The sequence below is a fragment of the Myotis myotis genome, unplaced genomic scaffold (genome assembly GCF_014108235.1).
Source record: "Myotis myotis isolate mMyoMyo1 unplaced genomic scaffold, mMyoMyo1.p scaffold_m19_p_42, whole genome shotgun sequence".
Classification (NCBI taxonomy): Eukaryota; Metazoa; Chordata; class Mammalia; order Chiroptera; family Vespertilionidae; genus Myotis; species Myotis myotis.
The window spans coordinates 600,561-669,616 of NW_023416349.1; the positions used below are offsets into that span (position 1 = coordinate 600,561).

The 69,056-nt window shown below is 53.0% G+C and overlaps 4 protein-coding genes and 1 long non-coding RNA gene across 8 annotated transcripts in view; 3 read left to right on the top strand and 2 right to left on the bottom strand.

Annotated features, from left to right (window-relative positions):
* The window catches only part of LOC118655129 (bile salt sulfotransferase-like), a 7,356-nt gene extending 1,495 nt beyond the window's left edge, over window positions 1–5,861 (top strand). Inside the window, exons 2-6 of the mRNA XM_036306603.1 lie at window positions 1,035–1,243; window positions 1,718–1,844; window positions 2,913–3,007; window positions 4,167–4,347; window positions 5,534–5,861. Coding sequence (XP_036162496.1) covers window positions 1,035–1,243; window positions 1,718–1,844; window positions 2,913–3,007; window positions 4,167–4,347; window positions 5,534–5,646 — 725 coding nt within the window. The 3' untranslated portion in view covers window positions 5,647–5,861. The remainder of the gene's footprint in view (window positions 1–1,034; window positions 1,244–1,717; window positions 1,845–2,912; window positions 3,008–4,166; window positions 4,348–5,533) is intronic.
* Window positions 5,862–11,400: 5,539 nt separating this feature from the next.
* LOC118655092 (U4/U6.U5 tri-snRNP-associated protein 1-like) lies at window positions 11,401–26,942 on the bottom strand. Its single transcript, XM_036306530.1, is given in 7 exon segments — window positions 11,401–11,459; window positions 14,151–15,023; window positions 15,246–15,597; window positions 15,599–15,865; window positions 26,165–26,331; window positions 26,453–26,683; window positions 26,918–26,942. Coding segments are annotated over 7 exon segments (1,974 nt in total).
* A 1,551-nt stretch (window positions 26,943–28,493) lies between these two features.
* On the bottom strand, window positions 28,494–35,841 carry LOC118655132. Its single transcript, XR_004967202.1, has 7 exons — window positions 35,831–35,841; window positions 34,662–34,670; window positions 34,273–34,299; window positions 33,310–33,336; window positions 31,514–31,638; window positions 30,303–30,340; window positions 28,494–28,781 (listed from the first exon to the last, which is right to left on the bottom strand). It is a non-coding gene; the product is annotated as an uncharacterized LOC118655132 (long non-coding RNA).
* Window positions 35,842–59,002: 23,161 nt separating this feature from the next.
* On the top strand, window positions 59,003–62,324 carry LOC118655123 (saoe class I histocompatibility antigen, A alpha chain-like). 4 transcript variants are annotated; one of them, XM_036306592.1, is made up of 8 exons: window positions 59,003–59,160; window positions 59,277–59,561; window positions 59,898–60,173; window positions 60,714–60,989; window positions 61,113–61,214; window positions 61,646–61,678; window positions 61,814–61,861; window positions 62,010–62,324. In XM_036306592.1, exons 1-8 carry the CDS (start codon window positions 59,088–59,090, stop codon window positions 62,012–62,014), a joined length of 1,098 nt encoding a protein of 365 aa, XP_036162485.1. In that variant the 5' UTR covers window positions 59,003–59,087; the 3' UTR covers window positions 62,015–62,324. The 4 variants fall into 4 exon arrangements, with proteins under 4 accessions (XP_036162485.1, XP_036162486.1, XP_036162487.1 ...); XM_036306593.1 differs by lacking the exon at window positions 61,814–61,861; XM_036306594.1 differs by lacking the exon at window positions 61,113–61,214.
* Window positions 62,325–68,512: 6,188 nt separating this feature from the next.
* Window positions 68,513–69,056, top strand: part of LOC118655124 (mesoderm induction early response protein 3-like) — a 1,285-nt gene continuing 741 nt past the window's right edge. The window contains exon 1 of the mRNA XM_036306596.1: window positions 68,513–69,056. This exon is cut by the window's right edge and continues 741 nt beyond it. Coding sequence (XP_036162489.1) covers window positions 68,525–69,056 — 532 coding nt within the window. The 5' untranslated portion in view covers window positions 68,513–68,524.

A 69,056-nucleotide genomic window follows, 5' to 3' on the forward strand; every position in this document is an offset into this window, starting at 1 on the left:
GGCCTGGCCTGCGAGATTGGGCCAAAACTGGCTCTCCAACATCCCCTGAGAGGTGCCGGATCGCAAGAGGGCACAGGCCAGGCTGAGGGACCCCATCAGTGCACAATCGGGACTGGGGAGAGACACAGTGGTTGGCCAGCTGGGAAGGGACCACAGGAGGGCTCCAGGGCATGTCCGGCCTGACTTGCTCAGTCCTGATCAGCCAGACCCCAGCAGCAAGCTAACCTACCAGTTGGAGTGTCTGCCCCCTAGTGGTCAGTGCATGTCATAGCAACTGGTTGACCGGTCAACTGTCTGCCCCCTGGTGGTCAGTGCACATCATAGCGAGCAGTTGAGTGGCCTTAGCATATCATTAGCATATTACGCTTTGATTGGTTGATTGGACGACCAGACACTTAGCATATTAGGCTTTTATTATATAGGATGCTGCTTATGTACAAACTACATATTAGTCGGAGTACAGAAACAATTCAAAAGAATGATGGGGTGGGTCACAATTCCCCATTGTTACAGAGGGGCATTTGTGCAGTGGTTCGACAGTATATTTAGTGTGTGAGCTTCACAGATATTTGAGCAAGACAATGCTTTCTCCTGTTGACTTGGTCAGGACCCATACGTATAAAGCAAGTATAAGAGTGCAGATGTAGCCCGGCCAGTGTGGCTAAGTGGTTGAGTGTCAACCTATGTGAACCAGGAGGTCCCAGTTTGATTCCCAGTCAAGGCACAGGCCGAGGTTGTGGGCTTGATCCCCAGTAGGGAGCATGCAAGAGGCAGCCGATCAATAACTCTCTCCCATCATTGATGTTTCTCTCTCTCCCTTTTCCTTCCTCTCTGAAACCAATAAAAAATATATTAAAAAATAAAAAGAACAAAGGATCAATGAAACGTGACTAAAAGGAAAATAAGATGAGAAACAAACGATCAGTTGGATGTATGGACGTGGGCGTCCTTACTGAAATAACACTATCTTTCAGATGGCACAGTGGGGTCAAAAGTCCTTTGAAGGAGGTAACGCTCTGTTCTTCCTTATCCAGGAACCAATTGGATAAAGGAGATCATCAATCTGATCCACACCAGGGGAGACCCCAGCTGGGTGCAGTCTGTGGTCAGCTGGGAACGTTCCCCTTGGGTAGAGACCCCTGAGGGGCTTGAACTGATCAAGAAGCAGAAAGACCCACGCTCCTACGCCTCCCACCTCCCCATGCACCTCTTCCCCAAGTCGCTCTTCACGTCCAAGGCCAAGGTGAGCTCCTAATGTAATGTCACTTTCATTCTAAGGCCCGGTGCACAAATTCATGCACTGGTGGGGTCCCTCAGCCTGGCCGGTGGGGATCAGGCCAGAAACGGCTCTCCGACATCCCCCGAGGGGTCCCGGATTGCAAGAGGGCGCAGGCCAGGCCGAGGGACCCCACCGATGCATGAACGGGACCGAGGGAGGGCTCCAGGGTGTGTCTGGCTAGTCTCGCCCAGTCCCGATCGGCCGGACCCCAGCAGCAAGCTAACCTACCGGTCAGAGCGTCTGCTCCTTCCTTGGAGCCTAAGTAAATGCCTGCCGTATGGCGGGTTCTCCATGAATTCTGTTAAATCAGTGAAGTAGAGAAGATGAACTTCTAGCCAAACACGTCAATGGGAGTGGGGTTTTTCTCCATTGGCCCAAATCCTGAGCAGGGGAAATGGGTATACTTATTCTTGTTATTTTTTTTTTCTTTCATTTAAGATTATTTACATCATGAGAAATCCCAGAGATGTGATTATTTCCGGTTATCATTTCCACAAGACATTGAAAATTACCAAAAATCCAAACTCATTTGAAGAATATTTTGAATGGTTCCTTCGAGGAAATGGTGAGTCGGACTCAAAATAAGGTGGGGTTCCTGCCCTTCGCCTTCAGGTCTCACTGTCTCATGGTTGATACAACCGCCGACAATATGACATCAGTGTCATGAAATCTATAACCCGGATTCTTGGCATCTTGGCATACAGTGTATGGCATCTCGTTATTCACAGAAAAAAAAACAAAAAACAAAGACATCAACTTCAAACTAGGTGGAATTTAAGTATAGCTCTTTCATTCCCTAAAGAAATTTCTCTTCAAAATTCAAAATCATTTTATCGCAGGTAGATCTGGAACTCATCTTATAGTATCCTATAGAGCACTCAGGCTATAGAGCTCAGCCATCCATGCTATAAATGTAAAATTCTAGTTTTTAAAATATATTTTTATTGATTTCATAGAGGAAGGGAGAGGGAGAGAGAGAGAGATAGAAACATCAATGATGAGAGAGACTCGTTGATTGGCTGCCTTCTGCATGCCCCCTAATGGGGACTGAGCCTGCAACCCAGGCATATCCCCTGACCGGAATCGAACCATGACTTCCTGATTCACAGGTTGAGGCTCAACCACTGAGCTACTCTGGCTGAGCTAGAATTCTATTTCTTTTTTTTTTTTATAATATATTTTATTGATTTTTTACAGAGAAGAAGGGAGAGAGATAGAGAGTTAGAAACATCGATGAGAGAGAATCATCGATCAGCTGCCTCCTGCACATCTCCTACTGGGGATATGCCCGCAACCCAGGTACATGCCCTTGACCGGAATCGAACCTGGGACCTCTCAGTCCACAGGCCGACGCTCTATCCACTGAGCCAAACCGGTTTTGGCTAGAATTCTATTTCTTATGCAAACAAGAGGAAGAGAATGTCCAGCACTTGAGTCACTTGCTCATAAAATAAAATAAAAATAAGAAAGAGTAAAAAGGGAAAGCAAAGACACGCTGAAGGGCAACATCGTTCAATAAAAATAGGAGAGAGAAAAAGAAAATTCCTAAGGCATGGGTAACACCACCAGCGTTGCCCAGGCAACGAAGCACAGAATCACCAACGAGTCACCTCTCTCCTCGCTTCTCTGGCAGTGCCATATGGCTCATGGTTTGACCACATTGGCGGCTGGCTGCAGATGAGAGGAAAAGACAATTTCCTATTGATCTCATATGAGGAGCTGCATCAGGTAACTCTTGTCCCTCAAAATGTCACTCTCCCCAACCCCATTTCTCAGCTGTCTTCCTTCCCTCCATTCTTCAATGTTTCCCTTCGACACTTTCAATCAGAGCTGATCCCAGAAACGTGACTAATGAGGGTCATTGCCTTTTTCTTTCTTTCTTTTTTTTTTATTAACCTTCAGTTGGCACATGTTCTTCCTCAGCTTTTCTGATTTATGTATTTTTACAACATTTAATGCATGCACCGCGGGAGTGCTCAACAACATCTATACTGTACAGGGGGTTGTCGACGATTCTACGGCAAAAATCTGGGAGCCGCCGGCAGCTGTGGCTCAGTGGTTGAGCATCGACCTATGAACCAGGAGGTCGCGGTTCGATTCCGGGTCAGGGCAATGCCCAGTGTTGTGGGATCGTGCAGGAGGCAGCCGATCCATGATTCTCTCTCATCATTGATGTTTCTATCTCTCTATACCTTTGCCTTCTGCTCTGAAATCAATAAAAATCTTTTTTTTTTTTTTTTTTTTAAATCTGGGAACCAAGGAGCAATGTCAGCTGACGATAAAGTGACAGGTGAGGCTTGACTGTGTTACAACGGGTGCAGGAAGGAGTTCCATGTTCCAGATCGACTGACAGGAAGGGATTCCCGTACAAATTCATTACATCAATATTCATCGGAAGTGTCGGTCAGCATGAGAAGCAGGGGGCTCACCGGGATTTCACGCTGTATTTCTCTCTAAGGAGCATCTGCTCATAACCCTCTCATCACTCACGCACGCACGCATGCACTCAGACCGCGCATTTCCTAGCCCAGTGGTCGGCAAACTCATTAGTCAACAGAGCCAAATATCAACAGTACAACGATTGAAATTTCTTTCGAAAGCCACATTTTTTAAACTTAAACTATATGGGTAGGTACACTGCTATTAACTTCATTAGGGTGCTCCTAAGGCTTACGAAGAGCCACACTCAAGGGGCCAAAGAGCCGCATGTGGCTCGAGAGCCGCAGTTTGCCCACCATGGGTAGACGAACACGACGGGCTCACTCTCTTCCTGATTTCCTTCGTTTTCTGTCTCCATCTCACCTGCATTCTCCCCTGTCTCTCCCTGTTCCCTTTTCCCCTGTCGTACTTTAATTTCATGTTTTCTCTGTTGTGGTTCTCCTTCTAGGACCTCAGAGCCAGTGTAGAGAAGGTCAGCCAATTCTTGGGCACGAAGCTAAGCTCAGAAGAACTGGACTCGGTCCTCAAGAATGTAACCTTCCAGGCCATGAAGGACAATAAAATGAGCAATTTCTCTCTCCTCTCTGATATCTATATGGATCACAGAAAAGCATGTTTTCTGAGAAAAGGTGAGAGGGGTTCTAACTTTAAGACGTGGATGAAACGGACAGTGAACGCTTCCCAGCTTCTACTGATGCCCTAAGACATGGGATGAGGAAAATATTTGAATGTACACAGATCACATAAGCGGGACCTGACTTTATATAAGCTGAAGGGGGGATTTGGGGCATTTATTAGGTTGCAGTGAAAACTCAGCAACAAGAAGGCCTGCTGATGAGCCACACACTTCTGGTGTATTATCTGGTCTCCTCATGTAGATGGCACTCCTATCTACATATATAACAGCCTAAGTGACCATCTGATCATTTGACTGTCCGACCGGTAGCTATGACGCACACTGACCACCAGGGGGCAGACACTCAATGCAGGAGCTGCCGAGCTGTGGTGACTTGGCACCTGCAGTTCTCAGGTTACGCACCCGAAACCAGAGAGGAGGGAGCCCGATTCCGGGTGCATCACCCGAGAACCACCCTCTCACCATCCGGGACCCCTTGGGGGATGTCGGAGAGCTGGTTTGGCCCAATCCCCACAGGCCAGGCTGAGGGACCCCACCGGTGCATGAATCCATGCACCAGGCCTCTAGTTTTCTATAAAGAGTTTCCACGCACAGTGCTAGTATGAACCCTCCATAGGTAGAGTGACAATCTCCTCACATATATGGACAATGGGAATATCTATTCCACCAGAAGAAGCCTGACAATAGGACCTTTATGGAGAGAAAAGACCTCTGACTTAGCTCCAAAACAAATGTTCAGCTGAGACCCCTACGATAAAGACCAAACATGCTCACGACACACGAGGAACGAGGGTGTGCACTGCACAGACTGGATTTTACGGTCGAGTGGCTGGGGCGAACTTGAAGAGATGATGACACTGGACACCCAAGGGAAGAGCATCCTACGTCAAGGAAACTGCAAGTTGGAAATTCTGGGAAGTGTTGTTGGGTGCTACGCCAGTCACAGGTGGAGAATTAAAGGAAAGAAGATTGATTCAGGAGTCTCAATCTATAGCAAGAACATCAGCCCGGCCGGTGCGGCTCAGTGGTTGAGCGTCAATCTATGATCTTCTAGGAGGTCATGGTTCGGTTCTCGGTCAGGGCACGTGTCCAGGTTGCGGGCTCGGTTCTCAGTGGGGGGCATGCAGGAGAGACCTTACTTCTGAATCTGATCGGACTCATGTTTTCGTGTTTGACAGGAATTGCTGGCGACTGGAAAAACCAGCTCACAGTGGCCCAGAGCGAAGCCTTTGATAAGGTCTACCAGGAGAAGATGGCTGGGCTCCCCCCAGGCCTCTTCCCGTGGGAATAATGGCCTCACGTGTCTGAATCGGGTGCAAACGCTGAATTTCCTGAGGTTCTTTGTGAACGGACTGCTCATACAATCCATTATACACTTATTAACACCAACCATGTTCCTTATTAACCTTAAGCCAGTGGTTCTCAACCTTCTGGCCCTTTCAATACAGTTCCTCATGTTGTGACCCAACCATAAAATTATTTTCGTTGCGACTTCATAATTGTCATGTAGCTACTGTGATGAATCGTCATGTAAATATCTGATACGCAGGATGGTCTTAGGCGACCCCTGTGAAAAGGTCGCTCGACTGCCAAAGGGGTTGCAACCCACAGGTTGAGCCATGTCAGCTTCAGAAAGTGACACACTCAGCCCTAGCCGGTTTGGCTCGGTGGATAAAGCATCGGCCTGCGGACTGAAGGGTCCAGGTTCGATTCCAGTCCAGGGCACGTACCTGGGTTGCAGGCTTAATCCCTGGACAACCAGTTGACCTGTCTCTGTCACATCAGTGTTTCTCTCTGTCTCTTGCCCTCCCTTCCACTCTCTCTAAAACGATCCCGTTCTTTGTATTTATCGGAGCTGGCGGTACTGGGGCGGCGCTGTATGTCACCCGCCTGCTGTTGTTCAATCCAGGCGTCTGCAGGGACAAAAAGAATAACCCAGAACCCAGGAACAAACCGGGTCCCAGTGAGCAATACAAGTTCTACATGGGGAATGTCGAAGACAGAGGTCCAGGCTTTTCAAGGAAACGTTTCACCATGAAGCTGCTTATCAGGAAGGCCTTCCAGAAGCCATCCGCACAGTTTTCCACCTCCCTAGGGAAGAGGTCCCCTCCCCATGCAGGAAAGCTGGTTGGTGTGTTGTGTTGGGGTTTACACTGATCAATAAATATTTGAAACTTGAAAAACAAAATCAATGGAAAAATATATTCTCTCCCGGATGGCGTGGCTCAGTGGTTGAGCGTCGACCTGTGAACCAGGAGGTCACGGTTCCATTCCTGGTCAGGGCGCATGCCCGGGTTGCGGGTTCAATCCCCAGTAAGGGGTGTCCAGGGGGCCAGCCGATCCATGATTCTCTCTCATCATTGATGTTTCTATCTCCCTCTCCCTTTCTCTTTGAAATCATTAAAAATGTAAAATTAAATAAAATATCCTCAGGTAAAGATTAAGAAAAAATAGAAATAAATAAATAAATAAGGCGGTGGGGAGTGCTGCTTATGGGAGGAAAGGCTCATGGGATGCCTCTCCCCGCCTCCACCACCTCCGTGTCCTCAGCCCCATGAAGAATGAGGGAGAAACGCCCTGGCTGGTGTGGCTCAGGGGACAGAGCGTCAGCCTGTGGCCTGAAAAGTCTCAGGTTCGAGTCCAGTCAAGGGCACAAACCCGGGTTGCGGGCTCGATCCCCAGTGTGGGGCGTGCGGGAGGCGGCCAATCAATGATTCTCTCTCATCATTGACGTTTCTCTCTCCCCCTCTCCCTTCCTCTCTGAAATCAATAAAAAATATATTTAAAAAAACAAACAAAGAGAATGAGAGAAACAACGTCCCAGTCCAGGGAGGGTCTGGGACCGGGGGGCTAAGCCCAGTGTGTCCTCAGCCCTCGCCTACTGGGGCCCTGAGTCTGTGCTGTGCGGATCGCGGTCCCAGCGTGTGGCGTCTTTCCAGATGTGCTGTTCGCGTGTACGGGGGGCAGGTGTGTGTGTGTGTGTGTGTGTGTGTGTGTGTGTGCCGGTACATGGGTAACATGGGGCTGGGGGTGGAGGGGAGCCCTGGCCGACAGCCCCTGCCCAGTGCCCACGGGGCGAACACCCCCACCATGAAGGAGGCCCGTCTACCAAGCACACCGGGAGCGTGGACTTTGGAAGGGGTGTGTGTGCGCAATCACAGCATTACGACACGCAGCCTTCCCTCCACGCAGACCCGGCACGGACAAGCCAACAACCGCAGGGTCATGGCCAGCAGTAAAAACTAAAATTTGCCCTGACCGGTGTGGCTCAGTGGGTAGAGCGTCAGCCTGTGGACTGAAGGGTCCCGGGTTCGATTCCGGCCAAGGGCACGTACCTAGGTTGCAGACACATATCCAGTAGGGCAGTGGTTCTCAACCTTCTGGCCCTTTAAACACAGTTCCTCATGTTGTGACCCAACCATAAAATTATTTTCGTTGCGACTTCATCCCTGTCATGTTGCTGCTGTTATGAATCGTCATGTAAATATCTGATATGCAGGATGGCCTTAGGCGACCCCTGTGAAAGGGTCGTTCGACCGCCAAAGGGGTCGCGACCCACAGGTTGAGAACCGCTGCAGTAGGGGTGGTGCAGGAGGCAGCTGATCGAGGTTTCTCTCTCATCGATGTTTCTAACTCTCTATCCCTCTCCCTTTCTCTCTGTAAAAAATCAATAAAATATATTAAAAAATAAATTAAAATAAAATGGGACAGCCCTGGTCGTGTGGCTTAGCGGGCGGGGGCATTGTCCAGTGCAACAAAAGGTTGAGGGTTCGATTCCCGTTCAGGGCACAAACCCGGTCGGGGTGTGTACGGGAGGCAGTCGAATGATGTTTCTCTCTCCCATTGATGTCTCTCTCTCTCTGTCTCTCTCTCTCTCTCTCAGCCCCGTCGCTCTCTGGGGCTCACACCCAGCCTCCCTCACTGTCACCTGTCCCACCTGCACCTGAGCTGAGTCTGAGGACCACCCGTCCAGAAGCAACACAGCTTCAGAGCTTGGAGGAGTCACGGCAGGAGGGCGGCACCAAACTTGCGCCGTCCGACCACTAGAGGGCGCGCGAGCACCACCGTCCGGCAGCTCTCAGAAACGCAGGTCCTCTATTGAGGTCCTACTGTGTGCTGGGAGCAGGGAGTGTTACCGCCTCAGGTCCTCACAGGCACCTTCCACGCGGCAGACCGGGGGAGGGCGGCTCAGAGAGCGGCGCTGTGACTCAGTGTCCCCGTTTACAACACCGGGCAGCGCATCCCCGAGCTGCCAGGTCTCAGTGAGAAAACAATGGGTCACATGTTGGCAGAATTTCTGCTGCGAGATCAGCGTGTGTGCTCAGCAAATGGCATTTGGTTATTTTTAAAAAATATATATTTTATTGATTTTTTACAGAGCGGGAGGGAGAGGGATAGAGAGTTAGAAACAGCAATGAGAGAGAAACATCGATCAGCTGCCTCCTGCACACCCCCTACTGGGGATATGCCCGCCACCAAGGTACATGCCCTTGACCAGAATCGAACCTGGGACCCATCAGTCCGCAGGCCGACGCTCTATCCACTGAGCCAAACCGGCCAGGGCTGGTTGTTTATTTTATTTTATTTTATTGATTTCAGAGAGGAAGGGAGAGGGAGCGAGAGATGGAAACATCAATGATGAGAGAGAATCATGGATCGGCTGCCTCCCGCACGCCCCTCACTGGGGATGGAGCCTGCAACCCAGGCATGTGCCCTGACCGGGAATGGAACCCTGACCTCCTGGTCCATAGGTCCACGCTCAACCACCGAGCCACACAGGCTGGGCTGTTTCATCCCTTTATAAGGGCACCAATCCCATCATGGTGGTGGTGGGGGGCCGGGCTCCCCCCATGACCTCATTCAAACCCAATCGCCTCCCAAAGGCCCCACCTCCACATGCCATCACATTGGGGATTGGGGCATCGACAAATGAACTTGGGGGGACACAAACTTTCAGCCCAAGAACCCAATGCCAGCAGCTCCCGGCAGCTGGAAGAGGCTAGAGACAGTGGAGTGTTCCCCACTGTTCGTTTCTGGGAAGTCGTGACCCCACGGTTAGTTTGGGGGGAGGAGTTCCCGACTGAATGAAGCCTAAAGAAGGGGACAAGCAAAGACCCCCCTCTTTAGCATGTAGGAGTGAAAAGCATTAACCAACCAATGAGGTTACAGCCTCACTGATCAGCCCAAGACGCTTAAAGAGGCTGGTAAACGTTAGCTGTTCCCCATACACTTACGCCATTGAGCAGCGGTTCTCAACCTGTGGGTCGCGACCCCTTTGGCGGTCGAACGGCCCTTTCACAGGGGTCGCCTAAGACCATCCTGCATATCAGATAATTACATGACGATTCATCACAGTAGCGACATGACAGCTATGAAGTAGCAACGAAAATAATTTTATGGTTGGGGGTCCCCACATGAGGAACTGTATTTAAAGGGCTGGAAAGTTGAGAACCACTGCCATTGAGAAAGCCTGAAAGAGAACTGAAAAAACAACAACAACAAACCATCATCACTACCCGACCAGATCAGGCAGCTCCACACACCGAACCCGGGACGGGGGAGAGGCACATGTCCCAATCCCCAAACATGAATACAGACGCCGGGCCCTGGCCGGTTTGGCTCGGTGGGCAGAGCGTCTGTCTTCGAACTGAAGGGTCCCAGGTTCGATTCTGGCCAAGGGCACAAGCACAGGTTGTTGGCTTGATCCCCAGTAGGGGGCCTGCGGGAGGCAGCCAATCAATGATTCTCAATCATCATTGATGTTTCTCTCTCTCTCTTCCTCTCTGAAATCAATAAAAATATAGTTTTAAAAAAATAATAAAAATAAATAAATACAGACGCCGATGCCAGATGCCGGCATCGGGGTACGGGGCCCTGTCTGCCCTAAGGCTCTTTAAACTTCCTGTCAGTGGTCCGGGTCAGGTCCTATCTCCATCCTCATTTCAGATGGGGAAACTGAGGCACGGGGCGTGCGTACCTTGCCCGGGCTCCCAGAACTAGCACAGGAGGAGCCCCAAGGATCATGTCACAAAAGGGGAAACTGAGGCCTAGAGACGGTGAACGGGTACCTACCGGTTCACCCTTTCCCGGAGGCCTGGAGGAGCGGGCGCAGCTAGGACTCAGCAAGCCCTTCCAAGGTGCTCTCCCCCACCCCGCGGGGGTGGCTGTGACGTCACAAGCAAACCAGAAGGGCCTGTTACCACGGAGACTGGGAATCCATTTGGAAACGGGGGCGAGGGAACTGGGGGGTCGCACTCACCTCCGGGGCACTTAGGAGTCCGCACTTCTGGCCTCGGGAACCGGGAACCAGGCCCCGAGCGCCTCCGGGCGCAGACCCGGCCTCCCCGCTGCGCCACCTGCGAAAACTGCCCGGGTGGCTGAGGCTGGCGGGTCCCCGACTCCACGGACCCAGAATGCGCGCGGGGCCGACGCTCTGCGCACCTGCGCCCCTGACCTGTTCTTTACGGAGGCGGAGTGGCCTCTCCGCCAATCGGAGTCCTTCTTCCTGCCTGGCCCCGCCTCATTCGTCAGGCTTCCGGCGTCTCGCCGTCTCCAAGGCAACCCTCGCACTGAGGGCCCGCTCAAGCGTGGCCCAACGACTTCTGGGTGTTGTAGTCTCAAAAGGGCAGAGAAACGGGAGACGCACTTTTTATAAAAAAAGAGATTGTGACCTAAACGCCTACATCCAGTGATGACTCCGTGCATAGGAAGCGCTTGCAAATGCTGTCGCCAACTGTTATTTGCTGGGAAAGCCGAAAAGGAGGAGGAGGAGGAGGAGGAGGAGGGAGGTTGCCACAGAGGCTTCTGGGAATTGTAGTTCAGCGCGTTGAGGTAGGGCTGGTAGCTGGAGACCTCCCCACCCCAGATCCAGAAGTGACCACCGAGCGACAGGGCCTCTGTTGGGAGTGAGACATGGTCCCGACCCTGACGTCCCCGCTTTATTTATATTTTCCATGTTCTGCTCCGGCGGCGAAATCGTTTGCGGGCCTTGCGGTCGGTTGGGGAGCGGGAGGGAGGCCTCAAGGTCGAAGTTTCTGAACGGTCACTATGGTAACACCTTTCGCTTGCTCCCCGCCCCTTGCGTGGTGACGTCACACGCTGGCCCTGGGAGTGGGGGGCAGGTGTGGGAGGAGCCAGTGGTGGGTGGAGAGGGGCTCCAGTAAGCTGTCCTTGTGGGGATAGAACTGTAGGGCGGAGTGGATCACTTCATAAATCATATAAATGGACCTATGTGATGCTTCCAACAATAACGAGGTAAAAAAATAAAAAAACACATAAATGTCTAACCCTATGTTGTACACCTAAAATTAATCCCATATAATAAAAGCCTAATATGCTAAGTGTCCAGTCAACTGGTTGGCCGTTCAACCAATCAAAGTATAATATGCTAATGATATGCTAAGGCTGCTCAACTGCTCACTATGACGTGCACTGACCACCAGGGGGCAGGCGCTCCGACTGGTAGGTTAGTTTGCTACTGGGGTTCGGTCAATTGAGACTGAGCGAGACAGGCCGGACATGCCCTGGAGCCCTCTCACGGTCCCTCCCCAGCTGGTCAACCTTCGAGCCCCTCCCCGGCCCCTACCGTGCCCTGGTGGGGTCCCTTGGCCTGGCCTGAGCCCTTTTGCAATCCGGGACCCCTCGGGGGATGTTGGAGAGCCAGTTTTGGTCCCATCCTATAGGCCAGGCCAAGGGACCCCACTGGTGCATGAATTCGTGCACTGGGCCTCTAGCATAAAATAATATTGAATGTCAACTTTAATTGAAAAATAAGAAAGATAGGAAAATAATAACCATAATAAATGGTATACATAGGCACTCCTAGCATTATGCTTGGGTGGCTGCTTTCTATATCTGCTCAGAGACTTCCCTGGAATTCATTCGCTCATTTCTGTTGCTCATTATTAGTTTTGTCCCTAATTGGGTTGCAAGTCTGGACTGTACGGTTTCATGCCTGTGTCATTCATAACCATCACAAATGGAATGACGTGAAAATGGATCTGGAGCTGCCTTGCGGGCTTTATGCCTCAAACCTCTGGATGTTAAAACAGGGCATCGTAACATCTGGACCGGGCCTAAAGGAAATTAAATCCTAAAAAAGTCGCAAATATGACGAGAAAGCAGATATTAGGACTACTGGATGGCCGACTACTGGACTGAAAATTAAGAATATTGCCCTGACCAGTTTGGCTCAGTGGATAGAGCATCAGCCTTCGGACTGAAGGGTCCCAGGTTCAATTCCACTCAAGGGCATGTACCTTGGTTGCGGGCACATCCCCAGTAGAGGGCGTGCAGGATGCAGCCAATGATGATCTCTCATCGATGTTTCTAACTCTATCCCTCTCCCTTTCTCTCTGTAAAAAATCAATAAAAAAAATAAATATTTTTTTAAAAGAATATTATCGAGGCCCAGCCGATGTGGCTCAGTGGTTGAGCGTTGACCTATGGAACCAGGAGGTCACAGCTCGAGGTCAGAGCACATGCTCGGGCTTCAGACTCCACCCTCCCTGGTGTGGGGCGAGCAGGAGGCAGCCGATTAATGATTCTCTCTGATCATTGATGTTTCTATCTCTCCTTCCTCTCTGAAATGAATAAAAATGTATACTTTTTAAAAAGAATATTATTTAGAATGAACATCGCCATGTTATGTTATCTGCACCGATGGCGATACCTGTCTTCTGTGGGTGAATTGCCCCCGCCGCTTTCTCATAAATACCCATTTCCTTAGTCTCCTAATCCCAGAGCCCTGTTTGGGCTTCTGCCTGAATCAGTGCTTCCCAAATATTTGACCTCAAACAAACGGTTGTAGCCTCCCACTTTGAAAGGCTTTTTTGTTTGTTTGTTTTTAAGTTAACACTTGTCTGCAGGAAAGTAGGTCACTGGTAGCTTTAGGAGCACCCAGCCGCCCCTGCCTGCTCTAGGCTCCTGCAGTTATTCAGCCAACAGGTCATTATTAAATGCCCCCAAAGTGCCCATTGCCAGGGAGACAGCGGTGACAAACAAGCCTAGGACATTATGGGGTTGTGTTTTTTTTGTTTTGTTTTTATTGATTTCACAGAGGGAGAGAGAGAGAGAAACATCAATGATGAGAGAATCATGGATCAGCTGCCTCCTGCACACCCCACACTGGGGATCAAGCCCGCAACCCAGGCATGTGCCCCCTTTTTTAAAAAAATATATTTTTGATGTTTATTTTATATATTTCAATGCCATTTAACAAAGAAAAATCAACCAAAAAAATGAGTGGTCTAATGAGAGCCTGCTTTCTGGTTCACAGATGGCCATCTCTCTGTGTCTTCAGAGGTAGAAAGGGTACAGGAGCTCTCCAGCCCCCCCCCCCCCCTTTTTTCTGGTTGATCAGCATAGCCAGGTTCTCTCCTTATTGTCCTGTTACAACTGTATTTATAGCATTGGATCCTATAAGCATGCCTCTATAGTTACATCATGGTATGTTTTGGGTCCTCCTTTGACCTTCTACAGTTCCTTGTTTTATGTCTATAGTGTATCTGAACTTTGATAAAAATCTTATCTCTATCTAGCTCTGTCGATTTTTTTTTTTTTTTAAGGAGGGAACTTTAAGGTTTTTTTTTAAAGTATATATTTTATTGACTTTTTACAGAGAGGAAGGGAGAGAGAGAGAGAGTTAGAAACATCGATGAGAGAGAAACATCCATCAGCTGCTTCCTGCACATCTCCCACTGGGGATGTGCCCGCAACCCAGGCACATGCCCCTGACCGGAATCAAACCCGGGACCCTTCAGTCCGCAGGCCGACGCTCTATCCACCGAGCCAAACCGGTTAGGGGCACATACTCGATCTTAACATCAGGCTTATAGCCATCCTTCTCCCTGAAGTCCTGGGTGAAGCCCCGGTACTCCTCCCGCCGGCTATGCTTGTCATCGATGGCCATCTTGTCCTCAATGCAGTACACTGCTGACGGCAGGGACTTGTTGGGTGCCTTAACCTGGGCCACCTTCTGCACCGTCGTCTCCAGCAGTCCTTCGTTCCGACACAGGAGCAGCGCGGCTGCCAGCCCTCTATTCACGATGGGCTCCTCGTCCAGGATGGTGGTGGAGGAGGCAGAGAAGTCCTGATGCTGCTTCTCCTCCTCCAGGCTGACTGTGCTCCAGCCAATGTTCGCCTCCCGGTCAGACGCAGAGCTGCCGTTGGCCACGCGTTCCTTGTGCCTTTCCAAGTCCATGAGCTCCTCCTGCTCCTCCCGGTGGCCGGCCAGCCCGTAGGTGGGCATCTCCCCCAAGGTACGGCAGAACTCTGACGTGGCGTTGAACACGAGGGTCCCCTTCCGACCCTCCTCCTCCTCCTCCAAGCCCCGCTGGCGGGACTCCAGCTTCTTCACAAACTCCACCACCTTCTCGCCGCTGTCCCGCAGCTGGTGTAGCTGCTGCGGCTGCCGTAACCGGCGGCCCTTCTCCAGCTGCTTCTGCAGCTCCAGCTCCGCCTCATCCTCCTCCAGCCGCTCTGGGGACCCAGGTGGCAGCCCGTCCTCCTCCTCATCACTGAGGTCCATGTTTTCCACCCGAGTGTCATCTGACGGTGGGGGCTGAGACGCCGGCTCCTCCTCCTCCTCCTCCTCCTCCTCCTCCTCCTCCTCCTCCTCCTCCTCCTCCTCCTCCTCCTCCTCCTCCTTTCGGATCTTCTTCACCTTCCACTTGGTCTTTTTATTTTATTTTTTAAAATATATTTTATTGATTTTTTACAGAGAAGAAGGGAGAGAGATAGAGAGTTAGAAACATCGATCCGCTGCTTCCTGCACATCTTCTATTGGGGATGTGCCCGCAACCCAGGTACATGCCCTTGACCGGAATCGAACCCGGGACCCTTCAGTCCGCAGTCCGACGCTCTATCCACTGAGCTACACCGGTTTTGGCAGCTTGGTCTTTTTAAAGGCCACCCTCTCCTCTGGCGTCAGGTACTCGGAGGCGAGCCGCGGCCCGGCCATGCTCCGGGACTGAGCTTGCGGCCCCGGCTTGGTGCGCATCTCTTCCAGCTCCCGTTCCCCAAGGCCATGGGCAAGGCCGCCCTGCCCCAAACGGAAGGAGCGCGGCCGCTCGCCCTCCAGCTCCTCGTCGTACCTGGCCAGCACAGAGCGGGGTTTTTGCTGCGCCGGGTCACCCACACTCTCATCCTCTGCACAGACAGGGCGGGCAGTCGGGCTTTTTCCCCCCCGCAGCTCCACGTTTTCCTCCGCCCGCGCCGTCTCCAGCAGGCTCACGTTCACCAACCAGCACGTCTTCCTCCTCCCGCAGCACGCCTCTGTCCTTCAGGGGGAGGGTCACGGTCTGCCCTTCTCGGAAGGAGTCCCTGGCATGCTCCACGGTGAGGCCCTGCAGGTGCCGGGCAGTGGACAGGTCCCGCCGCCCCCGCCCGAACGCCTCCTCCACCAGCGCGCTGACACCAGCCTCGCGGTCCACCTCCTCCTGCAGCTCGGCCCTCTTCTCTGCCAAGTCCTGCGCCTCCTGCAGCTGCCGGCTCCTCTTCTGTGCCAAGTCCTCCTCCTGCAGCAGCTCGGCCCTCTTCTGTGCCAAGTCCTCCTCCTGCAGCAGCTCGGTCCTCTTCTGTGCCAAGCCCTCCTCCTCCTGCAGCTGCCGGCTCCTCTTCTGTGCCAAGTCCTCCTCCTGCAGCAGCTCGGCCCTCTTCTGTGCCAAGTCCTCCTCCTGCAGCAGCTCGGTCCTCTTCTGTGCCAAGCCCTCCTCCTCCTGCAGCTGCCGGCTCCTCTTCTGTGCCAAGTCCTCCTCCTCCTGCAGCTCGGCCCTCTTCTGTGCCAAGTCCACCTCCTGCAGCAGCTCGGTCCTCTTCTGTGCCAAGTCCTCCTCCTCCTGCAGCTCGGCCCTCTTCTGTGCCAAGTCCTCTTCCTGCAGCAGCTCGGTCCTCTTCTGTGCCAAGTCCTCCTCCTCCTGCAACTCGGTCCTCTTCTGTGCCAAGTCCTCCTCCTCCTGCAGCTCGGTCCTCTTCTGTGCCAAGTCCTCCTCCTGCAGCTCGGTCCTCTTCTGTGCCAAGTCCTCCTCCTGCAGCAGCTCGGTCCTCTTCTGTGCCAAGTCCTCCTCCTGCAGCTCGGTCCTCTTCTGTGCCAAGTCCTGCGCCTCCAGCAGCTCCGTCCTCTTCTGTGCCAAGTCCTCCTCCTCCAGCAGCTCGGTCCTCTTCTGTGCCAAGTCCTCCTCCTGCTGCAGCTCGGTCCTCTTCTGTGCCAAGTCCTGCGCCTCCTGCAGCAGCTCGGTCCTCTTCTGTGCCAAGTCCTCCTCCTGCAGCAGCTCGGCCCTCTTCTGTGCCAAGTCCTCCTCCTCCTGCAGCTCGGTCCTCTTCTGTGCCAAGTCCTCCTCCTGCAGCTCGGTCCTCTTCTGTGCCAAGTCCTCCTCCTCCTGCAGCTCGGCCCTCTTCTGTGCCAAGTCCTCCTCCTCCTGCAGCTCGGCCCTCTTCTGTGCCAAGTCCTCCTCCTCCTGCAGCTCGGTCCTCTTCTGTGCCAAGTCCTCCTCCTCCTGCAGCTCGGTCCTCTTCTGTGCCAAGTCCTCCTCCTGCAGCTCGGTCCTCTTCTGTGCCAAGTCCTCCTCCTCCTGCAGCTCGGTCCTCTTCTCTGCCAAGTCCTCCTCCTCCTGCAGCTCGGTCCTCTTCTGTGCCAAGTCCTCCTCCTGCAGCTCGGTCCTCTTCTGTGCCAAGTCCTCCTCCTCCTGCAGCTCGGTCCTCTTCTGTGCCAAGTCCTCCTCCTGCAGCTCGGTCCTCTTCTGTGCCAAGTCCTCCTCCTCCTGCAGCTCGGTCCTCTTCTGTGCCAAGTCCTCCTCCTCCTGCAGCTCGGCCCTCTTCTGTGCCAAGTCCTCCTCCTCCTGCAGCTCGGTCCTCTTCTGTGCCAAGTCCTCCTCCTGCAGCTCGGCCCTCTTCTGTGCCAAGTCCTCCTCCTGCAGCAGCTCGGTCCTCTTCTGTGCCAAGTCCTCCTCCTGCAACTCGGTCCTCTTCTGTGCCAAGTCCTCCTCCTCCTGCAGCTCGGTCCTCTTCTGTGCCAAGTCCTCCTCCTCCTGCAGCTCGGTCCTCTTCTGTGCCAAGTCCTCCTCCTCCTGCAGCTCGGCCCTCTTCTGTGCCAAGTCCTCCTCCTGCAGCAGCTCGGTCCTCTTCTGTGCCAAGTCCTCCTCCTCCTGCAGCAGCTCGGTCCTCTTCTGTGCCAAGTCCTCCTCCTCCTGTAGCTCGGTCCTCTTCTGTGACAAGTCCTCCTCCTGCAGCAGCTCGGTCCTCTTCTGTGCCAAGTCCTCCTCCTCCAGCAGCTCGGTCCTCTTCTGTGCCAAGTACTCCTCCTGCAGCTCGGTCCTCTTCTGTGCCAAGTCCTCCTCCTGCAGCTTGGTCCTCTTCTGTGCCAAGTCCTCCTCCTGCAGCTCGGTCCTCTTCTGTGCCAAGTCCTCCTCCTCCAGCAGCTCGGTCCTCTTCTGTGCCAAGTCCTCCTCCTCCTGCAACTCAGTCCTCTTCTGTGCCAAGTCCTCCTCCTCCTGCAGCTCGGCCCTCTTCTGTGCCAAGTCCTCCTCCTCCTGCAGCTCGGTCCTCTTCTGTGCCAAGTCCTCCTCCTGCAGCTCGGTCCTCTTCTGTGCCAAGTCCTCCTCCTCCTGCAGCTGGGTCCTCTTCTCTGCCAAGTCCTGCGCCTCCTGCAGCTCGGTCCTCTTCTGTGCCAAGTCCTCCTCCTCCTGCAGCTCTGTCCTCTTCTGTGCCAAGTCCTCCTCCTCCTGCAGCTCGGTCCTCTTCTGTGCCAAGTCCTCCTCCTCCAGCAGCTCGGTCCTCTTCTGTGCCAAGTCCTCCTCCTCCTGCAGCTCGGCCCTCTTCTGTGCCAAGTCCTCCTCCTCCTGCAGCTCGGTCCTCTTCTGTGCCAAGTCCTCCTCCTGCAGCTCGGCCCTCTTCTGTGCCAAGTCCTCCTCCTCCTGCAGCTCGGTCCTCTTCTGTGCCAAGTCCTCCTCCTCCTGCAGCTCGGTCCTCTTCTGTGCCAAGTCCTCCTCCTGCAGCAGCTCGGTCCTCTTCTGTGCCAAGTCCTCCTCCTCCTGCAGCTCGGTCCTCTTCTTTGCCAAGTCCTCCTCCTCCTGCAGCTCGGCCCTCTTCTGTGCCAAGTCCTCCTCCTCCAGCAGCTCGGTCCTCTTCTGTGCCAAGTCCTCCTCCTGCAGCTCGGCCCTCTTCTGTGCCAAGTCCTCCTCCTGCAGCTCGGTCCTCTTCTGTGCCAAGTCCTGCGCCTCCTGCAGCAGCTCGGTCCTCTTCTGTGCCAAGTTCTCCTCCTGCAGCAGCTCGGTCCTCTTCTGTGCCAAGTCCTCCTCCTCCTGCAGCAGCTCAGTCCTCTTCTGTGCCAAGTCCTCCTCCTGCAGCAGCTCGGTCCTCTTCTGTGCCAAGTCCTCCTCCTCCTGCAGCAGCTCGGTCCTCTTCTGTGCCAAGTCCTCCTCCTCCTGCAGCTCGGTCCTCTTCTGTGCCAAGTCCTCCTCCTCCTGCAGCTCGGTCCTCTTCTGTGCCAAGTCCTCCTCCTCCTGCAGCTCGGTCCTCTTCTGTGCCAAGTCCTCCTCCTCCTGCAGCTCGGTCCTCTTCTGTGCCTAGTCCTCCTCCTCCTGCAGCTCGGTCCTCTTCTGTGCCAAGCCCTCCTCCTCCTGCAACTCGGCCCTCTTCTGTGCCAAGTCCTCCTCCTCCTGCAGCTCGGTCCTCTTCTGTGCCAAGTCCTCCTCCTGCAGCAGCCGGCTCCTCTTCTGTGCCAAGTCCACCTCCTCCTGCAACTCGGCCCTCTCCTGTGCCAAGTCCTCCTCCTCCTGCAACTCGGCCCTCTTCTGTGCCAAGTCCACCTCCTGCAGCTCGGTCCTCTTCTGTGCCAAGTCCTCCTCCTCCTGCAGCTTGGCCCTCTTCTGTGCCAAGTCCTCCTCCTCCTGCAGCTTGGCCCTCTTCTGTGCCAAGTCCTCCTCCTCCAGCAGCTCGGTCCTCTTCTGTGCCAAGTCCACCTCCTCCTGCAACTCGGCCCTCTTCTGTGCCAAGTCCTCCTCCTCCTGCAACTCGGCCCTCTTCTGTGCCAAGTCCTCCTCCTGCAGCAGCTCGGTCCTCTTCTGTGCCAAGTCCTGCGCCTCCTGCAGCAGCTCGGTCCTCTTCTGTGCCAAGTCCTCATCCTCCTGCAGCTTGGCCCTCTTCTGTGCCAAGTCCTCCTCCTCCTGCAGCTTGGCCCTCTTCTGTGCCAAGTCCTCCTCCTGCAGCAGCTCGGTCCTCTTCTGTGCCAAGTCCACCTCCTCCTGCAACTCGGCCCTCTTCTGTGCCAAGTCCTCCTCCTCCTGCAGCTCGGTCCTCTTCTGTGCCAAGTCCTCCTCCTCCAGCAGCTCGGTCCTCTTCTGTGCCAAGTCCTCCTCCTGCAGCAGCTCGGTCCTCTTCTGTGCCAAGTCCACCTCCTGCAGCAGCTCGGTCCTCTTCTGTGCCAAGTCCTCCTCCTCCTGCAGCTCGGTCCTCTTCTGTGCCAAGTCCTCCTCCTGCAGCTCGGTCCTCTTCTGTGCCAAGTCCTCCTCCTCCTGCAGCTCGGTCCTCTTCTGTGCCAAGTCCTCCTCCTGCAGCAGCTCGGTCCTCTTCTGTGCCAAGTCCTCCTCCTGCAGCTCGGTCCTCTTCTGTGCCAAGTCCTCCTCCTCCTGCAGCTCGGTCCTCTTCTGTGCCAAGTCCTCCTCCTCCTGCAGCTTGGCCCTCTTCTGTGCCAAGTCCTCCTGCAGCAGCTCGGTCCTCTTCTGTGCCAAGTCCTCCTCCTCCTGCAGCTCGGTCCTCTTCTGTGCCAAGTCCTCCTCCTGCAGCAGCTCGGTCCTCTTCTGTGCCAAGTCTACCTCCTCCAGCAGCTCGGTCCTCTTCTGTGCCAAGTCCTCCTCCTCCTGCAGCAGCTCGGTTCTCTTCTGTGCCAAGTCCTCCTCCTCCTGCAGCAGCTCGGTCCTCTTCTGTGCCAAGTCCTCCTCCTCCTGCAGCAGCTCGGTCCTCTTCTGTGCCAAGTCCTCCTCCTGCAGCTCGGCGTTCTTCTGTGCCAAGTCCTCCTCCTCCTGCAGCTCGGTCCTCTTCTGTGCCAAGTCCTCCTCCTCCTGCAGCTCGGTCCTCTTCTGTGCCAAGTCCACCTCCTCCAGCAGCTCGGTCCTCTTCTGTGCCAAGTCCTCCTCCTGCAGCAGCTCGGTCCTCTTCTGTGCCAAGTCCTCCTCCTGCAGCAGCTCGGCCCTCTTCTGTGCCAAGTCTCCTCCTCCTGCAACTCGGTCCTCTTCTGTGCCAAGTCCACCTCCTCCAGCAGCTCGGTCCTCTTCTGTGCCAAGTCCTCCTCCTCCTGCAGCTCGGTCCTCTTCTGTGCCAAGTCCTCCTCCTCCTGCAGCAGCTCGGTCCTCTTCTGTGCCAAGTCCACCTCCTCCAGCAGCTCGGTCCTCTTCTGTGCCAAGTCCACCTCCTCCAGCAGCTCGGTCCTCTTCTGTGCCAAGTCCTCCTCCTGCAGCAGCTCGGTCCTCTTCTGTGCCAAGTCCTCCTCCTGCAGCAGCTCGGCCCTCTTCTGTGCCAAGTCCTCCTCCTCCTGCAGCTCGGTCCTCATCTGTGCCAAGTCCTCCTCCTCCTGCAGCTCGGTCCTCTTCTGTGCCAAGTCCTCCTCCTGCAGCAGCTCGGTCCTCTTCTGTGCCAAGTCCTCCTCCTCCAGCAGCTTGGTCCTCTTCTGTGCCAAGTCCTCCTCCTCCTGCAGCTCGGTCCTCTTCTGTGCCAAGTCCTGCTCCTCCTGCAGCTCGGTCCTCTTCTGTGCCAAGTCCTCCTCCTCCTGCAGCTCGGTCCTCTTCTGTGCCAAGTCATCCTCCTCCTGCAGCTCGGTCCTCTTCTGTGCCAAGTCCTCCTCCTCCTGCAACTCGGTCCTCTTCTGTGCCAAGTCCTCCTCCTCCTGCAGCTCGGCCCTCTTCTGTGCCAAGTCCTCCTCCTCCTGCAGCTCGGTCCTCTTCTGTGCCAAGTCCTCCTCCTCCTGCAGCTCGGTCCTCTTCTGTGCCAAGTCCTCCTCCTGCAGCAGCTCGGTCCTCTTCTGTGCCAAGTCCTCCTCCTCCAGCAGCTCGGTCCTCTTCTGTGCCAAGTCCTCCTCCGCCTGCAGCTCGGCCCTCTTCTGTGCCAAGTCCTCCTCCTCCTGCAGCTCGGTCCTCTTCTGTGCCAAGTCCTCCTCCTGCAGCTCGGCCCTCTTCTGTGCCAAGTCCTCCTCCTCCAGCAGCTCGGTCCTCTTCTGTGCCAACTCCTCCTCCTCCTGCAGCTCGGTCCTCTTCTGTGCCAAGTCCTCCTCCTGCAGCAGCTCGGTCCTCTTCTGTGCCAAGTCCTCCTCCTCCTGCAGCTCGGCCCTCTTCTGTGCCAAGTCCTCCTCCTCCAGCAGCTCGGTCCTCTTCTGTGCCAAGTCCTCCTCCTGCAGCTCGGTCCTCTTCTGTGCCAAGTCCTGCGCCTCCTGCAGCAGCTCGGTCCTCTTCTGTGCCAAGTCCTCCTCCTGCAGCAGCTCGGTCCTCTTCTGTGCCAAGTCCTCCTCCTCCTGCAGCAGCTCAGTCCTCTTCTGTGCCAAGTCCTCCTCCTGCAGCAGCTCGGTCCTCTTCTGTGCCAAGTCCTCCTCCTCCTGCAGCAGCTCGGTCCCTCTTCTGTGCCAAGTCCTCCTCCTCCTGCAGCTCGGTCCTCTTCTGTGCCAAGTCCTCCTCCTCCTGCAGCTCGGTCCTCTTCTGTGCCAAGTCCTCCCTCCTCCTGCAGCAGCTCGGTCCTCTTCTGTGGCCAAGTCCTCCTCCTCCTGCAGCTCGGTCCTCTTCTGTGCCAAGTCCTCCTCCTCCTGCAGCTCGGTCCTCTTTTGTGCCAAGTCCTCCTCCTCCTGCAACTCGGCCCTCTTCTGTGCCAAGTCCTCCTCCTCCTGCAGCTCGGTCCTCTTCTGTGCCAAGTCCTCCTCCTGCAGCAGCCGGCTCCTCTTCTGTGCCAAGTCCACCTCCTCCTGCAACTCGGCCCTCTTCTGTGCCAAGTCCTCCTCCTCCTGCAGCTCGGTCCTCTTCTGTGCCAAGTCCACCTCCTGCAGCTCGGCCCTCTTCTGTGCCAAGTCCTCCTCCTCCTGCAGCTTGGCCCTCTTCTGTGCCAAGTCCTCCTCCTCCTGCAGCTTGGTCCTCTTCTGTGCCTAGTCCTCCTCCTGCAGCAGCTCGGTCCTCTTCTGTGCCAAGTCCACCTCCTCCTGCAACTCGGCCCTCTTCTGTGCCACGTCCTCCTCCTCCTGCAACTCGGCCCTCTTCTGTGCCAAGTCCTCCTCCTCCTGCAACTCGGTCCTCTTCTGTGCCAAGTCCTGCGCCTCCTGCAGCAGCTCGGTCCTCTTCTGTGCCAAGTCCTGCTCCTCCAGCAGCTCGGTCCTCTTCTGTGCCAAGTCCTCCTCCTCCTGCAGCTCGGTCCTCTTCTGTGCCAAGTCCTCCTCCTCCAGCAGCTCGGTCCTCTTCTGTGCCAAGTCCTCCTCCTGCAGCAGCTCGGTCCTCTTCTGTGCCACGTCCACCTCCTGCAGCAGCTCGGTCCTCTTCTGTGCCAAGTCCTCCTCCTCCTGCAACTCGGTCCTCTTCTGTGCCAAGTCCTCCTCCTCCTGCAACTCGGTCCTCTTCTGTGCCAAGTCCTCCTCCTCATGCAACTTGGTCCTCTTCTGTGCCAAGTCCTCCTCCTCCTGCAGCTCGGTCCTCTTCTGTGCCAAGTCCTCCTCCTGCAGCAACTCGGTCCTCTTCTGTGCCAAGTCCTCCTCCTCCTGCAGCTCGGTCCTCTTCTGTGCCAAGTCCTCCTCCTGCAGCTCGGTCCTCTTCTGTGCCAAGTCCTCCTCCTCCTGCATCTCGGTCCTCTTCTGTGCCAAGTCCTCCTCCTGCAGCTCGGTCCTCATCTGTGCCAAGTCCTCCTCCTGCAGCAGCTCGGTCCTCTTCTGTGCCAAGTCCTCCTCCTCATGCAACTTGGTCCTCTTCTGTGCCAAGTCCTCCTCCTCCTGCAGCTCGGTCCTCTTCTGTGCCAAGTCCTCCTCCTGCAGCAGCTCGGTCCTCTTCTGTGCCAAGCCCTCCTCCTCCTGCAGCTCGGTCCTCTTCTGTGCCAAGTCCTCCTCCTGCAGCTCGGTCCTCTTCTGTGCCAAGTCCTCCTCCGCCTGCAGCTCGGCCCTCTTCTGTGCCAAGTCCTCCTCCTCCTGCAGCTCGGTCCTCTTCTGTGCCAAGTCTCCTCCTGCAGCTCGGCCCTCTTCTGTGCCAAGTCCTCCTCCCTCCTGCAGCTCGGTCCTCTTCTGTGCCAAGTCCTCCTCCTCCTGCAGCTCGGTCCTCTTCTGTGCCAAGTCCTCCTCCTGCAGCAGCTCGGTCCTCTTCTGTGCCAAGTCCTCCTCCTCCTGCAGCAGCTCGGTCCTCTTCTGTGCCAAGTCCTCCTCCTCCTGCAGCTCGGTCCTCTTCTGTGCCAAGTCCTCCTCCTCCTGCAGCTCGGTCCTCTTCTGTGCCAAGTCCTCCTCCTGCAACTCGGTCCTCTTCTGTGTCCTCCTCCTGCAGCTCGGCCCTCTTCTGTGCCAAGTCCTCCTCCTCCTGCAACTCGGTCCTCTTCTGTGCCAAGTCCACCTCCTCCAGCAGCTCGGTCCTCTTCTGTGCCAAGTCCTCCTCCTCCAGCAGCTCGGTCCTCTTCTGTGCCATGTCCTCCTCCTCCTGCAGCAGCTCGGTCCTCTTCTGTGCCAAGTCCACCTCCTCCAGCAGCTCGGTCCTCTTCTGTGCCAAGTCCTCCTCCTGCTGCATCTCGGTCCTCTTCTGTGCCAAGTCCTCCTCCTGCAGCAGCTCGGCCCTCTTCTGTGCCAAGCCCTCCTCCTCCTGCAGCTCGGTCCTCTTCTGTGCCAAGTCCTCCTCCTCCTGCAGCTCGGTCCTCTTCTGTGCCAAGTCCTCCTCCTGCAGCAGCTCGGTCCTCTTCTGTGCCAAGTCCTCCTCCTCCAGCAGCTCGGTCCTCTTCTGTGCCAAGTCCTCCTCCTCCTGCAGCTCGGTCCTCTTCTGTGCCAAGTCCTGCTCCTCCTGCAGCTCGGTCCTCTTCTGTGCCAAGTCCTCCTCCTCCTGCAGCTCGGTCCTCTTTTGTGCCAAGCCCTCCTCCTCCTGCAGCTCGGTCCTCTTCTGTGCCAAGTCCTGCTCCTCCTGCAGCTCGGTCCTCTTCTGTGCCAAGTCCTCCTCCTCCTGCAGCTCGGTCCTCTTCTGTGCCAAGTCCTGCTCCTCCAGCAGCTTGGTCCTCTTCTGTGCCAAGTCCTCCTCCTGCAGCTCGGTCCTGTTCTGTGCCAAGCCCTCCTCCTGCAGCAGCTCGGTCCTCTTCTGTGACAAGCCCTCCTCCTCCTGCAGCTCGGTCCTCTTCTGTGCCAAGTCCTCCTCCTCCTGCAGCTCGGTCCTCTTCTGTGCCAAGTCCTCCTCCTCCTGCAGCTCGGTCCTCTTCTGTGACAAGTCCTCCTCCTGCAGCAGCTCGGCCCTCTTCTGTGCCAAGCCCTCCTCCTCCTGCAGCTCGGTCCTCTTCTGTGCCAAGTCCTCCTCCTCCTGCAACTCGGTCCTCTTCTGTGCCAAGTCCTCCTCCTCCTGCAGCTCGGCCCTCTTCTGTGCCAAGTCCTCCTCCTCCTGCAGCTCGGTCCTCTTCTGTGCCAAGTCCTCCTCCTGCAGCTCGGTCCTCTTCTGTGCCTAGTCCTCCTCCTCCTGCAGCTGGGTCCTCTTCTCTGCCAAGTCCTGCGCCTCCTGCAGCTCGGTCCTCTTCTGTGCCAAGTCCTCCTCCTCATGCAGCTCGGTCCTCTTCTGTGCCAAGTCCTCCTCCTCCTGCAGCTCGGTCCTCTTCTGTGCCAAGTCCTCCTCCTCCAGCAGCTCGGTCCTCTTCTGTGCCAAGTCCTCCTCCTCCTGCAGCTCGGCCCTCTTCTGTGCCAAGTCCTCCTCCTCCTGCAGCTCGGTCCTCTTCTGTGCCAAGTCCTCCTCCTGCAGCTCGGCCCTCTTCTGTGCCAAGTCCTCCTCCTCCTGCAGCTCGGTCCTCTTCTGTGCCAAGTCCTCCTCCTCCTGCAGCTCGGTCCTCTTCTGTGCCAAGTCCTCCTCCTGCAGCAGCTCGGTCCTCTTCTGTGCCAAGTCCTCCTCCTGCAGCTCGGCCCTCTTCTGTGCCAAGTCCTCCTCCTCCTGCAACTCGGTCCTCTTCTGTGCCAAGTCCACCTCCTCCAGCAGCTCGGTCCTCTTCTGTGCCAAGTCCTCCTCCTCCAGCAGCTCGGTCCTCTTCTGTGCCAAGTCCTCCTCCTCCTGCAGCAGCTCGGTCCTCTTCTGTGCCAAGTCCACCTCCTCCAGCAGCTCGGTCCTCTTCTGTGCCAAGTCCTCCTCCTGCAGCTCGGTCCTCTTCTGTGCCAAGTCCTCCTCCTCCTGCAGCAGCTCGGCCCTCTTCTGTGCCAAGTCCTCCTCCTGCAGCAGCTCGGCCCTCTTCTGTGCCAAGCCCTCCTCCTCCTGCAGCTCGGTCCTCTTCTGTGCCAAGTCCTCCTCCTCCTGCAGCTCGGTCCTCATCTGTGCCAAGTCCTCCTCCTCCTGCAGCTCGGTCCTCTTCTGTGCCAAGTCCTGCTCCTCCTGCAGCTCGGTCCTCTTCTGTGCCAAGTCCTCCTCCTCCTGCAGCTCGGTCCTCTTCTGTGCCAAGCCCTCCTCCTCCTGCAACTCGGTCCTCTTCTGTGCCACGTCCTCCTCCTCCTGCAGCTCGGTCCTCTTCTGTGCCAAGTCCTCCTCCTCCTGCAGCTCGGTCCTGTTCTGTGCCAAGCCCTCCTCCTGCAGCAGCTAGGTCCTCTTCTGTGCCAAGTCCTCCTCCTCCTGCAGCTCGGTCCTCTTCTGTGACAAGTCCTGCGCCTCCTGCAGCTGCCGGCTCCTCTCGACCCAGGCTGCGGCGGCGTCCGGCCAGGGGTCCTCCGCCCCCAGAGGCTCCTCTTTGGTGCCCGCCTCCTTCCCCAGGGCACTGACTTCCAAAGGTTCCAGCCCCAAATGCGCCCGGAGTTTATTGGTCTCCTCGAGGCTGACTGAGGAGGCATCTCCTGAGCTGGTTTTGGAACTGGCAGCGGCCTGGGGCCATCGTCCCGCTTCTCCCGCTGCACGCCCGCTCCGAGGGCTCGGCTCGGCCGCGCTCCCGCCCGTGCGCACCGCTGCGGGCCTCGGTCTCGCTCCCGCGCTCGGCCCCGCGTTCCCGGCTCCTCCGCTCCCGGCCTTCGCCGCCGCTGCCGCCGCTCCGGTGCTGGTGGTTTTTGTGCTCTCGGTGTCGCCGCGGCTGCTCGGTGGCACCCCCGGTGCCGGCCGCCGCCGCGGTCAAGGCCGCCTCTTCCTCCCGCGGTGCTTCTTTGAGGACCCCATGGCGGCCCGTCAGCTCCCAGCCGGCTGGCCGCCACCGAGCCCCGAATAGGCAAAATGGGAAACTTCCCGGTCGCCCTGCGGCCGCTGTCGCGTTGCTGCTGCTCCCTTCTAGCTCTTTCTTCTAGCTCTGTTCCAGGCATGTGCCCTTGACCAGAATCGAACCCAGGGCCCTTCAGTCCACAGGCCAGTGCTCTACCCACTGAGCACACCAGCCGGGGCGAGGACGTTACGTTTTGATTAAGGAGACGCAGGAAGGGCACCTCTTTTTCACCCTCAGCGTCATTGACGTTGGGATCTGATCGCTAGTTGCTCTGGGCGCTGTCCCGGGCACTGGAGGGTGTTGGGCAGCATCCCTTGCCGCCTCCCACTGGGTGTCAGGAGCAACACCCCACCCTGCCCCCATGTCGTGACACCCAAGGATGTCCCCAGACTCTGACAAAGGTCCCCTAGGGAGCAAAGTCAGTCCCCTGAGGACCCCCCCCACACACACATACACGGACACACACACACACACACCACACAGCCACACACAAACACACACACAGCCACATACACACATACACACACAGAGACACACACAAAGCCACACACACACAGACATACACACACAGACACACAGTCTCACACACACACACAGCCACATGTACACACAGCCACACATACACACACAGAGACACATATACACACACAGCCACACACACACAGCCACACACAGCCACACACACAGCCACACATGCACACACAGCCACACACACAGACATACACACACACACAGCCACATGCACACACAGCCACACACAGAGACACATACACACACAGACACATACATACACAGACACACACACAGCCATGTGCACAGCCACACACACACACAGACACATACACACAGCCACACATACACAGCCACACACACACACAGCCTTTGGAATGAGTAAAACCTGGATAAAAAATCAGCTCTGACCTATGACTCAGGAGGTCACGGTTCAATACCCAGTCAGGGCACACACCCGGGTTGCAGGCTCCATCCCCAGTGTGGGGCGTGCAGGAGGCGGCCGATCCATGATTCGGTCTCATCATGCACGTTTCTCTCTCTCTCCCCGTCTCTCTTCCCCTCTGAAATCAATAAAAACATATATTCTTTAAAAAAATCATCTCTGTCACTCTTGTGACCTTGAACAAATGACCAATCCCTGCTGGATGGTAAATGGGAACACGGTGGCCCCTTCCCCATCTCCATCTGCCCCCCCCCGGCCCCCCCGCCCGTGGGAGATACAGTGACGGCCATGGCTCAGCGGGCTGTGAGGCCTTGGGAACCTGGCCAGCTCCCCGGTCAAGAAAACAGCTAGCAGCTTTGATCTCACACAGCTTACACGGAAACACACCTCCTTCCCCCTGCACGCCCTGCTTTCCTCTGACTCCTGTTCTCTATAAAACCTTGTGCTGGGGAAGTCTGGAGGGGGCGGGAAAACCGTCACAGCACCAGCCAGCTGCCCTGGTGTGGCCCGTCTGCAGGCTGGATGGGACTTCGCGGTTCCACGGCACTGGTGGCAGCCAGTGTGGCGGGAAACCCTGTGTTCCACGGCCAGTCCACTGGGTCGTTTCTCTGGGAATTCAAGAACAATACGCTCAGGTTTTCTGGGACCTCAGCACTTTGCACAACACCCTCTGAGCCGGTTTCTTCACCTCCTTCTAGGGTTGTTGCCAGAATTGTGTGATATACATGGTTCCTGGCACCCCCGCCACCCCACACGTATTAATTCTCCATGTTGGGCGAATGGAATAACTGAGCGTCCGGCCATTTCAACAAGTGTACGTTTTATTGTGGAAACAGCGGGGAAGGGTTGAAGAGGGTCTGGAAGGAGGGTTATGGGGGAAACCCCTGCCAGTGCTCACTCAGCTACCCTCTCAGCCCATCTCCGTGTGGCCCTCGGAGACACCTTCCCACTGTGCCTCTGGGCAGACAGGTGTTATTCCTCAAAGGACCCAATTCGTTACCCTCCACATTTGCAGTCCAGGGCACAGAGAGGTTTTGTGGGAGGTGAGACTACCTGGGAGATGGAGGACCTATAAAGGTTGAGCTGAGATGGAGCAGGGTTGCTAGAAAGCACAGCAGGGGTCGTTTCTAAAAAAGGAAGAAAAAGAAAAGAAATGTATTTGTGCATCAATTTGCATATTAGACCACTCTCCTCACTCACTATGCTCCACTCACTCTGTCCCTCCAACCTACAGGCTTTTCCGCCACCTGAGACACACTTCCATAGATCTCAGTCAATAAGGACTCCTCCCCATTACTCAGTACAAATATCTCCTCTTCAGAGCAGGGTTCTTCTAATCAAGCAGTAGAAGGAAGGCGCCCTCTCCAGTTTCTCTGTGTCACAGCACCCTTTCGGGCCTTCCCATGAAACTCATGTGGTTTAGTTTGCCCCCTGCCCTCCCACTAGAGAAAGAACTTCATAGACTCAAGGACCTCCTCTGTTACAGCCCCACTGTACCCCCAACATGGCACACTGGAGCACACAGGGTTGGTGCAGGGAGTGAATATATAAAGTTTTCTCTGGGCACTGGAGTCTCAGGGACAGATTAAGTAAACTCTTACTCCCAGAGGGGCTCACAATCTGGTGCAGGGGCCCACTAACAACAACAACAATAACAAAGCTTAAGGGTGACTCTAGCTTCCACCCCTTTTATAGTTTTTTTAAATTGTGGTAAAATCCACATAACATAAAATTTATCGTTTTAACTAATCCAGGATTTGTCAGAGAGTAGTTGCCCAATAAAAATTTATTGAGTGAGTTCCTCAATAACTGAAACATCAAATTATAAAACGACCCAGCAATTCCACTCCTACGTATGTGCCCAAAAGAATTGGAAACAGGTGTTCAAACAAAGACATGTTCACAAATGGCCACAGCAGCACTATTCACAATAGTCAAATGGTGGAAAACAACTCAAATGTCCGTCAACTGATGAATGGATAAATAAAATGTGGTATATCCATTCAATGGAATACTATTCAGCCATGTAAAAGAATGGAGTACTGATACATGCTACAACCTGGATGAACCTTGAAGATAGTGTCTTAAGTGAGACATGAAAGGCCACATAGTATGGGTGTGTGTGTGTGTGTGTGTGTGTGTGTGAGAGAGAGAGAGAGAGAGAGAGAGAGAGAGAGAGAAGAAGAGAGGAGAGAGAGAGAGAGAGGATAGTGGTAATTGGCTGAGAGGTGTAGAGACTAGATTAGTGGGTAGAGATACTTTGTATGGGGACAGAGTTCCCTTGGGGATGATAAGAATTTTCCGGAGCTAGATAGTGCTGATGGTTGCACAACACTGTGAATGCACTAAATATCACGAATGGTAAACTTTATGTCCTGCATATTTTACCACAACTGAAAAAGTAAGCAATATAAAATTCATAACTTAATTCCTCCCGCTCTCCAAATCCCTATCGTTTGTGATGCTCTTTATGGGCCATGTCAGGCAGTGGCTTGAGATGAACACTGGAACTTTTTATATAATTCTGTGATTCTGTGATTGGAGTGTTCAAACCCACCTGGAGTTCCCTACTCAAACACTGGGCATTTGGGACCAAGCCCTCCCACCCTGGGAGTGGGCAGCCCCCCCGCTTCCCTGCCATAACATACCTGATGTCTATTTCGGTGCTACAGTAGTGGCAGTAGCACTGGGAGGTTGACGAAGGGGTGAACCAGAAACAGAGAAAGAAATGGTAAGGGTGAGGCGAGTCATCTTGCCACCTTCCCTTTCTCCCCACCCCTTCCTTCCTTCCTTCCTTCCTTCCTTCCTTCCTTCCTTCCTTCCTTCCTTCCTTCCTTCTTTCCTTCCTTCCTTCCTTCCCTGCCCACCTCTCTCTCCTCCTTTCCTCTTGCAACATCCCCTGGTCTTGCTGATCTACTTAGCCACACCTCTCACTGCTCCCACAGTCCCACCCCGACTTCCAGCATCTTCAGCAAAATGGTAAATGCTTGGTTCTTTCTTTAAAATATATTTTTATTGATTTCAGAGAAGAAGGGAGAGGGAAAGAGAGATAGAACATCATTGATGAGAGAGAATCATGGATCAGCTGCCTCCTGCACGCCTCACACTGGGGATCAAACCCGAAACCTGGGCATGTGCCCTGATCAGGAATTGAGCCATGATCTCCTGGTTCATAGGCCAACGCTCAACCACTGAGCCACACTGGCTGGGAAAATGCTTGGTTCTTAAAGGCTTTCCCTACAGGAAAAGGTAGTGAGAAAGAAGGAAAGAGTGGGATAGAGGAGAGAGAGAGAGAGAGAGAGAGAGAGAGAGAGAGAGATGACGTGGTGGTATTTTATAGGACTCTCTGGGGCTATGTTAGTGCTATCCAAGTCTGAGGCTGGAGAGAGGGAATGGCCCTAGCCAGTTTGGCTCAGTGGATACAGCGTTGGCCTGTAGACCAAAGGGTCTCGGGTTCTATTGCGGTCAAGGGCATGTACCTTGGTTGCAGGCTCCTCCCCGGCCCGGGGCCTGGTCAGGGCTCGTGCAAAAAGCAACCAATCAATGTGTTTCTCTCACATCGATGTTTTTCTCTGTCTTTTCCCCTCTCTTCCATGCACTCAAAAAGATCAATGGAAAAATATCCTTGGGCAAAGATGAACAACAACAGCAAAAAACTGAGAGAGGGATGGAGAGAGAGAGGGATAGAGGGAGGAAGGAAGGCTTTGACTTACAGAAGAGGAGTCTCCTCTCCTATATTTTGTTTGCTTGGCACCTCTTTGGCTCCCCTCCCCCTTACTTGTGCTCCCCATCCCTCTCTCTCCTCCCACTCCCTCCTCCCCAACCCCCCTACCTCCCTAGCGACCAGGCTCCTTCTTACCCAGTCTCCTTTGTTGTAGGACACAAAGAAGAAGGTGATCATCATGTAGGCGCACTTCAATATGTTCCATTTGCTCCTTTTTCTGAATGGTCTCTTGGTGGGCATGGTGGTTGGGGGAAGCTTAGCTGGGAGGAGAGGATGACTATGACTTACCCGGAAGGCGTGCCCTCCCCGTCTAGAAATTCCTGCTCTTTCTGAATCTACCTTCGAATGCGTTTATGGTTGATTTACAGCCTAATCCCATTGTACTTGGAGAGATACCCTAAACGGCTTCAATCTGAAACTGATTGAGGCTCTAGCTTTATGAACCGACATATACCCAACCTTGGTAAGAAAAAATCCCAACCTATGTGTGTGTCCTGATGGGAATCAAACCCGAAACCTTTTGGTGTACGGACTCCAACCGCCTGAACCGCCTGGCCAGAGCTCCTAGAGGTGATTTATAAAATGTACATTCCTCCTTGTGGTTCCGAGACTTTCAGAATCTGTTGTTTGATGGTGATTTTTATCCACATGCAAAATTCTTAGCCACTAACTCTTCAGAGATGACTTCAGCTTTATTTTCTCTTGATTCTCCTGAAATTCTAACGTTACATTCATCACTACCGTTCACTATCATATGTCTTTTGCGCTCTTTTCTGTGTTTTCTATACTTTATCTATTGTGCTTTATTTGAACGATCTCACCTGTTTTCTAGCTCAATAATAATCTATTTTTAAAGAATTAATCAGCCCTAACCGGTTTGGCTCAGTGGATAGAGCGTCGGCCTGCGGACTGAAGGGTCCCAGGTTTGATTCTGGTCAAGGGCATGTACCAGGGTTGCGGGCACATCCCCAGTGGGAGATGTGTAGGAGGCAGCTGGTCGATGTTTCTCTCTCATCGATGTTTCTAGCTCTCTATCTCTCTCCTTTCCTCTCTGTAAAAAAATCAATAAAATATATTAAAAAATCAATGAAATATATTAAAAAAAGAGAATTAATTGGCTTTACTCGATGATTCATGAATCTGGCAGCATCCCCAATAATTATCCTTTTTGATGTTAAGGCCAACTACTGAAATCTTCATTTCAGTTATATGCTTTCAACTCTAGAATTCTATTTGATTATCTTTTTAAACAAATGATAACTCTTTGGTGACATTATTTATCTATTTTTGTGAACTTAATAATCTTAGCTATTGCCGGGATGGTGTTGCTCAGTGGTTGAGCATTGACCTATGAACCAGGAGGTCATGGTTCAATTCCTGGTCAGGGCACATGCCAAGGTTGCAGGCTCAATCCCCAGTAGGGGGCATGCAGGAGGCAGTTGATCCATGATTCTCTCTCATCGCTGATGTTTCTATCTCTCTCTCTATACCTCTTCTTTCCTCTCTGATAGCAATAAAAATATATTTTAAAATAATAATAATAATAATAATAATCCTAGCTATTTTTAAGTGTTTCTCTCTAATATCTGGGTCACCTAGAAGCTTGCTTATATTCTCTGATGTCCTTGCTCTTGGTTTTCAGCCATACAGTCCTGTCACTCAGGATTTGCCTGGTAACTTCCAAGGAGGGGACAAGGTTCAATGACCAACAGAAGAAGGGACTGGGAAACACAAAAATGTGTTCCATTCACACCTTAGGATGTGAGGTCACCTTGATACTAGTGAGCAGTCAGAAGGGGGCAGGCTTTGACTGCTCTTGAAAAGCACTTCCCAGGAACTGAAGCCCCAACCTTAGTTACCTGAGATCTTCTCAAGGCTTATGGCAACCCAGCCTGAAGGATCTCACTGTTCTCCAGATTCCATACACTTACCTTCTTCCTTACAGTCACTTGTTTCTTCTAAAAATGGAGCAAGAGGAGAAGGAGGAGGAGGAGGAAGAAGAGGGAGGAGGAGGAAGAGGGAGGAGGAGGAGGAGGAAGAAGAGGGAGAGGAGGAGAAGGAGAAGAAGAAGAAGAAGAAGAAGAAGAAGAAGAAGAAGAAGAAAATAGGAGGTGGTGGTGGAAGTGGGAGAAGAAAGAGGAGGAGGAGGAGGTGGAGGAGGAAGAAGAAAGAGGAGGAGGAAGAAGGAGGAGGCGGATAAGGAGAAAGAGGGAGGGAGGAAAGAAGGGATAGGGAAAAGGGTGAGGAGGAGAGAAAGCAAGAAAAGAAACCATCAGTGAATTATGAAATGGATGGAGACCAAACTGTAAACAGTGCTTCTGGGTGCCTCATACAAGAAGGGAATGCATGAGCCTCCTTGCTGTCCCCTGATCCCAGCACTCTCCTGCCTCATGGCCTTTGCACACGCTCTTCCCTCTGCCTGGAACACCCTTAGCCCAATCATACACATGACTGGCTCCTTTACCTCCTTCAAGTCTTTGCTGAAATGTCACTTTCCCTGATCACCCTTTAAAAACGTATCAACCTCTCCCACAATGCATTTCCCTCTGCCCTCCCCTATTAACTTCATAGAACTTTTCAGCGTCCAACAGACTTAACCTATTTCCTTATTTTTTTTTTCTTCGTTCTCCTCTCAGTAGTTCCATCTGGGCATATATTTTTGTCTTTTCTATTCCCTGCTATATCTCAATACCTAGAATGGGACTTAGGGTAGCTAATATCTATTAGTATTTGTTGTTAGATGAAGGAAAAGTGTTAAACATGCATGATGCTAATGATAATGATGATGACAGAGCATAAAGGCTTTTCCAACATTTTTTTTAAAAAAGCTAGTATCTCTCTACTGTGTATGGGACCAAAACCAGTAGTGAGGCCAAAGAGCAGTCACCACTTACCATTTAACACTTGGAGGCTCAGCAAACCTATGGAAGACAACATACAAATGACATACAACATACACATTGAATTGCATCAGGCAGCATGATAAGTGCCCCCAGACCAACAGATTCAACAAGCTCATCCCTAGCTACCTCTCACCTTTTCTCATTGCCCCTCCCTGAGGACATTCATCCATATTGTATTATAACCATCCATCTGCCTCCCCTATCACGTGTCCATCTTCCACATTAGACTATGAGTTCATGTAGACGTATGAGAACATCAGACTTACCTTTTTGGTTCCCACCACCCTCCATGGTCTCGGCACACACTAAGTATTAAGGATATTCTTGCCAGACAAGCTTTCCACCAACATCCCAGGTCATGGATGGAGTGAGATACTCACCTAGAATCTCTGATGTCGTCCATCCAGAAGGAAGTATGGTCGAGGAGGCAAGACCACAGTCAGGTCCGCAAAGTCCAGATTGTTGAGTTTAAGGAGTGATGGAGATGAAACCATAAGTAGGGAGGAAAAATCACAAGATCAGAAGGCAGGAGATCAGGACCAATGAGAGAAGAGCCAAGATGGGTGGTGGTGGGCAGTTAGGACTTATGGCAGGGAACTGGGCCAGAGGAGCTGACCAGAATCTCATTGTGTGGGTCTGAGGGGGATCTAATGGCTTAAAGGACTTGCGCAGAATCAGGGTTAGGTTGGAAAGGTAGCTACCACCCCTCCATGTACTCCGTGTCACCATGTTGTAGGCACCTACATACTTCAGATGGATAATGCCTACCATTAGAAAGTTTTTTTTACAATATATTTTTAAAATTTATTTCAGAAAGGAAAGGAGTGAGATAGAGAGAAACATCAATGATGAGAGAGAATCATGGATTGGCTGCCTCCTGCATGCCCCACCCACACTGGGGATTGAGCCCGCAACCCGGGCATGTGCCCTGACAGGAATCCAATCATGATCTTCTGGTTCATAGGTTGGTGCTCAACCACTGAGCCACACCGCTGGGCCATTAGAAAGTTGTTATGGGATATATAACATAATACATAAAGGTGCCTGACACCTGATAAACTCTTAGTGACTATTCGTTATGGTCATCAGGATCATCAAAATAGCATCACCCATATCCCTGACTTGGGGAGGGGATTGGTTCTCCCAAGACAACCCACCTCTTTGAAGGGGACGGTAATGCATTATTTTCCAGTCCCTGGGCTAAAATAAGTTCTCTGAGAGAAGATCCATGGCTAGAAATGGGCCCTTGAGCAGACCTAAGAAAGTGAACATGGGCCTGGCCAGCATGGTTCAGTGGTTGAGCATCCAACTACGAACCAGGAGGTCCGGTTCGATTCCCAGTGAAGGCACATCCCTGGGTTGCCAGCTCAATCCCCAGTGTGGGGCATGTGGGAGGCAGCCAATCAATGACTCATTAATGTTTCTATCTCTCCCTCTCCCTTCCTCTCTGAAATCAATAAAAAATATATTTTAAAAATTAAAATTAAAACAAAAGAAAGTGAACACAGCAAAAGCAGGGAGGGGCAGGGACATAGAATAAGAGTCTTACGTTTCAATACTGTTGAGATGTGAGCACCAAGGAGGAGAAAATCCAGTAGGAGTTGTTGGCACCGACAGAAACAAGGGCAAGAGAACGAGAAAGGTGTTAATGGCTGCTTCCTAGCTCATCCCACCCCGTTGGTCCTCAAAAGAGACCCCTGGATAGGGGGGAGGTGAGAGCATTGCCCGGATTTCATGGGATGGGCTGGGGGTCCAGGGTGAGTGACTTTAGATGCTTTTACTATACTTGTCCCCTTGGGAGACACATTCACCCAGGTGGCCTGAATCCCCAGGGACACAGAGTTCTTGGGGATTCATCCCCCAGAGATTAGGACAATTATCAGAAGATTCCCCTAGACCCATTTTTATCTCATTTCTCTCCTGCGGGGTCAGGAGGGAAGAAGAGCTTGAGGGAAGAGTTGCACCTCTTGGGTCTCCTCATGCAGCAGCCCTCTCAACAAATACGTGCAACTCAACACGTCTCTGTATTCTAGGGCAGTGGCCTTTGGCTTCTGAGAATCCAGTGAAGTCTGGGAACCATATATGTGCTCACCTACCCCATCATGCCTACTGCCAGAGAGCCTCCCGCATCCCCCACATACTCTCACGACTTTCAGTGCAATCTTGGGGGGCGGGCATGTGGACGCCCACAGCTCATCCTGCGCCTCCTTCGGAAATTGGGACAGAAGGAGACCTCCCTTCGCAGAGGGTCTCTCTTGCAATGTGGCTCTTCCATGGAGAGGAACCCAGAGTCCCTTCTCTCTCTTGCTTTCTTTTCTTCCCAGCATCCATGGTACCCAAGAAATAACTTACCTTTCACTGAAGGGTGCAGCAGAACCAGAAGTCAGAGAGTCCATATGGAAAAGAGTGAGTGAGAAAGTAAGATCAACATGAACACCCCCCCCCCCCCCACACACACACACTGTCCATTCCATTATTCCTTCACTAAATAGTCTTAAAATTATTAAGTGTTTACTGTGGACCAATTATAGACTCACAAAATACTGCAAAAATAGCACAGAGGGGTCCTGTGTATCCATTGTCCAGCTTCCCGCCAACCCCCATGGTGACGTCTTACATAACCATAGTACTTTATCAAAGTCAGTAAATTAACCTAGCTGGTTTGGATCAGTGGGTAGAGAGTCGGTCTGTGAACTGAAAGGTCCCAGGTTCAATTCTGGTCAAGGGCACATGCCTGGGTGGTGGGCTCGATCCCCAATGGGAGACTTGCAGGAGGCAGCTGATTCATGATTCTCTCTCATCATGGATGTTTCTATCTCTCTCTCCCTCTTCCTTCCTCTCTGAAATCAATAAAAATATATTTAAAACACACACACACACACACACACACACACACACACACACACACACATATACATATATATATATATATATATATATATATATATATATATATATATATATATATATATATATATTTTTTTTTAAAAGCCTAATACCATTCACTGGGCTATCGACCTTACTTATTCAAATTTCACATTTTTTCCCATGTACTCTTTTTTTTGTACTGTATTAAATATTTATCTCATGCCCTAACTGGTTTGGCTCAGTAGATAGAGCATCAGCCTGCAGACTGAAAGGTCCCAGGTTCAATTCCGGTCAAGGGCATGTACCTTGGTTGTGGGCACATCCCCAGTAGGGGGTGTGCAGGAGGCAGCTGATTGATGTTTCTCTCTCATCGGTGTTTCTAACTCTCTATCCCTCTCCCTTCCTCTTTGTAAAAAATCAATAAAATATAAAAAAATTAAAAAAATATATTTATCTCACAGTCATAGGGAGGCTATCTTAAAATAATAAGGACATCCTTATCTTGCTTTATAAATGAAAGAAGGGAGATTTACACAGTCACTGGAGGTGTTTCATTGAGAAGATCCAATTAATGACCTGAAACAGGTGGGTACCATTGGATCACCACCTCTCCATTTCGAAGGGAGAGTGGAAGCAGGATTTGAGATAGAAGATTGGATATTAACCTTATTTGCCCATTCCACCCCCATGCTGGAGCTGACTCACACACAAAAAAATGGTTAAGTGTTGACAAATTTTTCAATCCAGCTGTGAAACCATTACTAGCTTGAAATCAGCCAGAGTTAAAGTATTGACACCACAGAAATTGGCAATCACTCCACATCAGGGCTCCCTTCTCAACCCATCCCCCATAGTTCCATTCTTGGATGGAGTCTGTTTGCACTCATTTTGCCCTTGACCCAAGGCCATGTCTAAATGCAAGGGTCCTGGTGGAGCAGCTCAGTTGGTTAGAGCGTCGTCCGGATACACGCAGGTTGTGTGTTCAGTCCTGAGTTAGGGCACATACAAAAATAGATCTCTGAGCCCGGCTGGCATGGCTCAGTGGTTGAACATCGACCTATGAACCCAGGAGGTCAAGATTCAGTTCCAGATTGGGGCACATGCCCGGGTTGCGGGCTCAATCTCCAGCATGGGGCATGCAGGAGGTGGCCGATTGGTAGTTCTCTCTCATCATTGATATTTCTGTCTCTCTCTCCCTCTACCTTCCTCTCTGAAATCAATAAACATATATTTGAAAAAACAAAAGACCAATGAATGCATAAATAAGTGGAACAAATTCTCTCTCCCTCCCTCCCTCCCTTCTTCCCTCCCTCCCTTCCTTTTTTTAAAAAAATCAATCAATCAATAAAAATGATTTAAAAAAATTGCCAGGGCCCTTCCCCCAATATTTTTAAAGGAGTTTCCAGGCCCAGAGGGCGTTCCAAGAAGGTAATTTCAAGGACATAAACGTGGGACTGTCTCAATACTTACTCTCTTCTTCTGTCCTATCTGGAGGTGAGAATGCAGGCAGCCAGGTTCCAGTGGGGGTGCAGAGTAAAGAGGGAAATCGGCATTAAGACTGGGATTTTGGACCCCACCCAGGAAGCATCCCCAGCCAGTCAGAGGAGAGCAGAGGCAGAAATGCTACCGACGACGATGCAGGTAAGCCTCAAACTCCATCAAGAAGTCAGCCTTTCCCTTTAACAAACATCAGCAGGACATCTATGTGCACGGGATGGAGGATGCGTGAAGAGTTGGGCGGGCAAGACCCCTACATTCGGAGAATGTCAGCGAGCCAAGTCTAGTAGGAGAAGCAGCCAACAGAAGAGCCCTAAATTGAGGACAGGTGGGGCGTATGTTCCTGGGTGCACCTGTGGATACTTTTGGGTACCTACAAGGGGGGGTGATGGTTGCTGACCTGTTGGGGGTGCCAGAGAAGGCATCTTGGAGACTTTGTTTCTGGGTCTGAAACCTGAAAGACGGGGAGAGGTTAGCCAGGTGGAGACATTCAGAAGGAGAGAGAGAAAAGCAGCTTAGGCAGAGAGAACAGCGTAGGCATGGTGTTGGGGGGAAGGGTTTTGTGAAGAGCTTTGGTGGGTTGAGAGAGACCCTCCGTGAGGCACCACGGTAGAAGATGACTGTGATGCAAGCGTCACCAGAGCGAGAGGATGTGGAGCCATGCAGGTAATGTGAAAGGCCATAGACTTGTTCTAAAAAAAAAAAAATGGGGTCCTGGCTGGGTAGCTCAGTTGGTTAGAGTGTTGTCTCAATATGCCACGGTTGCAGGTTCAATCCCTGGTCAGGGCACTGACAAGAATCAACCGATGAACGCATAAATAAGCAGAACAAGAAATTAATGTTTCTCTCTCTCTCTCTCTCTCTCTCTCTCTCTCTCTCTCTCTCTCTCTCTCCCCTCTCAAATAAATAGAAAAATGGTGTGGTTCAGTTGGTTGGAGCATTGTTCCATGCATCAGAAGGTCACTGGTCAGGGCACATGACCAGGTTGTGGGCTCCATCACCAGTAGGGGATGTGTAGGAGGCAGCAGATCAATGATGTTTCTCTCTCACATGACTCTCTCTCTCTCTCTCTCTTTCTCCCTTCATCTCTCTCTAGAATCACAGAAAAACATATCTTCAGGTGAGGATTAATAAAAAGAGAGAAGAATGGAACATCATGAAAGATTTGGATCCGTGCCCCAATTCCAGCTCTGTCGTTTACTGGCTCAGTGACCTTCAGCAACTTACCCCACCTCTTTGTGCCTCAGTTTCCGCTCCATAAAAGAGGAAATATAACAGGATGACCAACCATCTGGTTTGCCCAGGGACAGAAGGAGATAGTTTTCATGGAGGAGAGAGTTTTCATGCTAAAACCAGGAAGGCAATTCTACTTCGGTTGTCTGGGGTGAATGGTGTCACTCTGAATTAAAATATCATGGACTCCTCTTGGGAGGGGAGATGTAAGGATTATAGAAAACAATACAAGCAGAGCCCTGAACACACACTGGCTTTTTAAAGGTGCTTCCTGACATCCAAGCTGGTGTTGCTCAGTGGTTGAGTGTGTCTCTCTCTCTCTCTCTCTCTCTCTCTCTCTCTCTCCCCCTCCATCCCTTCTCCCCCTCCCTTTCTCCTCACTCCCTTCCACTCTCTCTAAAAATCAATGGAAAAAATATCCTCGGGTAAGGATTGACAAATCAAAACAAACCAAACCCTCAAAGTAGCAAAACGTGATTGGATACTACCTGAATGGTCCTTCCAAAATAAATAAATAAAAGCTACATTAAATAAATAAACAATATTCATTTTAAACAAACAAGGAAAAACTGACTCCATACATCTGCCTTTTCTTAAAGAGAAAGTAAACACCAGAAAAAATTGAGTCCTCACACTTACCATCCGTCGACAGTCTGCTCATCATAGCTGAGGAAGAAGGAACACCAAATGACGTGTAAATGCAACAGGAAGAAATATTCCTCATTAGTAGATTTCCCCCAGATCAACAGATTCAACAGACTCTCTTCCCTGGAAAATATAACTATGATGCTTCAGGCGTGTTGTAGGGCTTCCTCAATATTCCCACGGTCCCTTTTCCTAGCCCCATCATGCCTAGCAGGCAGCACTTGCTTCTAATCCAATTTAATGTTCCTGTTCTCTACCACTGAGTTCCTAAATAGTGAGTATAGCTGATCCATCTTTGGGTTTCCATCCCCCAAACCTGGGTCCCCATCCCCCAAGCATGAGTCTAGGTACATGTATTTGATGCTCAGAAATTCTTGCTCAGCCCAGCCGGCATGGCTCAGTGGTTGAGCATCAACCTATGAACCAGGAGGTCACCGTTCGATGCTGGTCAGGGCACATGCCCGGTTGCAGGGCTCGATCCCCAGAGTGGGGCATGCAGGAGGCAGCCGATCCATGATTCTCTCTCATCATTGATGTCTCTCTCTCTTCCTCTCCCTTCCTCTCTGAAATCAATAAAAATATATTTTTTTAAAAAAGACATTTTTGTTCAAAATCATCCATCAAATTCACCGTCCAAGGGCACCGTGAACATGGCGAGATATTTACCCAGGATTCCTGACAGCAGCCCATCCAGGACAGGAGTCAGCACGGAGGTCAAGGTTGCAGATGTCGTACAGGATGGTGGGATGGGGATCACCCAGGTGAAGCCATAAGTAGAAAAACCAGAAACAAGATCAGATGCTGGGTGCTGTAAACAGGTTAGGAAATAGAGTCCACAGTGGGTCCTGGTGGGTGGTTGGAGACCAGGGTCCAGACCCTGTGGGTTTTTGACAGTCTCTTTGTATTTTGTTTTGGGGAGAGTGTACATGAGCTGGGACATGGTCACGGAACATTCTTCAGTCACATCAGGAAGGAAGGAAGGAAGGCAGAATCCTTCACCAGCTCAGGAAAGAGGTGCCAATTCTACTTCTGTTGACCTCACACCAGCCCTCTCAGGTCAGAGAATTGTCCCCACGTTGCCAGTGAAGACAGCGAAAGCCCGTGAAGTCATGTAATTTGCAAAGACACACAGCTGGTGAGTGGAAGTGCAAGCATTCAAACTCAGATCTCTCCAACTCTATAAAGAATGTACGGCCCGACTGGCGTGGCTCAGTGGTTGAGCATCGCCCTATGAACCAGGAGGTCATGGTTCAACTCCTGGTCAGAGCACAAAACAAAAACAAACAACAAACAAAAAGAATGTCCATCTAAGACGGGGGCAGAGGTGGGCTCTGAAGACAGAGGGGCCTGAGCCTGTGCGCTTGCTGCCAGATGCCATCTCACTTCCTGACGGGGGGCTCCTCGCTCCCCAATGTGCAAACCCAGCCATAGCACGGTGGTGCCATTGGTCTGAACTGGCGCCGGGAGAAGAAAGGCCCATGGACGGCCATCGGCCATTGGAAACGTCCCCTGTTGGACAAGGGTGTTATCAGGGGAAGAGAGAGAGATGGACCAGGGCTTACCTTTCAGCACTGGACACGCATCCAGCAGGACAGAGGGGACCGACGGTGGCCGGCGGGGTCATGTTCCCAGCAAAGGTGCAGAGAAAATATGAGATGAATGAAGTCACCCTTGTGCCTCAGTGTACCTCATAGGCCCCGAGATGGGATGGGGAACCAGGATGAGAAGCTGTGACCCACTTTATGAGCCCTGGGCCCCTTTGGAGACACACGCATCCCAGAAATCGAGGAACGCCAGGAGTGCTCTCCCACCCGGGATCACAGTGGTGCTTCTCTACCCCCCCCCCCCCCGTCACCTTCCCCTCTTCTTCCCCCACCCCCACCCCAGGTGAGCTTTCCTTGCCTCTCTCTCTTTCTCCTAAGCCCCAAGGGCCCTTTGTTGGCCTCTGTAACTTGTTTCCTGAGCCCATTTCTTCTACCAGTCACTTCTACTTCTGGGACTTTGTAAATCAGGGGTGGCAAAACTTTTGTGTTCTGCCAAGGGCCATTTGGACATGTATCACATCATTTGTGGGCCAGACAAAATCATCAACTTAAAAATTATGCTGCGCCTGGATGATGTAGCTCAATGGTTGAGCGTCGACCTATGAACCAGGAGGTCACGGTTCGATTCCCGGTCAGAGCACATGCCCGGGTTGCAGGCTCCATCCCCAGTGTGAGGTGTGCAGGAGGCAGCCAATCCATGATTCTCTCTCATCATTGATGTTTCTCTCTCTCCCTCTCCCTTCCTGTCTGAAATCAATAAAATTATGTTTTAAAAAATTTTTATGTTGCGATAAAAAACGCTCCTAGATTTATTGAATTTTGAGTCCTGCCTGTGGCTGCCTTGGCAGGACTGGACATCCCCCACTCTGTAAGTAAACATTCTCCTGTTAAAAAAAATAATAATAAAAGAAAGAAAGAGAAATCCGTAGTGGAAGAATAAAAAGAAATCCAGAGGATACCAGTTGCCTGTGGCGTCCAAATCCTCCCCCCTCCACCTGAGTCTTAGGAGATTGTCAGAAGGATTGTCTCCATACCAACCAATCATCATCTCCGTTTCTCAACTAGACAACCAGGATGGTTGGTAATTGCAAAAGAGGGAGGTTTGTGCACTCTGCACCATATTTTTTTCTCATCGAAAACCCACCAACAGAGACACACAATTTAGTTGGTACATTTTAGAGCAGAAGGGGACCCATCTTACTGAAGACTTGACCAAAACCATGAAATCCATCCCAGAAAACTACGCAGGCTCTCTCTCTCACACCCAACCTCACACGTGATTATAGCGCCTTGTTGACCTCCCGTTCCCCTCTTCTTCCCCCCAGGAGGGTTTTCCTTGCCTCTCTCTCTTTCTCCTAAGCTCCAAGGGCCCTTCCTTTGGCCTCTGTAACTTGTTCCCTGAAGTCCATCCAGTTGCCCCGCCCCCCCGGGACCTGCAGATTCAGGGTTCAGATCCCATGTTGGATTGAGGTGTTCTCTCTGCATCTGCCTGGGTTGCCCGTGGTGGGGAGCGGTTTCCTTCTCTGGGTTGGAGGGCTCCCTATTCGTGTACAGAGGAGGAGACAGGACTTACATTTGACTGGAGGGAACCACAGAACCAGGAGCCAGAGGATCAACATGGGAAATAAAAGCAACAGAGAGAAGGGTTACTACTGCCATGACCCGCCTTGGTTAGTTTCCACACGCGTTTGTTATTCCTGCATTTACCTGCCTGGCGTTATGGGCGGAGGGGTTTCACGAGAGGCTATTTCTATGTCGTTATCACCACGTAAACCTCCTAGTTATGCCCTGACCTCAAGGCCCAGCCCGTGTACCAGATCCAGGCTCCTCCTTTCCCCAGAATTCCCCGAGGGGTTCTTAATCTGTGAAGGAATCTGAAAGGAGCTGGGTCTCAGAATATGAGCGTGGGGTTTCCATGGTTCTTACTTTTTTCTTCGATTGCCACTGGAAGCAGAGGCATTAGCCATCCGGATCCCAATAGGAGCAGGAAGCAGGGGGCAAGGAGAGAATTCGGAATTAGACGCAAATCACTGCAGTGACCAAGGAGATCAGATAGCCCACCCAGCATTTGCATCAATAAAGCCCCATGGTTACATTTGAGGGAATTATCCATCCATCACTTATCTATTCTCTATCTATCTATCCATCCATCATCTATCCATCCATCCATCCACCATCCATCCAACATCTATCCATCATCCAGTTACCCGTCAATCATCCATCCATCACCCATCCACCCATCATTTCTCTATTATCCATCCATCTGTCACCCATCCATTCATCATTTCTCTATTATCTATCTATCCATCAATCCACCATCCATCTACCATCAATCATCCATCTGTCCATCCATCATCATCCATCCACCATCTATGTGCATCCATCCCATCCTCCATCCATCTCTCATTCATCAATCCTCCATTCATTCATCATCCATCCATCTATCAATCATCCATCTGTCCATACATCCATCTATCCTCCATCATTTATGCATCCATCTATCCTCCATCCATCCATCATTCATCCATCCACCCATCCACCATTATGCATCCATTCCATCCTCCATCCATCTCTCATCCATAAATCCTCCATCCATTTGTCATCCATCCATCTATCAATCATCCATCCGTCCATCCACCCACCCATCCATCCACCCATCCGTCCATCCATCCATCCATCCATCCTCCATCCATCCTCCATCCAATCAACCATTCATCTATTCATCATCCATCCATCATCCACCTATCATCCAACCATGGAAGGACTCAGCACCTTCCTGCCCCTGGACCTTTGCACCCAGAACTGTCTCCCCTAACTCTTTACCTGACTCGCCCCTACTCATTGGCGACGTTGCGCCTCAAATGTGACCTATCCAGAGAGGCCTTCTCTGAATCGCCACACAAGGCTGTGTTTATCTGCGTGACACGAGAATTCCACGACCATGGGGCAAGTCTGTCTTTTTCGCCCACGGCCTTCCTGGCTTCAGCACACGGAACAGACCAGGAACCCAGCAGACGTGTGTGGAGCGAATGACGAAATAGGAACTTGGCTCTGTGGTGAGACTGCAGAGCTGTTCGTGTTGGGAGGGGCTGGGGTCTGACTAGAACTCTGTACCCTAATAACATTAGCTCCCGGGCACAACACAACGTAAGCTCACTGAGGACACCAGCCCAGCCTGCGGACTGGAGGGTCGGTGATGCCCATTGGTCCCCGAGAACGGTGAGGCTGTGCGGGCAACGTAACCCCGCCAGCCACCGCACCCACGATAAAACCCAGACGCAGACACGAGTCTGTCCGTCTGCTAGGGCAGGGACCCCGGTACCCAGCACTCACCGCCCCCCATCTCCTCCAAGGAAAAGGGAGAGGAGAGAAAGATAAACACCACATGATCTCACTCACTTGTGGAATATAATGAACAACATAAACTGATGAACCAAAATAGAGCCAGAGGGAAAAAATATTTTAGATATTTTAGAATATCATGAAGTAACCCTGTTATTTGCAGATTTTTAATATTTCCTACAACTTTGGTGATATTGTACTATGTTAGGACAGTTTTGGTAATATCATTAGATTTAAAATCTTTTTTTTCTTGAAATATTAATTTTTATTGCAGGTAATTTTATTATACTTAAAGTAGTTTTTCTTGAAATATTATTGTTTATTGCATGAAACATTATTATATTTAAAATTGTTTTTCTTGAAATAAAAAAAAAGAAGAAGAGGGAGAGGAGACTGTCTGAACCTGAAGCGAGAAGGAGTCTGGGTAGACGTCAGGAGGCCCTGTCTGAGGCCAGCCCTCCACGGTCTGAAGGGACGCAGGGAGACCGGCGAGGGGGGCAGGCGTTACCTTCGCGGGGGACGCAGGCCTCCGCGAGCCCCAGGAAGAGCAGAACCAGCAGGCACATCTTCAGAAGCAGCTCCGGTCTGCACATGGCGGGGCCGGGTTTGGGGTGGACAAGTCCCCCTTCCAGGACAAACAGGACTCGGCTCACCCCCGCTCTCCGATCGCCAAGGGCAGAGCCGGCTGCCCACACGTGCCCTCCAGCCGCCTGCAGGCCCGCAGGGACCCACCTGTGCCCACGCCCCCAGTGCTCACCCAGAACGGCGTCTTCCCGCCCGCAGCTGCTGGTGGATCTGAAAGCAGCCTTTTGAACAAGGTCAGGCTGGGCATGACGCTGGCCGTCCAGGACCCACAGACCAAATCCTGCCCAGCTCCTGTTTTTGTAGAACCAATGAGCCAAGTGTGTGTGTGTGTGTGTGTGTGTGTGTGTGTGTGTGCGTGTGTGTGTGTGTGTGTGCATGTGTGTGTGTGTACATAAAAAAATAATGGTTTTATTGCCCGACTGGTATGGTTCAGTGGTTGAGCGTTGACCCATGAAACAAGAGGTCACCGGTTCGATTCCCAGTCAGGACACATGCCCGGGTTGCAGGCTCCATCCCCAGCAGGGGATGTGAAGGAGGCAGCTGATCAATTTTTCTCTCACCAAGGTTGCTCCCCTCTCCCCCTCTCCCTTCCTCTCACTCTCTAAAATCAATAAAGACATATTAAAAAAATAAAACTAGCCCTATCCGGTGTGGCTCAGTGGATAGAGCATCAGCCTGCAGACTGAAGGGTCCCAGGTTCCATTCCAGTGAAGGGCACATGCCCAGGTTGTGGGCTCAATCCCCAGTAGGGGGTGTGCAGGAGGCAGCCAATCAATGATTCTCTCTCACCATTGATGTTTCTATCTCTCTCTCCCTCTCCCTTCCTCTCTCTGAAATCAATGAAAATATATTTAAAAAAATAAAATAATAAAAGTAGACTAAAAAAATTGATTTTAGAAAGAGAGGAAGGGAGAGGGAGAGAGGAAGGAGAGAGGAGAGAAACATCGGTGAGAGAGAAAAACCGACCAGCTACCTCCTGCACACCCCCTACTGGGGATGGAGCCCGCAACCCAGGCCTGCGCCCTGACCGGGAATCCAGCGGTGACCTCCTGGTTCATAGATCAATGCTCAATCACTGAGCCGTCCCGGCCGGGCTGCTGCTGCTTCTTTTATCTCAAGTGTTTCCTTCTTTCACTGGCCCCAGCTTTAATAAATGTACACTCAACATAAAAAATGAAAAGAGAGAGCCCTAGCTGGTTTTGCCCAGTGGTTAGAGCATCAGTCTGCGGACTAAAGGGACCCGTGTTCAATTCCGGTCAAGGGCACATGCCTGGGTTGCAAGCTCGATCCCCACCCAGTAGGGGGCGTGCAGGAGGCAGCCAATCAATGATTCTCTCTCATCATTGATCTTTCTGTCTCCTTCTCCATTCCTCTCTGAAATCAATAAAAATACATTTAAAAATAAATAATTAAAAGGAGAGAGAGGAATAAAGCAATGTGTGTGCCATGACAAGAACGAACCTTGGCCACTTGATGCCCAGTGAAAGCAGCCAGTCACAGAAGATGACATGGTGTATGATTCCATTTACATAAAATGTCTGCAGGAGGTGAATCCAAGCGGACAGAGTGTGGACTAGTGCTGGTCGGGGGCAGGGTGTGGGGGAGGGGACCACTGGTGTCTCCTTTGGGGGCGATGAAAATGGTTGAGAGCCCTGGGTGGTTTGACTCAGTGGGTAGAGCGGCGGCCTGCGGACCAAAGGGTCCCCGGTTGGATTCCAGTCAAGGGCACATACCTGGGTTGCAGGCTCCTCCCCGGCCTGGGCCCTGGTCGGGTCTCCTGCAGGAGGCAACCAATTGATGTGTTTCTCTCACATCGATGTTTCTGTTTTTCTCCCTCTCTTCTACTCTCTCTATAAATCAGCGGGAAAATATTCTGGGGTGAGGATTAACAAAACAAAAAGAAAAGGAAAGAAAAGAAAAGAAAAAGGGTTTGAGAACCAGGGACAGGGGTGGGTTGAACAACATTGTGAATGCACCAAATACCACTGAACTGTACACTTTAAAAATATATATATATTATTGATTTTTTTACAGAGAGGAAGGGAGAGGGATAGAGAGTTAGAAACATCGATGAGAGAGAAGCATTGATCAGCTGCCTCCTGCATGCCCCCTACTGGGGATGTGCCTGCAACCAAGGTACATGCCTTCGACTGGAATCAAACCTGGGACCCTTGAGTCTGCAGGCTGACACTCTTTTTTTTTTTTTTTTTTTGGTCTGAAATTAAAACTTTTTATTTTTTTAAAATATCTTTATTGATTTTAGAGAGGAAGGGAGAGGGAAAGAGAGAAACATCAATGATGAGAGAATCATTGACTGGCTGCCTCCTGCACGCTCCCCCACTTGGGACCAAGCCTGCAACCCAGGCATGTGCCCTTGACTGGAATGGAACCTGGGACCCTTCAGTCTGAAGGCTGATGCTCTATCCACTGAGCCAAACCAGGTAGGGCTGAAATTAAAACTTTTTAAACTAAAAATCAGTTTATGGTGGGTAGTCATGTCCTAGGCCAGTAACTTCCCTGATAAAGGTCACTGAGCCTATTATCTTGTGTCTACAATAACATATCACTGGAATGTCAAAGTAATTTTCCTTTTTCCGGACCCCCTCAAAGCACAGGCACTGCTCTGGGGAGACCACACATCCCTTCATTGTTATTAATTGTTGAGTGTTAATTATCCTGCACCCATCTAAACAGAAGAAGTGTATGTTTATCATTTTACTCTTTATCCACTCCCAGAGGTCCCCCCCCCCTCCTTGTTCTCCTGCCTCCCTAATTTATCACCAATGGATTTTTCATAACTCACATCTCCTCTTTTGATTATAATGTATAAAACAAGGTGCAAAACTGCCATTCATTGAGATCCTGCTCTATGGCATTGTGGACAGTTTGGCTCAAATAAACTCACAAAAACTCTTCATAGGTTTGAATGTTCCTTACGTTGATACAAGATAAGTTAGAGACAGATTAAGTGGTGAAGTTCACTGCTTTTATGGTCAGACGGACTTGACTTCTATCTTGGTTTCGTCATTTGCTGTGTGCTAATTCAATCACTTTAAGTGATACTGTTGTGGCAAGTTTTCACTTGGAGTCTATAGGAACATATTCACAGAGAGATTCAGTAGGGTTTTTATCATTATAACAGAACTGGGGACCAATAGCAGCCATGAAATAGTTCATTATGCTTCCTGAATGTGTCAGGGGTTGGGTTGATCCCACGTTAAAAGTTTAACAGGGTCGCATTTCCCAAGGAGATAACGAGAACACACATCTGAAAGTATGGCATCCTATTTCAACAGATTCTGTTGTGGAGAATAAGACAGGAAAAAAAAGGCGGGGGGTGCTGTTTGTACTTAATCAGGCTGGGCATTTTTAACGTTTAGATTCCGACGGGTTAAAATTCACCACGTCCAGGCCTGGATCATGCAATATTCTGTCGGTTGGGGATTATCGACGGGCGGATTTCTGCCAGGAAACTACGGTCAAGAAGTGACTCTTGGGGCAGAGCTGCCTCGAACAGATTGTCAAACTGCAGCAGGAAGGCCGGGGAGGGTTGCGGGGCAGGAGGTAGGGGGGTAAGAGATCAACTAAAGGACTTGTATGCATGCATAGAAGCATAACCAGTGGACATAAGACATTGGGGGATAGGGGAGGCTAGGGGACTGTCTAGGGCGGGGGGATAAAATGGACACATATGTAATACCCTTTGTAATACTTTAAGCAATAAAAATAAATAAATAAATAAATAAATAAATAAATAAATAAAAAAAGAAGTGACTCTTGGAAGAAAAACACAAGCAGGCCCTCGTCCTTCCCAAGCATCGCGGGTACCGGCCGGAAGCAAGATGGCGCCTTCCCTCACCGACTGAGCCCCTAAATGTAGGGGAGTCACGCACGTAGGGGAGGCAGCAGGAGGGCATCTTTGCTGTTACCTAAGACGGTGAGTCGCGCAGCTTCACCGTCTCCAGGTCTCCATAGGGCTTCCCAACCCGCGCCACCAGAGGTTAACCTCCAGAAGCAAGATACACTGGAGCGGAAGTCTGCAGGCTGACACTCTATCCACCGAGCCACACCGGTTAGGGCTGAACTGTACACCTTTAAGTGGATGATTTCATGCGAGGTGCCTATTATCTCAATTTTAAAAACGTTTAATATGGAAAAATATACGAAAGTCTCTAAGAATAACACTGAAATAGCAACCTGTGTTTTGTTTTTTTTTTAAACTCCAAGCACAGCGACTACCTATAAAACGAACCACATTGAACACTGAACCCAGCAGCCACCACCCAGCTCTTCACGGGGAAATTAATGGAAACTCTTTAAGCCTCGCAGGCCAAGGCTGTGCCTGGAGGGGCCCCGAGCTCAGTCCAGGAGGGAAGAACGTGCTGTCTGTCCTGCCCCAGGGTCCTTACTCCCACGCAGCAGCCCACACACAGGTGGCTGCCACCTGAGCAGGTGTGACCTGCCTGGCCCCCGCCACGCTCCTCTGACCTGGGCAGGCCTGCTTCCAGCTCCCACCTCCCAGGGCAGGTCATGCCCCTGGCCAGGAGCTGGAATCCACCACCCTTTTCCTGGGCTCTGGTTGGTCAGTTCCTTCACCCGCTTTCTTGATGGGCCCTTTGGGGTTCCTTGTCCCCCCACTGACTAGAGGAGGGAGCAAGGAATTTAAGGGATGTGCCCACCATCAATGATTCTCTCTCATCAGGATGTTTCTATCTCTCTCTCCCTCTCCCTTCCTCCCTGAGATCAATAAAAATATATATATTAAAAAAACACCACAGAGGTTTGGCCTGCGGACTGAAGGGTCCCAGGTTCGATTCTGGTCAAGGGCACATGCCCAGGTTGTGGGCTTGTTCCCCAGTAGGGGGCGTGCAGGAGTCAGCCAATCAATAATTCTCTCTCATCATTGATGTTTCTATTTCTCTCCCTCTCCTTTTTTCTCTGAAATCAATAAAAAAAAAAAACAACTATATATATAAAAGCCCAAGAGACTGTTTGATCAGTAGGTATGATGTGTACTGACCACCAGGAGGCAGACACTCAACGCACAGGCATGGAAACATGGAACAGACTGATGAATCTCAGAGGGAAGCGGGGAGGGCAGAAAGAGATTAACCAAAGATCTTATATGCACACTAGAGGCCCAGTGCACGGATTTGTGCACTAGTGGGGTCCCTCGGCCTGGCCTGTGGGGACCGGGCTGAAACTGGCAGTCTGATATCCCCTGAGGGGTCCTGTATTGCCAGAGGGCATAGGCCAGGCTGAGGGACCCCACTGGTGCACCATTCGGGCCTCTAGTATTTATATATATTAAGGGATTTACCCAGAAGGGCGGTGCAACACCCCTTTTGAGAATGAGCCAGGAACCCTGATTTCTCTGTCTCCTCAGTGCCCACCCAGGCCTAGAACTTGGTGGGCACTCAGGGTCTACTGCGGGGTGTCTACGTGGCCCAAAGGAGGCGCACAGAGAACCTGGAGGCGATCGCCTGCCCGAGACCCCATCACTCCCGAGAGCTGGCACCAAGGGGCTGTGAGTGCACATTCCTTAGACTGGAGGGAGGCCCCCCTGTGGCTCTCGGTCTAACAGGATCAGGCGGTCTGGCAGGAAGGCCAGTGTGGGAGGTGGCCAGCTCCTCGGCCCGGCGAGGACAGATGGTGGGCGTCTGGCGTCGGCACATCAGTGATCTGTCTGGTACTGGAGGGACTCCCCACCCATGTTCCAGGAGCAAGTGGCCCATATCCGCCCATGACTTCTCCTGGGACGAGGAGTTCTGCCTCGGACGCGTGTCCAGCTGCCTGGCCCCGGGGAGGCAGCAGGAGCGCAGATTCTCAATGCTTCTCACGTGTTTACTCTCCACTCACATCCCCCTCACTTGGCCTGGCCAAGCCCACCATTTCCGGGGCCCCCTTTCCCTGCCCTCGCTCCTTCCCCTGGTTCTGAACCCTAGGACCCTTCAGGGATGATGGCCAGAGCAGGTGTCCCCCTCCAGACAGGTCTCCAGGGACCTCCCCCAGACCTTCTCACTTGGTCCCCTCCCCCTTTAGACCTGCTCCCCCTTGTGGGTGTCCCTTCGGGGAACCCCCAGAGCCACCTGTTTGATGTTCTTTGCCTCCATGTGCAGCAGAAGCACCCACGACATTGGCCCTTCACTCCATCTAAATGTTTCTCTGACTTTTCTCTTTCTCCAGCCACTGCCTACCTCCAGGAAAAGTCATGGCATTGTGGGGTGTCTGGGGTCATGGCAGTGCCGACCCCCTGGTCCATGCACCAGGGCCTTGCTCCCCAGACTCTCAGATTGCTTTTCTTTTTTTATTGATTCCTGAGGGAGAGAGGGAGAGAGAGAGAGAGAGAGAGAGAGAGAGAGAGAGAGAGAGAGAGAGAGAGAGACATTGATCAACTAGTGTCCTGGTACTTTCTCTATAATAGAAATGTCAGAGATGAAAGAAAATTAGTAAAATGTATATGAAATCTCCCTCCTGTCACAATGTGGGGCACACTGAGGGACCCAGAGTCAAGTTTGCACCCACCCACCCCCGTATGGAAATCACGCAAGACCCAGACCCATCCGGCCCCACCCCCGTCAAGCCCTGCAGGGCGGGGGGTGCACCCTCAAGTCCCCCAGCCCAGCACCAGGTGGGGGAGGGGCACGGCCTCAGGTCCCCCAGCCTGTGCTCAGGTCCCCCGGTGTGAGGGCGTGACAACCATTTGCATATTAGCTCTTTATTATATAGGATTGCCTCCCAAATGTGTCCTGACTGGGGATCAAACCCACAACCTGGGTATGTGCCCTGACTTGGGGTCCAACCTGCCACCCTTTGGTGCACAGGATGATGCTCCAACCAACTGAGCCACCTGGCCAGGCACCAGACTAGTGTGGGGTTTTTTGCTGTTGTTTTTGTTGCTAATCCTCACCCAAGGATATTTTTCCCCATTGATTTTTAGAGAGAGTAGAAGGGAGTGTGAGAGACACAGAGAGAGAGAAATGTCAATGTGAGAGAGACACACACTGATTGGTTGCCCCCCGTGGCTGACGGGAGGCTGGGGTCAAGCCTGAAACCGTGGTACGTGCCCTTGACCAGAATCAAACCCAAGATCCTTCAGTCTAGGGACCGAGGCTCCAGCCACTGAGCCAACCTGCCAGGGCCAGACTGATACAATTTTTAAAATATATTTTTATTCCAATGGACACAAGACACTGGCGGGGGGGAGGGTGAGGGCATGTGCCAGGGGTTAGGGGTGGCTGGGGGAAGGTCAATGGGGAAAAAAAAGGAGACATATGTACTACTATCTGTAATACTTTAAACAATAAAACAAAAAAATACAAAAAAATATATTCTTATTGATTTTAGAGAGGAAGGGAGAGGGAGAGAGAGATAGAAACATCAATGATGAGAGGGAATCACTGACCCGCTGCTTCCTGCAGGCACCACACTGCGATGGAGCCCGAAATCCGGGCATGTGCCCTTGACCCGGAATTGAACCGTGGCCTCCTGGTTCATAGGTTGATGCTCAACCACTGAGCCACGCTGGCCCAGCGGGTGGTATTTTTTCTTTTTAAATACAATCCCCAATTATTTAGTCAGACATTAAAAAGACCTGAAATTATATTCCAATAAATACGAGTAGAAAAAAATAAGAAGAAATAAAAGAGTTACTGAAGCTATACACGTTATTGTTTGAAAATGTGCTTACAGGAAATTGCTATAACACTCATAGCTTCCTGTCATTCTACAGTCGTAGCTAAATAAAGTTACTAAGGAAATAGCAATTGTTTTTTTTTTTTTAAGTTGGTAGCAAAATCATTTAGCAGAACACCATGCAAAGGCCTTTGCTGCTATCTAGTGGGTATTTTTTATAATAATTCTACAAATGACCTCTAAAAGCAAGTCACAACGTAACAGTTTAAACTGCTCAACCCTGGCTAGGTAGCTCAGTTGGTTAGACCATTGTTGGTTAGACGCAAAGGTTTCAGGTTCAATTCCTGGTCACGGCACATGCAAGAATCAGTGGATGTTGCCTGGACGGCGTGGCTCCGTGGTTGAGCATTGACCTATGAACCAGGAGGTCATGGTTAGATTCCCAGGCAGGACACATGCTGGGGCTGCGGGCTCCATCCCCAGGGAGGGGTGTGCAAGAGGCAGCCAATCAATGATTCTCCCTCAACACTGATGTTTCTCTCTCTCTCCCTCTCTCTCTGAAATCCATAAAAAATATATACTAAAAAAAAGAATCAGTGAATGCATTAGTAAGTGGAACAAATTCATGGTTCTCTCTCTCTCTCTCTCTCTCTCTCTCTCTCTCTCTCTCTCTCTCTCTCTCTCCTCTCCTTTCCTCTCTCTCTAAAAAACCAATGGGAAAAATAACCTTGGGTGAGGATTAACAAGAGAAACAAAACAGAGTTCCAGAGAGAGTTGGATGGAGAGATGCTGATTCTGCCAGGACCAGAGTCACGGTGGACTCTGAAAAGAGCCGGAACGGAGGAAACAGGGGGGTAGGCCCACCATCCTGTCCCCTTTCTGATGCTTAAATACACCCACCTCGAGCGGCTTGCAGGCATTTATTTTTTTAATACACGAGACATCCCTGGGCTAGTGTTGCCACTTCCTGTGATGCTGTAATCATTTCAAAACAAACCCAAAATGAAGCCCCAGGTGATCCGGGTGTGGGAACCAGGGAGGACCGGCTGTGGTTGAAGAATCACAGTATTACCACCACCCAGGGGGCTCAGGGCACCAGCGTGCTGGGCCCATGCCCCGAGTTTCTGCTTCCGTAGGTTTTATTTTTAATTTTTTTTCAAATCCTCACCAGAGGATATATTTTCCGTTGATTTTTACTCTTTAAGACATATTTTTATTGATTTCAGAGAGGAAAGGAGAGAGAGGGAGAGAGAGAATCATTGACATGTGAGAGACACATGGATTGGTTGCCTCCGCACTGTGCTCCAACTGGAGTGGGGATTATACCTACAACCGAGGTAAGTGCCTTTGACTGGTTCCTAAACCAGGGACACTTCGGTTTGAGGGTCTAACCACATAGCCACCCAACAGGGCTGCTTTAATAGGTTTTCATTGCCAACAAGTAGCCCAGATGTGTGGATGCATGGGGTCGGGGGCCGTGGCTGGAGAGGCAGGAGTGACTGAGTTGTTTGTCAGACAGAACCCACTCAGCCTCCTCCTGAGTCCTGACTCTCCCCCCAGGACAATGTCCAGGTGTGGGGACCAGGGCGGTGATGAGCAGACCTTCCGGACACACAGCAGAGTCCATCCCGTGTGGGCTGGGCGTCCAGGTGGGTGTTCCAGTCACTGAAGTGGACTCACTGATTTCAAGGAGACTTTGCAGACCTGGAGTTACTACAGAGCAGCCAGCATGGTTACCACACTGGGCAACCAGAGAGCTCTGACCAGCAGAGTCATGAAAGTCCCCCAGCTTGGCACAGGAGCCACGTGCCAAGAACTCAGTGGCCACAGCAGCTGGTGGCTGCCACGTAGGAAGAACCGACGCAGAGTGAGTCCTCGCTCACAGGATGTCCTGCTGGACAGACTGCTCTGCACGGTATCTGGGCCTCAGGTTAGAGCACTTGGCCCATTTGCATTAAAGGGCCTGGTCTGGCCAGTGCAGCCAGTGGGGTGAGCCTTGTCCTGGGCACTGACAGGTTTCAGGTGTGACCCCGGGTCAGGGCGCGGAGGGGAGCCAACCAATCAGGGATTCTCTCTCACATCCACGTTCCTCTCTTTCTCCCTCTCCCTTCCTCTCTCTCTAATGTCAATAAAAACATATTTTTAAAATTCAAAGGAATAAAAGGGCCAAGATGGCTTCTCCTACAGACACGTCAGGTTTCTGTCTGGGATGTGAGCGCACACTCAGCTGGGGGGGAGAAACCACATGGGTGCTTGTGGGCCTGGTGTCTTCAGGCACAAACTGCTCCCTGTCCCAAAGGGGACACCCCAGTCCCTCCTCTTCCCTCCCAGGCTGAGCACACTCCCTGTCGGATTTTCAGGGTGAGCTCTCTTCTGGAAGGTCCCAGGAGTAGCGCTGTGAGCTCAGTTTTGGGGTGCAGGGATCCCCTCCCTTATGCAGAGGGATTCTGGGAAGAGAAGAGGAGGGAAAGGCAGGGACAGTTGGGATTCTCTCCCTGGTTTAGCCAGATCAACCTTTCTCAAAGTGCGGTCTGTGGAACCCTGAAGGATCTCAGAGCCTTTCCCGGGAGGTGGGGGGTCAGCACTGTTTGCAGGAGATGAAGGACATCCTCGCCTTTTCACTCTGCTGACATGGGCGCTGAGGCCAAGCTCAGCGGGAATGGGCTGACACCCGACCTCCATAGTCCTTGCTCTTCCCCAGCACTAATCTGCAGAGAGAAGAGACAGACAGACAGATAGACAGACAGAGAGCAAAACCAGTTTCGCTTTTAAACGACACGATTGATGGAGGTGAAATTATTATCTTTACTGAAGCCTCATCCTTCAATCCACATTTTTAAAACATCCTGGCCTCCGGTGAAGATGCACCAAAGGTGGACGCGGTGCCTGCATCGCCCACAACCACAGAACAACGACCACCACCCTCCCCACAACCAGCATCAGAGCCGCCTGGAACCCGCCCAGCAGGATCCTCCAGCAGCTAGAGACTCAGCCACAGAGAGCAGACTGCTGGCTGCCGGAGGGCAGGGGAGGGACTGGGCACAGCAGGTGAAGGAGGAGGAGCTACAACCTGGCCCTTACAGTGTGGTCACGGGGAGGGAAAGGACAGCACAGGGAACACAGTCAATCACATTGTAACAACTACATGTGAGGTCACATGGCACTAGATGTATGGGGGCGATCACTGTATAAGTTATATGAATGTCTAACCAGAGTTGTACACCTAAACTAACACAATATTGTACATCAACTATATTTGAAAAATTAAAAATATTTTTTAAAAGAAGACATATGTATGTTGCATTCATTACACAAATGGGTTCATTTCTTCACTGTCTTTAATAAAAATGGAGGATGAAAAAACCTTATACGCTGGCCTGGGAAGTACACAAAAACACTTCTGCCACATGCCCAGGTCTCATGTCCCAGGAGATCATGTGGGCGCTGAGTTAGCCTCTTTCTCATGGGGTCCCATGGTTACTTTTTAAAAAATTATATTTTATTGATTTTTTACAGAGAGCAAGGGAGATGGATAGAGAGTTAGAAACACTGATGACAGAGAAACATTGATCAGCTGCCTGCTGCACACCTCCTACCAGTTAGGGCCCAAGTTTACATTTAAAAAAAAAAATTGAGCCTTAGCTGGTTTGTCTCTATGGTTGGAGCATAGGTCTGCGGACTGTAGGGTCCCAGGTGTGATTCAGGTCCAGGGCACATGCCCAGGATGTGGTCTCAATTCCCAGTAGGGGACGTGCAGGAGGCAGCAGATCCATGATTCTCTCTCACTATCATTGTTTCTATCTCTCTCTCCCTCTCCCTTCCTCTCTGAAATCAATAAAAATATATTTTAAACATTTTATTAAAGAGAGGAACTGAGAGGGAGACAGAGATGGAAACATCCATGATGGGAGAGAACCACGGATAGGCCGCCTCCTGAATGCCCCCCACTGGGGATCTAGCCTGCAACCCTGCAGGTGCCTCACAGGGAATAGAACCCTGGCCTCCTGGTTCACAGGTCAATGCTCAGCCACTGAGCCACACCCGGCCTGGCCCATGTTTACGTAACAGAACGAATGGCACAGACGCTGGGATTGCTGAGATTTGGTGAACTGGCTCACACTTTCTCAATAATGAACATGAGTGCCCAGGCTGGTGTGGCCCGGTGGGTAGAGCCTCAGCCTCCAGACTGACGGTCTGATTCCAGTCAAGGGCACATGTCGGAGTGGCGGGCCCAATCTCCAATGTGGGCCCAATGCCCAATGGGGCGAGCAGGAGGAGGCCAATCAGAGATTCTCCCTCATCATTCATGTTTCTGTCTCTCTCCCTCCCTCTCCTTCCTCTCTGAAATCAACAAAAATATATATTTTAAAAAATGAACATGAGCTTCTCCCTTCAGGAAATATCACCTGGCAGGTGCCAAGGGGCAGTCCTGTTTCCTGATACAATGTCAGCTCCCAAGAGAAAACCAGAATGTTGGAACAGGTGTGTCCCACCGTGTGAGCTAGACCGCTCCCCAGTGCTGACAGCTTTTCTAGGGGGCTCTGTGGGAACAGCAACACCTGTGAGCTTTGATGATGTGATTAAATGCATCAGCACGGGAAGGTCTCTGGGACTTAGAGACACAGGCGTCACTTTACATCACCTGCATGGGGACCAGAGCCACCCAGCGAGACAGCCCTGGGGACTGTGACAGAACAGAACAGAAACTATTCAATATTCCCCAGCCAGCGGGGCCGGTGGTGGAACATTGACCTATGAACCGGGAGGTCAGAGCTCAACTTTTTGTCAGAGCACACGCCTGTGATGTGGGCTCCATCCCCAGTGTGGGGCGTGTAGGAGGCAGCCGATCAATGATTATTTCTTATTATTGATGATTCTATCTCTCTCTTCCTCTTCCTTCTTCTCTGAAATCAATATAAAATATATATTTTTAAAAACATGACTCCTGTTACCATCTCACAGGCAGTGAGCATGCGACGTGGATTAATAACTGTCTCACCCTGTGTGATCCGTGAGGGTCACTATGATGACGTCACCACACACACAAGGTTGTCTGGGCGCCTGCCTGTGTGTGAGGCCGCACAGAGATGGTGACACCAAAACCCTGGAAAGTCCCTGAACAGCACAGCGCCCGGGCCAGGCCTCGGGGACAGGGTGACGGCGCCCCGCGCGGGAGGAGGGTCAGGACCGAGTCCCAGGGCCCAGGCCTGCGCTCAGGGCTCCGCAGGGACAGAGTCTGGGGGGCAGCTCCGTGTGGGGGCTCCCCAGCGCCCTGGTTTCACTTCTCCTCTCCCAACCTGTGTCGGCGCCTCCTTCCTGGAGACTCGTGACGCGGCCCCATTTCTCACTCCCATTGGCTGAGCGGTTTCCAGAGCAGCCAATCAGCGTCCCCGCGGCTCCCGGTTATAACTCCTCCGCGGAAGCGCCCGGACTCAGACCGTCCCCCCAACGCCGAGGATGCGGGTCCTGAGGCCCCCCACCCTCCTCCTGCTGCTCTCGGGGGCGCTGGTCCTGACCCCCAGCTGGGCCGGTGAGTGCGGGGCCGGAGGGGGCGGCGGGGCGGGGAGGAGCGAGGGGACCCGGCGGGGGCGCGGGGCCGGGAAGGCGCGTGTCCAGCCCCGGCCCTGCCCCCCGTCCGCCCCCCAGGCCCCCACTCCCTGAGGTATTTCAGCACCGCCGTGTCCCGGCCCGGCCGCGGGGAGCCCCGCTTCTACATCGTCGGCTACGTGGACGACACGCAGTTCGTGCGGTTCGACAGCGACGCCCCGAATCCGAGGATGGAGCCGCGGGCGCCGTGGATGCAGCAGCCGTGGGTGGAGCGGGAGAGGCCGGGGTATTGGGAGGAGGAGACACAGATCAACAAGGAAACCGCACAGACTTTCCGAGTGAACCTGCAGACCCTGCGCGGCTACTACAACCAGAGCGAGGACGGTGAGCCGCGCGCCGGGCCCCTCACGACCCCCCTCCCCACGGACGGGCCGGGGTCGCCCCGAGGGTCCGGGTCCGAGCGTCACCCCGAGGCGGCGGGACCCGCCCGGCCCCCACCCGGGAGGCGCCCGCGGGGACTGTGACCCGATTTCACTTTCAGTTTTAGACTCAGTCCCCGCGGGGCGGGCGGGGCGGGGCTGACGGCGGGGCGGGGCTGACGGCGGGGCGGGGCTGACCGCGGGGCGGGGCTGACCGCGGGGCGGGGCTGACGGCGGGGCGGGGCTGACCGCGGGGGCGGGGCTGACCGCGGGGGCGGGGCTGACCGCGGGGCGGGGTCAGGGTCTCACACCATCCAGAGGATGTATGGCTGCGACCTGGGACCCGACGGGCGCCTCCTCCGCGGGTACGAGCAACACGCCTACGACGGCACCGACTACATCGCCCTGAACGAGGACCTGACCTCCTGGACCGCGGCCGACATGGCGGCTCAGATGACGAAGCGCAAGTGGGAGGCGGCGGGTGTGGCAGAGCGTGTGAGGAGCTACGTTGAGGGAACCTGCATTCCATGGCTCCGCATTTACCTGGACAAAGGGAAGGAGACCCTGCAGCGCGCAGGTACCAGGGGCCCTGGGGCCGCCCCCTCTCCCCGGGGCTGGGGCTCCTACAAGGAGACAGGACAGGGGGTCAGTGTCAGACACCCCTCCTTGGGTCAGGGAGGGAGCCCCCTGGATGTCAGGTCAGGTACCAGAGGGACCCCCTCCTCTCAGGGACAGTTAGGGGTGCAGGCTCTCCTGGGGTGCAGGGAGACCCCCCTGAAATAGCCCATCAGCTGTTCCCATGGGCCCTGCAGGGGCTGTGGGACCCACCGGGACCTTCTCTCTCAGGCCTTGTGCGCTGCCCACACCCACTGTGTCTGAGGCCTGACCCCAGCTTTTCTGAGTCACGTGGCCTCCTGCCCTGGGCTGTGTCTCTCTGATTCTAGAACTTTCTAAAGACTAGGAGGGCCTTCCAGGTGCCTCTGTCCAGGCTGGTGTGTGGGCTGTGTGCTCCCTCCCCCACCCCAGGTGTCTGTCCATTCTCAGGATGGTCACATGGGCGCTGCTGGAGTGTCCCATGGCGGATGCAAAGTTCCTGCATTTTCTCCCCTCCCCTCAGACCCTCCAAAGGCTCACGTGACCCACCACCCCGTCTCTGAGCGTGAGGTCACCCTGAGGTGCTGGGCGCTGGGCTTCTACCCTGCGGACATCAGCCTGACCTGGCAGCGTGACGGGGAGGACCAGACCCAGGACATGGAGCTGGTGGAGACCAGGCCTGCGGGGGACGGCACCTTCCAGAAGTGGGCGGCCGTGGGGGTGCCCCCTGGAGAGGAGCAGAGATACACGTGCCATGTGCAGCACGAGGGGCTGCCCGAGCCCCTGACCCTGAGATGGGGTGAGGAGGGTCTGTGGGCACAGAGCCTCTTCTCAGGGCAGCAGGGGCCCTGGGGGACCTCAGTGGGGTCGGGGCTGAGGCCTGGGGTCAGGGCCCTCACCCTCCGTTCCCTTCTCCCCCCAGAGCCTCCTTCTCACACCTTCATCATCATCATGGGCATCGCTGGGGGCCTGGTTCTGCTGGGAGCCGTGGTTGGAGCTGTGATGTGGGGGAGGAGGCGCTCAGGTGGGCAGGGGTGGGGTCTGAGTGTCTGTCCCACTGGGGGTTCAAGCCCAGGTAGACGTGTGTCCCGCCTCCTTCATGGGAAGCACCATCCCCACGCGTGTGATGGCCAGTGTGGGGCTCTGTGCTCACACTTACTCTGTAGTGAGGCCCGTGGGAAAATGAGGGACCCACTTATCACCTGATGATGCTGGTGGTGGGGACCCCGTGCCCAGCAGCCCCAGGTCAGAGGGCAGGTCCCTGCTGAGCACAGACCTCCAGGAGGGCGGTGGGTCCAGTCCCCACACATGCACTTCCCTCAGGTTTCCTGGTCCTGCCCTGGGTCTGTACACAGGGTTCTGGAAACTTCTCTGGGTCCCAGGACTAGGCCTTCCTTTAGGACCTCATGGCCCTGCCTCCTCCCTGGTCTCTCACGGGATGTTTTCTTCCCGCAGGTGGGAAAGGAGGGAGCTACGCTCAGGCTGCCAGTGAGTATGGAGGGGTGACCCCTGAGACCCTGTGACAGTGCAGATGGGAGCCATGGGGGACCCCCCCTTAGTTCCTCCTTAGTCTCCTGCCCTGGGGCTCTGACCCCATCCTGGTGTGTCCCCCCCGCCCCCCAGGCAGTGACAGCAGCCAGGGCTCTGATGCGTCTCTCTCGGCTTCTAAAGGTGAGACCCTGCCGTGGGGAGGGGTGGGCAGAGGGGAGGACGGGGTGGTGGGGAGTCTGTGGGACACTGTGAGCATGAAGTGGACTCTGAGAATGTCACCAGTTACAGCCACTGACCTGAATGTGTTCATGATGCTTGTCCTCCACAGCGTGAGGCAGCTGCCTTGTGGGGACTGAGTGATGGAAGATGTGTTCACGCTCCCACTTCCTGACTCAAGAACCTCTGATTGGGGGGCTGGCCTGCTCTGCTCCCCACACTTTCCTGTCAGCAGAGGCGGGCTGGGCCCTCCCCATCCCTGCCTTTACTCCCTGGTGCTCTGAGCTGCCACTTCCTGCTTTGTATTGAAATGAGACTGTGGATTGACCTGGTGTTTTAATTCTTGCCGTGACTGGTGACGGGTAATTAAAGGAGACCCTTTAATTAATTATTTTCTCAGAGGAAATAAATGGAAGCACCAAGGGTTCTGCGGATTCCTGTGTGTTTTGTGCTCTTTGCAGGGGGGACGGGAGAGGCTGTGAGGACGGAGTGTGGTCGGGGCCTGTGCCCAGGTGGTGCTCAGTGCATCGTGGGCTTTGACGTGGCCACTCCTCGGCGGGGTCACCTCTCTGCTCCTCTGACCTTGTCCCTCAGTGTTCCCTGTCCCACCAGGGCCTGAAGGTTCCAACCCTCTGATCAGCTTGGTCTTTCTGGGGACCAGCCCCACCCTGACTCTCTCCAGGACCCTCAGCCAAGAGCCATCTCATCAGCGACCCAAAGACACTTGTCACTCAGGAGATGCCCAGGGTTTTAGGAGCTCAGTGCCAGGAGCCAGGGGCAAAGACCAGACACTTTCTCAGATCCATTCATAGCAACAGTGTCCCAATAATTGAAGATGCTGGCACCTTACTAGAGTCCCACCTACTCATGAACACTGTGTCCAGTCCATCGTCCTCTGAGGATGGTTACATGGCTCGGACACTTAGGAAAATTGCCCAACAGTTGTAGTCAGAGGAGAAATTGAATTCAGCCCTAATGTGACATTGCTGCCCAGCTCCCAGCATTGAGAATGACAGAGTCAGACAAAACCAATTGTTCACAAGAATGTGGACTCGTTCTGTCTCATATGTTCCTGGTGGGAAAGTGAGTTGTTCCAAACCTGGTGGGAAATGCATTGACCGCACTCCCTGCACCTGGAGACGGAGAGCAGGATGGGGTGTCAGGGGGAGTCAGAGGCTGAGCGTCACCGACAGGATGACAGGAGATCACACATGGGACGAGGGAGAGAGTGAAAGGCTCAGAAGGACAGATGGACCGAACGGAGAGACACCTGTTGGCAAAAGTGTGGAGAAAAGACAGCCCCTGCCCATGTTGGTGAGAATGTACTTGTTCTCCAGAAAGAGATTTTCAGCCCTTACTTACCTCAAACCACCCAACTTACATGATGGCTCCCTTTCACTGGTTGGGCACTCCTACCATGTCCCCCAATGCTTCCCAATGCGGTGCCACACATGGGCTGTCACAGCCGGGAAAGTTATTCAAGATGCCAACTCTCCCACCTCCCCTTTGAAAGAAATGATAAAAGGAGAGGATTTAATGAGGTCACACGGATCTCACATATCTTGGAGTTTAGGGCGAGTCACTCTGACCCATGGGACACCTGTACATTCCTGAGCAGAGACGGGTGAGATAAGGGAAGCAATTCCATGGGAGGGTAAGGAAATCGGGATGAAGCAGTCGATGTAGAAACACAAAGGTGGGAATGGCACCTAAGTGTTTCTTCCCAAGGGACGCCGAGGGGTACCTGTTGGCAACTCTCCCTGGACAGGAGTGAGGGGACCACAGGCCTCCAATTCAATTAGTGACTCCAGCGCGCTGTCTCAGCCTTGACTCCTCTCTGCGGGCTGACTGCGCTCAGCGACCCCTCTTCTGCTCCGTGTGACACGGGCTGGGGCGGGGTCATTGGAAGCCCGGCTGGACCAGAACATTCCAGAGGGTCCCTGACGGGGTGCAGCTGGTGCTGGAAGCCAGCTGGAGGTCCTTGGGCTCTGAGATGGGTGCTGCTCCAAGCTGGGCCCCTGGCTCCAGGGGGCGTGGGCCAAAGGCACAAGTCAGACCCACAGACACCACGTGTCACACCCACAGGCTCCTCATGTCACACCCACAGGCCCCTCATGTCAGATCCACAGGCCCCTCATGTCAGACACACATGCTGCTCATGTCAGACCACAGGCCCCTCATGTCACACCCCCAGGCCTCTCATGTCAGACACACATGCTGCTCATGTCAGACCACAGGCCCCTCATGTCAGACCCACAGGCCTCTCATGTCAGACACACAGGCTCCTCATGTCAGATACACAGGCCCCTCATGTCAGACCCACAGGCCACTCATGTCAGACACACAGGCCCCTCATGTCAGACCCACAGGCCCCTCATGTCACACCCACAGGCCCCTCATGTCACACCCACAGGCACCTCATGTCACACCCACAGGCCCTCATGTCAGACCACAGGCCCCTCATGTCACACCCACAGGCCCCTCATGTCAGACATACAGGCCCCTCATGTCACACACACAGGCCCCTCATGTCACACCCACAGGCCCCTCATGTCACACCCACAGGCCCCTCATGTCAGACCAACAGACACCATGTTTCAGACCCATAGTTGCAATCTTCTTCATTATTCAAATGATTTCGTTCCAGATTTTCAAGTTTTGACCTTAAGTTGACAAACACATGAGTCCAAATGCTACCTTGAAAACATGCAAGTTGCATCTCTAAATCGTCAATTTGTATCCATTGGAAATCCTTTAATTCCAAAGTACTGTAAACAACTACATCCAGATACTTAATTATTTTAATGGTCTGTTCTATGCTTCTAAATTGGTTGAATCTTTCGCTGAACTGTTCAAATAACGAGTTTACTATATAATGGTACATAAGTATGGGCTCCATTACACTCGTTGTAGTGGCCTTCTCCAAATACTTTTTTTATCCGAGCTTGTGTTCATTGATTGGTCGGGAAATTCCCCCAAAATGGTGGCGGTCAGCTTTCCTGCTCCTCAGGAACCACTTCCCAGACTGGAATGAAAGATGTGGGTGCTTCTGAGATGCTTGTCCTGGGACCTGCAGGGGAGAGCTATGGGTCTGCGGTCACTGAGCCCAATGGACTGGATGAAGGTCCTGGGTTCCATTTCAGTCAAGGTCATGTACTGGTTGGGGGCAGGATCCTGGGCCCTGGTCCCGTGCTTGGGGGAGGCAACCAATCAATGTGTCTCTTTCAACAGATGTTTCTCTCTGTCTCTTCGCCTCCTTTCCACTCTCTCTAAATATCAATGGAAAATATATCCTCCAGTGAGGTTTAGCACCACCACCACCAACAACAAAAAAAAGTTAGAATAAAATAAAATAAAAATAAAAAGGCAAGAAAAAAATGTCTGAGAGCCAGGACAGGGCCTCCCCGGGAAGATCTCCACTGTCAACACCACTGTCCAGCACAGGTGCCCGAGGTGGGTACTAACCATCACACCTGCTCATAGAAAAGGAACAGGCCTGGGGCGGGGGGTGGGTGGGGGTGTGACTGTCCTGAGGTCACACAGGGAATGAGTCCTGAGCTGGGATTTGACCCCAAGTAGGGTGCCCTGGGCATGCCTGCTCGGCCCTTGTGAAAAACTGCTTCTCCCTTCCAGGAAACACCAGCAGAAGCCCAGCTCAGGACTCACTGGCACGTCTGGGTCTCCTGTGCACTTATCTCATGGCCCCACATGCGTGTGGTCGGTGTGATGTTGTCCTGCAGACAAATTCCATGATTCCTCGTGGAGGCAGCCTGGGTGTGTGCTGTCCGTCTCCAGGAGAGCTCAGCTACAGGCGTCACCACTCACTGCAGCGCCTCCTCTCCTCACTCCAGAGTCTGCTCAGTGGCGCTGTCTACTCTCCGTGACTCACAGTTCCCCGGAGTCAGAGCCTGGCACACACACTGGGTGCTCAGGGGTGTCTGTGGGGTGAGTGACTGACAGGAGAAGGATGGGGGCCTGGAGGAAGAGCTCCACATGGCAGCAGTGGGCTGGCCACAGCTGGCCTTCCTCACACCGCCAAGAACCACCGACTCATTCCACAGACATCTAAGGAGCCATGATTGCTCCTGAGGGCGGGGAGCCCTTTCCGCCCTGGCCTCTGGGGTAGCCCCCTGCCATGGTGCTGCCCGCTGCCTCCTCCAGCCCCCCCTGGCCACCAGGAGCCGCCCCTCCCCCGCCTGGCTCCTCCCTGGTCTAAGCAGACCTGTACCCCAATGTCCTCGGGTCCTTCCCAGCTGTTTCTGCCCAAAACCCCGCTTTAGCGGGAGGCGGGGTCCGGAGTCGGTGAGCGGGCGGAGCTGCCCACGGTTGGGGCTGGGGGAGCTTCTGTTCTGAGTGGACTTGACCTTTTTCCTGAGTTCAAAGTAGCGTGAGTTTTTCTTCTATATTTTGTCCCAGTTCGCAAAGGGCAGTGAGAAGTCCAGGTACCCAGATTTCCCCTCCGCCCACCCCTCCTGACCTCTGCCCTCCCCACCCACAGAAGGGGCCACTGCATAGTGCCCTGCCCCCTCTCCCTCCCTGGGGCAAACACCCTATGGGGGTGGGGGGCAACGAGGCGGGCCAGGGCCCAGGAGAGGAGCGCGGGTGGGCTCCTTGGGCAGAGGGGCAGCTGAAGGCAGGGGAGGGGCCTGGCAGCGGGCTCCATGGTCTGTGACCTGGAAAGGCAGGAGGGGGACGGAGATGCCGGCTCTGAGAAGCGTGTGGAAACAATTCACCAGCATCTGCCCAGAAATAAAGTCACTGATGAGGTGCCAGCCAGCCCCCGGGTTCTGTGGGGGCGCCACCCTCAAGGGTGCGGTGGGGGGAGAGGGGTTTTGGGGAACCCACCCAGCGCCTGGGGCAGCCGTTCCTGCCCTTGAGTCTGGAGAGGGGACCCGGTGAGAGGTGATGGAGGTGAAGGCTCCCCCATTTCCACCCACGGGAGATACCGGGAGATACGCACACCTGCTGGGGCCCCAGGACCAGGTCACCCCACGTCCCTCTCAGAGGCAGGGAAAGGGCCGGCTCCGCACCAGGCCCGCCGGGGCGGTGGTTCTGGAGACTGGGCTGTGACCAGGAGCCAGGCTGTGCTCCCAGAGGTCTGTGCGGGCCTGGCTGGGGGTGGGGGTGGTCCTTCTGTCCGACCTCCATGGGGTCTGGCCAGGGGCTCTGTAGTTCCTCCCCTGCACCCCCTCCGGTGTATCTGGCCCTTGGCCTGGAACAGGGGCCACGCCAGGCCCCACCCCACCTGCCGGGTGAGTGAGGGGAGCAGCCTGGGCCGCCCTCGCCTGGTCCCTGAATCCATCTCAGTCCCAACTTCCAAACACACCCCGAAGCCGTGACCTCCTGGACCCCCCTCACCCTCCAGGTCCAGCCGCTTCCCATGGCTCAGAACTCACGGCTTCCGATGGCTCTCACGGGTGACGGTGACCCCACGGCGTGAGGGAGGAGGAGAGATGGCAGCGAGCTCCCGCCAAGCGGAATCCTACTGGTCTGCGACCGGGTCTCCATCGCCTGCAGACCAGGCTGGGCTTTTTGATTTATTTATTTATTTTAAATATATTTTATTGATTTTTTACAGAGAGGAAGGGAGAGGGACAGACAGCTAGAAACATCGATGAGAGAGAAACATCGATCAGCTGCCTCCTGCTCACCCGCTGCTAAGGTACATGTGCCCGCAACTAAGGTACCTGCCCTTGACCAGAATCGAACCTGGGACACTTCAGTCCTCAGGCCGATGCTCTGTCCACTGAGCCCAGCAGGTTAGGGCGGGCTTTTTTAATTTTTAAAAATAAATTATTTTCTTTTTAAATTACTTCTAGGGACAGAAAGAGAGGGGCGGGGAGAGAAACATTGAATCTATGGAGCTTGAACCCAAAACCAGGGCATGTGCCCAAACAGGGAACCGAACCCAAGACCCTCCGTGACCCCTCGGCACCCAGGCCCGCGCTGGTATCCCTGAGCCACACCTGCCAGGGCCGGGTCTGCGCGTCTGGGTCCTTCAAACGCTTCAGACACGTGCGAACCAGCTCACAGGCCAACACGCCCCAAGCGGCCGCAGGCGTTTCTCTCCCGGAAACCATGTCCCAGCGGATTATGAAAAATGGATCAACCCTGGTCTCTAACCAATCACAGGGCGGGGAGGGAACAGGAAGTGATGCCCGGAGCGGGTACACAAACAGGCGGGTGCCAGCGCCTGGCACAGAGTTCGCCAGTCTGGGCTGCAGGAGCTGCCGGTGTGGGGGCCGCGGAGGCGGTGAGTGGGGCGAGGGCATCCGAGGCCTGGGGTTTGGAAGCGAGTGAAACCCATCTCATTCTCTCCTCTCTTCCCCCCAGAACTGAGGTCCTGTTACCAAGTCCATACCTCCGTCCCCCTCCATCAGGAGCTGACTTCAGACCGGGATTGCTCCAGTCCGATTAGAGACGTTCCCAGGGAATATGTCTACAGACCATGCATTTTCCGATGGTCATGGGCATCCCCAGGACAGCCTGGGCTGGGCGCTGCCACTTGCCAGACGACCCCAGGGAAACCTCACGGAAGGACAGCACAGGGACTCTGAAAGGGGGCACGAATTCTTCAGAGCCTTCCAACACCCAGAGGACGCGGACCCCCTCCAGAGCGTGCACACAATGTCTGCGCTCCTCCACCGCTGGCTGAGGCCCGATGTGCTCACCAAGAAGCAGATCTTGGAGCAGCATGGCGGACTTGGGTCTTTGTCTTCTGAGGATCATGATTTTGACCCCATGGCTGAGATGTTGGTCCATGACTATGATGACGAAAGAACTCCTGAAGAAGAGGAGATGATGGATGAGGGTAAAAACTTCAGCTCTGAAATTAAAGACTTAGAGAAGGAAGGAAGCATGCCTCTGGAAGACCTGCTGGCCTTCTGCGGCTCTGAGCCCGTGCTGCCCGCCGCAGGGGAGCCCAGTGCCCACAGCTCCCCAAGGGAACTTGCCGACCAGCTGCCAGACATGACTCTGGACAAGGAGGAAATAGCAAAAGACCTGCTGTCAGGTAGCGAGGAGGAGGCGCCTTGTTCTGCAGACGACCTGGTGCCGTCGCTGACTTTCCACGAGGCTTCCGACTTCTTCCCGAGGCCATTACACTCAAATGCTACTTGTGAAGAAGATAAAGAACCAGAGATTGAAGATGTTGAAACAG

Excerpts from the sequence above, each read along its gene's own strand:
- LOC118655123 (XM_036306592.1), top strand. The coding sequence starts at position 59,088 with ATGCGGGTCCTGAGGCCCCCCACCCTCCTCCTGCTGCTCTCGGGGGCG. Across the intron at positions 60,174-60,713 it reads GGAGACCCTGCAGCGCGCAG|ACCCTCCAAAGGCTCACGTG; the intron begins GTACCAGGGGCC and ends CCCTCCCCTCAG. Across the intron at positions 60,990-61,112 it reads GCCCCTGACCCTGAGATGGG|AGCCTCCTTCTCACACCTTC; the intron begins GTGAGGAGGGTC and ends TTCTCCCCCCAG.